Source organism: Amphibalanus amphitrite, unplaced genomic scaffold (genome assembly GCF_019059575.1).
Source record: "Amphibalanus amphitrite isolate SeventyFive unplaced genomic scaffold, NRLGWU_Aamphi_draft 000851F_arrow, whole genome shotgun sequence".
In the NCBI taxonomy this organism is placed as follows: Eukaryota; Metazoa; Arthropoda; class Thecostraca; order Balanomorpha; family Balanidae; genus Amphibalanus; species Amphibalanus amphitrite.
Genome location: NW_024882345.1, coordinates 155554 through 227642, shown reverse-complemented (window position 1 = coordinate 227642; position 72089 = coordinate 155554). Strand labels below are relative to the sequence as shown.

The 72089-nt window shown below is 48.0% G+C and overlaps 1 protein-coding gene and 1 long non-coding RNA gene across 2 annotated transcripts; both read right to left on the bottom strand.

Moving 5' to 3' along the window:
- Positions 1–25133: 25133 nt before the first annotated feature.
- On the bottom strand, positions 25134–39045 carry LOC122367112. The gene is made up of 3 exons (XR_006253995.1): positions 38042–39045; positions 31983–32792; positions 25134–25766 (listed from the first exon to the last, which is right to left on the bottom strand). It is a non-coding gene; the product is annotated as an uncharacterized LOC122367112 (long non-coding RNA).
- On the bottom strand, positions 33532–37799 carry LOC122367111. Its single transcript, XM_043339927.1, has 2 exons — positions 34047–37799; positions 33532–33763 (listed from the first exon to the last, which is right to left on the bottom strand). The coding sequence occupies exons 1-2, from the start codon at positions 37759–37761 to the stop codon at positions 33636–33638; spliced, it is 3843 nt and encodes a 1280-aa protein (XP_043195862.1). The 5' UTR covers positions 37762–37799; the 3' UTR covers positions 33532–33635.
- Positions 39046–72089: the final 33044 nt, after the last annotated feature.

Genomic DNA, 72089 nt, shown 5'->3' with positions numbered 1-72089 from the left:
GCTGGGCGCGTTCCTCGATTTTCGGTAGTGCGTTAGCGTTCCTGCGTTCCTCCGGCCGCGGTTAGTGCGTTCCTGGAATAGCGTTCCTCAATTTCTTTTTTCGTTCGGTGCGTTAGCGTTCCTGCGTTCCTGCGTTCCTCCCTAAAAAATACCGCCGAACCACGAGGCGCGGGTCCAACCAAACACGGGGCGAATCGATCACAGAATACCCAGAATGGCGACGTGGGGCCGAAAAGCAACTCGACATCTCTTTTCCGAATCGAATATCTGAAATACGTTTTACCAATATCATCCGTAGGGTTTTCAACAAAAATACGACCTGCTTAAAAAAACAATAGTTAAGTTAAAAGATGTATCTTAGTAAAAGTTATCATATTTACTTTACACATTTAATGCCTGAAACTGAATCGAATAGTAAACATCACCACTAATTTTTTTTTACACATTTAATGCCTGAAACCGAATCGAATAGTAAACATCACCACTAAATCTAAGCAAGCCTTCCTCGATTCGACCGACAAGTGGCGCCTCTACCGGCAAACACACGTACTCGAGATTCAAACATTTGACACAGAGGTCATTGGCAGCAATATAATTTTTCGGGTGGTTCCGCAAGAACGCAGGAACGCTTCAAAATTTCGGGTGGTGCGTTCCTCTTACTTGCGTTCCTTTGAAAAACTTTGCGTTCCTGCGTTCTTGCGTTCCTAAAAAGGGCGGTGCGTACGTACGGAAGAACGCAGGAACGCACTAAAGGAACGCACTTGCCCAGCTCTGATTATTAGCAATTCTAGACCCCGTAGCGCAAAAAAACAAAGACCACCATTAGACTCTCCGTGACGAGCTGCATCGAATCAATACCCATTTCATGCAAAAATATCACAATTTTGAAATTTGACCTTTTTTGACCTGACCTCCACCAGAAAGTGACCTAAACCGTACTTGATGGTCTTATAACCAACACCATTGAGTTGGAAATGAAAAAACTGGCCATAAAACATGCATCGCACAACCTTAGTAAAGTTGGGTTCATGTGGTGACCCTTGGTGACCTGACCTGTGACCTGACCTGGTATGACCAGTGACCTCTAATAGCAACATATGTACAGGGACCCGCAGTTGCTACTGTACACATATATTACCAATTTAGAATTGCGCTATTATTTGCTAAGTGCTGGCCATTGGAGAAAGGAAATGTAGCGCAAAGTATGGAGGAATAACACATGTTTGCTCCTAGCACGTATGTTTTGTATAATTCCTCTTACCGCAACAGATATTCTTCCAAAACTACAATCGTGCTATTTTTCCGCGCCGGTTGCCTCCCCAGAGCCCGTCCTTGGTATCGCCTATAGCTTCCGTTCCCGCTACGTGAATGAAAGTCACGTGACTACTACAGGTTTGCGCTCAGTACTAACACACCTAGCCCGAGGGCCGCGGTCCGTAGCGGGGAGGGGTAGAACGCCTGAGCTCCAGCGCAGTGGAGGTGGTGGTGGCCCGTATCATAAAGAGGCAGCCGTAAGCAGAACTACAATTGCCGCAGTATAAGATTATGATCAAGTTTTCTTTAAATGTATTGATTGACAAGAAAGTGCAATGTTTATCCGATATAATAAAACGGTGTGCAAGGCCTTGGAAGAACTATAAGACATATTCAGCAACGTATAAATTTCTGATACAGGCCATGACCTTTCACCTTGCCTCCGGGGAGGACCGCTCAGGAAGCCACATACCGAACGAATCGAGGCCTCGCAGCGCGGCGGCATAGGAGGTGGATAAACCATCGCCAGATCTTTCGATCACTTATGTTTCCAGAAGAAGGAGGGGGGGGGGGGGTGGATGGGGGCTATTTTCAACCCACTCACCAATCCTTTCCTTATTAACTTATAGCTTACCGAAAAATGCAACACAATGGTGGCCGTCACGAGATGTAGCGAAGAGTGCCTCAGCCACACCGGTTTTGAGTAAACTAAGCATTCGAATTCAGGCCAGTGATCCTGAAGCATTATTTTATTTTTGTCGTGCATAAGCTGGGATGACGTGGTCCAAGTTAATTGCGAAGACACGGTTTTAGTTTCAGAACATTTATGAGGCTAGTCGCGCCAAATAGTATACGTTTTTTTTTTTGTAAAATGTCAAATAGAATGTTGACGTGCTATCCAGATGATGGAATTTATTTGACACAAGAAGTAAAAAAGTGGCATCGTTAGTCATCCTGCATACCTATAAATCGATTCCGGTCACCTTGGTTCGAGCTCAATAGTTCTTTTCGCGGATGATCGGTTTCGTTTTCTTTTATTTGGGGGGGGGGGACAGTTTATGAGCCAGTAACCACCCTCCCCAGCCCCCCCCCAAACAACCATTGTTGACAAATACTGTGATGGCCTAAAAAATGCCTTCAATTGTGTAACGTAGGGAAGAATGAGGTAAGTTGAGCCGCTTTTGTTTTTCGTAAGCTACAGGCTAACTTACTGATCATTTTTCTGCGTTTACGAGTTGGACGGACAGAGTGGTCATTGCGCATGTAATGGTGGCCAGAAATGTTTCATACCGCTTATTTTTGTACTGAAAGGCTACGTCAAAAATCATCTTGCACGTTGCTCATCTTACCCCATGGGCGGGGGAAGTTGAGACACGTCGTGGGGAAAGTTGAGCATGGATGGAAAAGCGAATCTCTTCTTTTCCCGGGCGCGGCGAAGAGTGGGCTCTTTTATTTACTCCATGGCATACATACTCATGGCAAAGTTTTTTTCCTCCATCAAAAAGTGACTGCCTTCCAATAACTCGTCAAGTCTTCTATCACGAAAGAAATCATTTTATCCTTCAGATAATCTGCAAATCACTTACAACTTGTGTAATCAACAAAGAAAAACAATTTCCTACCATTTTTATTAAGCAGATACAAGCGCAGCTCAGTTTGGTTTTCGACAGCGGAGACAACAATGGCTTATCCGGCTCATCTTCCCCTAGGTGAAAATGGCTCATCTTGCCCCATCCGTGGCCATTTTCGATTAATGACACCCGCTAAGGAAAATAACCATGCACCGCAGATAACAACCATCTCATTTTAAAGGCAAAACATGTCTTAGTTATCAGGGGCGATACCACATGTTATACCAGGTGCTGAGCGTGAGAACGTTGCCGTCTCACGTGAAAGACTGCAGCATCGTAAGCGAACGGCACATGGAAGCTCAAGTCAATCAGCGTCATGCTGAGAAACATGGGGTGAATAAACTTGCCCCTTGGCTCATCTATACCTCACTCTCCCCTATTTGGGGCTCGCAACCTTGATTCGTTAAAGTTATTTGTCTGTTCATTATAAAAGCTGTCAAATTTGCCGTATCATTAAACTTTTATTGAGTTTGTATTTCACACTTATCTAAAATGAACAATTTTGTCACTGGCTTCTTTTATGAATGGAATTGGATGGTCGCGTGAATGAACGAATGAATAGCTCCATTTGAGCATCAGCTGAAATCAATCCTAAAATTTGATCTACCAGTCTGCAACGAAAAGGTTTAAAAACCAGTGCAAGTTAGGTGCAGTTTCTAATCTATGCCGTTTTTTTATTAAGTGTCTCATAGTTCCTTAATCTTGAGCCGCTTCTCTCACGATTCATTTTATGTGTTGCTTACATTGTTCAAGAAGTTATATTATTCGAGCTCGTTGGTCTTATAAACTGCTATCGAAGTAAATAAAAGTGTTTCGGGCTTCGGCACTTAAAAAGCAATCGATATTTAACCCTCACCTATTTAGGCATTTCTTTTCAGCGTCTTACATGTAGCGGAGGGGCGTAGAAACCCTCAGCCATTCGGCCCTTGATAAAAAGAGCCAGAGCTTCGCTGAAAAATAAAAAAGAGCGTGCTGCTCGTGACGAGAGAAATCCGATGATTTGAGGGTCCTGGTCATCGCTGACGAGAAAAAGCCAATTATTTGTATGTCCTGGTCAATGCTGAGATCCTAGGTCACTGGTTGACCTCCCAGATCAGGTTAATAACCCAAAAGCACGGAAAATTGGGTCGTGCTAGAATTTCTACAAGTGAAGTTTGCTGGGACTTGGCTTGCTTCTGACTCCGAATTTGCACTTGCTTTGATCAAAGATGATGTATCAAAGCATTTGGGGTAGGACGGGTCACGCCAGATCACCCATTAGGCGTTCTGCCGGCTATATAGAATGTTAACCAGCAATTACAGCCTTGCAACATATTGCATAGGCACTTTAACTGATACCTAAGTATGCCTAGTTTTCAAATGCTAAAATGGGTGCTAAATTTCAAACCAACACTTCCTAAAAACCACAGTAAAAAGGTGTAAATTTAAGGAAGTTAACCGAGATCATTTCAAGTAAATGGCCTTAACCTGAGTTTCACGTGACCTTGGCACCCACAACAATTAATGAGACAAACATTAGATAGTATATTTCACATGTTGTCACGTTGCTAATCACGAAACGACTATGGAAACACACAGAAGATGTGCGCTGACTTTTAATTGCTATTCTGGCCTGACATGATCTTGAGAAAAATTATCACAGGTTAAAGGTAATTTGGTTCAGGGATTTAAAAGTCTCAGACAAGATGCAAAAATGATAAGGGCTATTTAATTGTCCGGGAAGTTGTAAAATTGATTAACTCCAGGGCACCAAAGAATCGTCGCAATCCTTCGCTTTGCCGCCATTTATTGGTGTAAAACAGCGGGCGCGGTCTACTTACCTCTACTTATATGTGTGGTGAGGGCTAATATTCATTTTATCTGTGTTGATGAATGTGCAACAATTTCTATATGAACTGAGACCAGTCCATATGAGTATGTTTTTCTCACGGACAATGACAATATAAAAAACAATGCGAATAAAACCAAACGTTTCGGACAACAACGTGCCTTCGTCAGTGGAGAAAAATAAGTGTATAGGTTTAACATCGATGAGAACTAAATGCGGCACCGTCTCGGTCTGGCCAGCCGGGTTGCCGATAAAATACACAAATGTTTATAAGCTTCCATGATATGCTTAAAAAACTGCTGAAAATATATCTTTAAAAAAATAAAGATAACTACTTCATCGATGTTATCGAAAGAAAACATGTATGCCTAATTACTAATTTCTTGCCACTGACGGAGGCACTTTTTTGTGCGAAACGTCTGGTTTTATTCGTATTGTTATATTGTTATTATATTGTCATTCCCTGTGAGAAAAAAGGATAACTCTTCAGTTAGTAACCATAACAGCGAAAAGGCTTATTGTCCCACAATTCACTGTGTATACGAAACCTTAAGTCCCTAAAATAATTCTATCTACAACTTTTTAAAAGATACAGCTTATACAGCTTGGGCATACAATTTTTTCTGCATTAAGATAATATTAATTTATCTCCACAGAATATGGTAAATTAGTGCTGCTGAAGTTCGCTTTCGAAGCGTCTCCTCCAGACATTCCACGGCTCTCGTGCCATTTTGGATCACGGAACATGGCTGGGCGCAGGACACGTCAGGTCGTCTGCGAGCTTGGACGGACCACGTAACCACCTCCTCCACTCCCCCTCACTCCCGTCCCCTTCCCCAGCAGGGCGTCCGATCTAACCGCGCCCCAGGCAGTCGGCTCGGTCCGACCCTCCCCATGGTCGAGCCACGGCCCGGTGCCGCCTGAGTTTGTGCCGGGTGCAAAACTGGAGCAGTAACTAGCGCCGGAACTAGTAGTCAGCACGACCATCGTCAGATGGCAGGAGTAAATGGAATAAGCGGTTCCAGGTTTCAGAAGGAATGGGGCAGGAAAAAGCGCTGAAAACAATGTTTTGCTGATATAGCCATAAAAAGTTCACTGAATTAGGAGAGCAGCACATCAGTTTAAAGCCCTTCAGATGGTGGTTTTAATAAGCACACAATCATTTCCCAATTCGCCTCCAACGGTGTCACAGGCAAAGAATACGCTGAAATACTAGTGTGTACAGAAGCAACTGCGGGTCCCTGTACTAGACAACTGACGCCCTATCGCTGATTTTCGACAAAATGCGTTTTACTCGGTGTTATAGAGCCTTTCCCTGGAAGCCCTGTGAACGGTGAAACACTTTATCTTTGACCTGACCTGTGACGTCATCGGTGACCCCGAGGTCAATGAAATTTGGTTTCCCTCAACAAATTTGACGGCTATCGAACGCCGTTTGAATTTTCCGGATCCGTCCAGTAGTTTCGGAGATACGGGGGGGGGGGCGGCAAAAAATGCCCCTCCCCCACCGCGCGGAAGGTGACCGGGAGGCCCACCGCCTGCCGGGTTAATGAACTTGCTCTGGAAGAAAAATGGAAACCTGTCTTTAAAAAAAAATCGGTATCGGTAAAGCTGGCGTCACCGTCGTCTTCCCGCCAAGGTAAGCCATAACGACCAAGGTCACGTTTGTCAAACTAGTGGCAGGTTCATTGGTACTCCGCTGTGATTGTGCTAACTTACTGCAAAGGGGCACTAACCTGCTGCAATAGTATGAAAAGTTAATGATACCAGACTAACAAATAAACAAAGGTTGCATACGGGTGTCGATTGTCGATAGAGATCGCCATGGCGGGTGCTCTTGATCCCTGAATTTTGGGCCTGCATGCCATCTGCTCCACCGATGAAGGGGCGTTGGCTTTTTGCCGAGCTCAGGGTCTCATTCCCACCACACAAGCACGTGCCCCTAATCCCCGAATGAAGAAGTTTTTGAGGAGTCTACGGAGAGCTTGATTTATTTATTTATTTAGTTATTTATTTACCAAGATCGTCGACGGGATTCCCATTGAAAGACGAAGTCAATTCATAAAATCAAACACGCATACAGCACAAACCTACTCGAAAAAAACACGCACAGTAAAGCACAGTAAAACCGTACATATAGATATACAAGAATGACGATGATAATTAACCCGCGCCCCAGTGTGGCGGTCTCAGCCAACTTCGCCCTAGTGTGGGGGGGGGGGGCATATGTTACCACCCACCTCTAACTAAAAAACTAAGAGGGCTAGAAAGACGCGGTAAAAAGCAGTCGATAGCTCTCAATGCGTACGTTTGAAAGTATTTCAGTCCTTTTTCACCATAGACCAATATCGGGGTCACCAGAGGTCATCAATGGTCAAAATTTGCCAATTGTCATTATATTTTTCAGAAAACATGCCGCTATCTCAGGAACTATAGTAGCTAGAAAAACGCATGGAACAGCAAACGATAGCTTTTGGACTCTTCTTTTGAAAAGGTCATTATCAATATTGACCTCAGGTCAACGGTTTAGCCTCCAGAGGGCAAAAACTCCAAAAATAGCTGTTTTTACGAAAAGTATTTTTCGACAATAACTTTCGACTACAAAAAGCCACGACATTTCTATTGCCAGGATCGTGTTCCTCTCGCCGAGACGCGTCGAATGAACTATAATTTGACCTTGAAAGGTCAGCTTGAAAATTTGACCTCAGGTCAAGGTCATGACCTGACCGGAAAAGGTCATGTTGCATATCAGTCGATGCGTCTCAACAAGACAAACACAATGAGACCATCCCCAGCGTTCTATCTCTTTCCAATCGCGAGTTATTGGCAAAAATCTGTTTGTAGCCTCAAGTGACCTCGGATGACCTGTCTAGAGGCTATCAGCAAAAATGACACCTTGGTCATCACGAGTGGACTAAATCATTGTGATTCTGAAATATTTGGACTGTTCCGATGCGTACACACGGATCTAGAGGCATTTTCATTTTTCTCCATTGACTTGTAATGGTAAGGTCACGCCACTGACCTGACCTTAGGTCACGGATATAAAAAATCCGAGATATACAAATTTTAGGCGCCCATAACAGCATGCGATCCACCAAGTTTTAAACCTTTCTGACGACAAACATTGCAGGCTGGACATGATTGCAAACTTTTTTTAGGCTTGGTCAGTTAACTTGACCTGGTGACCTGACCTGACATGACCTGGGGTCAAAAATTTTACACATTGTCCAAAATTGATATACCAAAAGCTACCCCAAGCGGCGCGGCGCTACGCGCCGCGGTTTTTTATTCACACGCAAAAAACGCGACAGGGTGGTAACATATGCCCCCCCCCCCACTGGGGCGAAGGTTAAGAGTGGAACAAAAGTAAAAGGTAAAAGCTGAATGACTAGTCCGGATACGGCAGAGTAGCAATTGGTTCACATGAGCACATGATCATAATGAAGCAGCGTATAGTTTAACAGAACGACGAAAATGATAGAAGCTACTGTTGAACATGTCTACAGTAGGATGTCTGTCCAGAAAACGGTTCAGTTGTCTTGGCAGCCTACCAAACAGTCCTTCCTTGACAGTGCTCACTCGAGCGAATGGTACATTCAGCAGTACACTAGTTTGCTGCCTGGTTACACGACTGGGTACACAGAGTGAGAATGACTGCAGTAAAAACGATGATGAGATTCTACCTTTAATAATGTTACGGATAAACATCACATCATTCTGAGTTCTCCGGGCAGCTACAGATACAAGGTTAAAATGCCTCAGCAGGTCTCTGTAAGCTAGTGAATGACACTTGTCACGACAGTTGGAATTGAGCCACATCAGAAATTTGTGCTCGATCCGGCCTAAACGATCGGTATGCGTTTCGGTGGCGCCATTCCATATAACAGAAGAGAACTCGAGCATTGACCGCACGTGGGCATAGTATGAGGAGAGCACGGATGACACATTGAGATGTCCGCTCGGGTAAGCTTTCTGAAATGATCTGATCAGATAACCTAAGGCACGATTTCCTTTTTTTGCTGTCTGGTCAATATGTGGTCCGAAAGTCAGCTTGGAGTCGAGCATGACACCGAGGTCTCGAATGATATAAAGACGCTCAAGTGATTCCGTTCCTATCGAATAGTTTGCTACCAGTGGTTTGGTTTTCAGCGTCATTGTAAATGCCTTACATTTTGATGGATTTTAACTCAATTTCCATGTCTGTGACCACTGTCGAAGGTTGTCAATGTCGTTTTGCAGAGAATCAGCGTCGTTTTGGCAAGAGATTTTCCTGTATAGCTTGGCATCATCTGCGTATAAAAGCACCCGAGAGGACATCCCACGCGGCAGATCATTTACGTAGAGCGCAAAGCACAGGGCGGAGATCACACTACTGTGCGGAGTGTCGTTGTGACACCACATTTTTGTTCCTTTTCAGTTATTTATAGATAATATAAATGATACTAGATACACTACGCACCAATGATCTACAACCTGGGATGACTTAACCCTCGCCGGACCTATTGGTTTTCTACATACGCGCCGGCCGAGGGGGGGGGGGCGGGTACAACCCCCCCTCGCCGTTTCGCCCCTGGTGGAGCTAGCGCGTCGCGGAAAAAACGAGCGTGTGCGCCGTTACGAGACGCAGAGATTGGTACCCGATTTTAAGGTCCTAGGTCAACCGGTGACCTCTGAGGTCAGGTCAAGTGTCCCAGGGTACGGCTCAGTTTTTGGTGAATAACTTCGCAAAAACGGCCGCAGAGCCGCGATTTTGGCAGCATCGTGTTCGCCTCGCTCAGGCGCGTCGAATGATATACTTTTTGTCCGGGTCAGGTCAACTTGGGGTGTTGACCTCAGGTCAAGGTCAGGTCAGCACCCCCAGGTCACGACGTTGGTCGAAAGAGGTCATGTCGCATATCATTCGATTCGGCAGGTCTTCCTGAGTCCATTGGTGGCTTTCTCGACTCGCCAGCTCAATTTATCAAGAGTTATTGACGAAAAACTAATATGACCTTGATGACGTCATAAATGACGTCACGCAAGGTCGACATTGCAAAAGTGACGCATCTAACCTTGCAAGGAGTGCATCAAATCACGATTCTGTGTGCTTGAGATAGTTGGAGATCGTTCCCGGCGCCAGAATAGCAGTTTTCATTTTTCCCCATCGACTGATGATGGTGAGGTCACGAATATGACCTGACCTCATATGACCTTTAGGAAAAATCCGAGATATACAAGTTGTGAGACTCATAATGGATACTAGATCCTGCAAGTTTCATTTACCTGTGACATCTCCTCTGGCAGTGAGGGCGTTGCGAAGTTGCGACATCTGAAGACCGTGCAGAGTAGGGGTACCCATTTTTCCCGATTTTGGAAATTTGTGGGTGGGGGTGGTTTTTCCCATTATTTCGCGGCTTGTGATTCCAATGATGCCAAAAATATTAAAATCAAAGGTGGTTTAGGGGTCGCGAATTGAGATTGAAATTTGCGTATTTACCTAGAAATATGCCTATTTGACGCTGATAATAAATCGCACTAAAGGCAAAGTTTTTGTTTTGAAAGTCGGGTAGAGGGGTCATTGAGCGCTCATTTCCTCATCCAGATCGATGTGCTCCATCACGTGGTTCCGGTTAAATGCTTTACTAGCGATCATTACGATGTCGATATTGTAACATTTGGTGGAAAGCGCCGGGAATCCCGGCGGCCAACAACAGGAGCAAAACATCCCGGCCCGGGATGTTTTGCCCCTGTTCTTGGTATCATTCTGGTCAGCGTGTAATCATTTTTGAAATCTTCTGCCTCTTGAAGGTCATGAGTTGTAATGGTGACCTTTGATGACCTGTGAGGTCAAATTAAAATGTGACCTTTCAGTTGCCACGTCTCTGTTCATGACAGGCTCTTTGTGTCCATACAATTAAAGTTTGTGCAAATGAGCTCAGGATACATCTCATAGATCATGGCTTCGAATGGATTTCAAATCATGTAATTAAAAAACGATCGAACCATTTTGACCGTATGCTTCCACAAGAAACTCCGTCCTGATCGCTCACGGCTACGATGTAATACACCTATGAGACAGGGTAGGATAAATCTGGGTGTTCTACCCAAAAATATCAACTTCTAATCCGAAAACAAACTCGAAAGCGTCGATTCTTTCCATGCCCACCAACCATGTACTATTCCATTTCTTCAGTGGGGACAGATACACACCGTTCTTGTGCAAGAGTTTCCGATACAACTGCAGATCATTTACGAGTTCATATTCGACCACAGGCGACTAGCCATGCGCTGATACGTGCATGGTTGATATGTGACAAAGACCTTTCACAGCTTCTTGCACAGATCACTTGTGACCTCAGGTACCTAGTTGGCGTCTGAGTTTGAAGAAACTAATGTAGCAGGAGATTTTCATCCTGCATGGGCCGTATGGTGGTACCAGGACGCATCATTTTTTTTTTCTAAGCCGCCGCCCATGATCAGACGACCAGGAGTGTCCACCCACTGACCCACGCGACAACAGCACCTTACGTTAACACCTCCCAAGACAAAAATATGAAGAAAGTCGCGACACTCCCTGCTAAGAAAAAGGAAAGCAAACAAAAACAAAGCTAAATACAATACTTAGTAAGTTAGTAAAATGTCATAAGAAGAGGCAAAGAAGTCAAGACTAAATGTAGCTTGACTGGCCGCTACACCATTCCCAAAGAAGATAGTGAGAAGGAGAGAGTGATCCAGGGGTTAGTGGTAATAAGCGCATGCAAAGCTTGCATTATAGAAGAGGGACAGAGCCTAGTCACACCCGGAGGAGTCAGATCCTCACCGAAAAGGGATACCGAGCTAAGCAAGCTTGTTGCTCGGTAAACCCAGGTCGGTGGGAAGTATCGTAGGGCTGATTTACGTATTGTTACGTATCCAGGAGAACTTAAGTGTGACTTGTAAGTACACAAAACAAGACGAGACGACCGGTATACTGAGGGAGTGAGGGAGTGTGCGTGCAGAGACTGAAGACAAGGAGAACCAGGTCCGCCAGCTAAGGTCAATGGCCCACCCACTGTGTCGGCCCCCAGGCAATGCCAGGAGTCAGTAAACGGTTCTACCTCGGAGTTGGCTGAGCCGTCTAGACTTTTGCACCTTCCTAATTTCCAGCTTTAGGCAATGACATCTTCATCTTCATCTTTATCTTCGTTTTGCTTCTGTATATCTATACCGAGATAAAAACAGCACTAAGCTATGCCGGTATGCATGAATGATGACCTTTGCCAATTTGCTAGCCGACCTCCCCGAGTCCCGGAGTTGCAGAGACGGTTGACGGATGAGGGAGATGGATGGCATTCGTCGACTTCAGGTCAACATCAGCTGAGGGTTTGGACTGAGCCTGTAGAGTGCAGTGTAAGGTCCGTTATCTTGAAAGGATACTGCTGGCAGCGGCCGTCACCAGGCACGACATGCTATCTGCACCCGTCTCAAGTCATCAGCTGGTATAGAAGTGACACATGCCCAGAATTGGAGTCACGAGCAGTCGTGCACGCGTTCGGCCAGGCCAGTGCTGTCCGTCATAAGCAAAATTGCAAACATATTTCTTTCATAATGGGGTGAGGATGGAGTTTCGGTGTTACTGTCCTGTGATATTCTTGGCCAGCTTCCTTTCCATATGCTCAAACGCACATGCTGTGTGCGGGTTTGGGTGTTTGTGGGGGAGGGGCAAAGCTAAACTCATACAGCAGCCACCCGACGGTGGTGTAAGGCTTGCGCCCCTCCCTCATCCGTCTCTGCAACTCCGGGACTCGGGGAGGTCGGCTAGCAAATTGGCAGAGGTCATCAGTCACGCATACCGGCATAGCTTATTGCTGTTTTATCTCGGTATAGATATACAGAAGCAATTGATAACTTCTTTATCTACTTCATGCCATATTTCCGTTAAAATACGGCATGCGAGTTATATGGTTATACCGTAACGGTTTTTAATGCCCCTTCCACCCAAATTGTATCGATAGGTCAATGTTCATGTCCTGGGGATTGGTCATTTCCTTTGCTGAATGAGACGACTCATTGAAAATTAGGTGGTTCCAATGAGAAAGCCTCGATCGCTGATTTTAGCCCCCTGACTACATAGCCATTCGTTCTAAGAGTTGCGGTCTTGTGTAGGTGGTAATGACGGTCTAAGCCAGAGTGAGTGTAAATGAGCATATGCTGTTCATTGACCAAAATGATATTTTTGGTGCTCTCTTTTACCGCTGCACGTCGAATATACCTACAGGCTACAACTAAAGCAATGTTGCACGGTGTCTAACAGCCATTAATACCACTGGAACACGTTGGCTTTGCATATTTACATATAGTCGTTGAAATGAAGTCATTTTTCCACTAAAATTAAAACTCCAATGCAAGCTTGCGATCCATAAAAGTGATCTAATATCGTTACTTCTGTCACTGCTATAGATCCAGAACAGAGCAAAAAATGATAAAATCGACCCCGACCTGTTGGCATGGTAACCTTGTCCCAACATAAAATAATGGTAATTTGGTCGATTTTCTGCTAAAATTGACATGTTCATTTTGAATTCGTGACCCCCAAAAAACGTTTGCCTTCGTTATTTTTGGCACAGATGGAATCAGATTAGACCAAATAATGGGAAAATTGACCCCAACTTGTTGGCATGGTAACCTTGTTCCAAAATTAAATAGTATTAATTTGGCCGATTTTTCGCTAAAATTGGCATTTTCAATTTGAATTCGCGACCCCTAGAAATGGTTTGATTTCGGTATTTTTGGCACAGATGGAATCAGAATAGACCAAATAATGGGAAAATCCACCCCCACCTAAAATTTGAAAAATTGACCCAAAAATGGGTACCCCTAGTGCAGAGGTTCACTTATGACGTCATATGTCAGTGACCTGACCTGACCCAAAAATGCGGTTGGTGTCAAAAACTGCGGCTTGGATCAAAGGTCAGGTATGCCAAGTTTGAGCTCTCTATCGCCAGCGTGTTCGGAGCTATCGCGAAAAAAAAACCCTATGGGGGGCGGCACCCCCCCCCCCCCCCCCCTCGGCCGGCGAGGGTTAAATCACCAAGAATCAGCGCAACGGACAGCTGTTCTACATCGCCACAACCATGACAAAAAAAACTATTATTTTTAGCATCTTATACTTGCTGTCCTACTTTCACTTAGTTGTTTTCCTCAAACTCTGCATGTGAAATTCGTCTATCAATGATTTTATTCACCAATCACTCATGCATTCCACTCTTCGCGTGGGCATGTGTTTCACTGGGCTGCATGGTGTGATTTCTTCACTTGTCTAACTGACTTTAAGGGCTACTTGCCAACTGCGCTATTTTTTCTTCATTATGCCACTATGCCACTTGTGGGAATGTGGGATGTCTGCTGTATATGGTTATGATCCTCATTTGGATTCTAGCCATGCATTGCATCCATCTAACGGGGACATCGTGCACCTACTGTGTTGGTAATGATCGGCCTGTACTAGTATTTTCACCGTCAATTTGTGAATGCAGAAATCATCTGAGAAAGCTTTTTTTCTAATCAAGTTTCAGTCTTCGCCAGTTGCTCTGCATACCACCTTTCACTTATGCATGCACTTCACTGGACAGGATTGTGATTTCTTCTCCTTTCGACTGATTTGATGGGCAGCTTACCAACTGTGCTATTTCTTTCAGTGCACCTGTGAACAGGGCTGCGGAGTCGGAGTCGGAGTCGGAGTCGGAGTTGGTCGGAGTCGACAGTTGTGACCGGAGTCGGAGTCGGAGTCGGAGTCGATATTGGAAACCCCAGCCGGAGTCTGAGTCGGAGTCACCTAAAATCTGTCGACTCCGCAGCCCTACCAGGTGTGCGGAGTCGGAGTCGGGAGTTGGAGTCGATCGGAGTCGACATTTCTGCCCGGAGTCGGAGTCGGAGTCGCCGTAAATCCATCGACTCCGCAGCCCTGCCTGTGAACATGCTTTAATTGTTTACTCACTTAAAATTAGATGAGTAATGCAAGCAAATCTATCTTAGCATTTACTTTAATATTTACTGTTCTATTCTCTCTCTCTTCCGGTTTCCACCGGCGGTTTATTAATCAATACAGAAAAAATAGGCAAATAAGGTATGTAGTTTGAGTCAACGAACAAAAACATAGTGAATAGATAGATGTTCTATTCTATACTGTTCTATTAAGCCGCTTTTTGTAATTTGTGTTGACATCTTGCTCTACCATGCCATCGCTTATGGTCATTTTAAACTTACATAAAGTTACAAACAAATAAAGACAAAGTACATGCTATGTAAACAATACTCGATGATTTGTAAGAAACTGCTGCACGCGTATATATCGACTTTCATGCTTTCATGTTCCCAGCCTACGACTTCGAAGTGCCTGGCGGCATTAACACCTTGGAGCTGTCTACGGAGGATACTCGCATCCGATGATGAAGAGGACGAGACTTCGGCCATCACAGTCGTCCGTCCGATGCCCACGGCCACCGTCGGCTCAGGGGGGCGACACGGCTATTCGCGCAATGTATTCATTTATGGGCCGCGCGTGGCCTCGCGATGACGCGGCTGGAGCAACTGCTCAGCGCGCTAGGATACGGCCCCCGCCGAAGTTAGTTGGTAGCACTGCTGCTCCACGGCGTACATTTCCTACCAGCCCATAGGGTTTACATGTTAAATGGCCTGTTTTCGGCGAGCGATATCTCGGTCAACCTTTGAAGGAATCAATGGTTCTTAGTCTCAAATGATAGATCGATGAATTTTCTTTCGACAATTCCTCTACCATTTTTCACGAAACCCAGCCGATCTTCTACGGCGTACAGGGTAAAGATTTCTCTGCACGCCAGCACCCGCGATCCGGCTCTCCGATCGTCGGCGCGCGGTCCTCGGTAGCGCAGTCGGTAGCGTATCGGGCTACGGATCCAAGGGTCGTGAGTTCGAATCCTGGGAGCGCCGCGTGATTTCGGCTAGAATTGAATGATGTAGATTCTTGAATGTTTGCATAATCAATTATTAACCCGCGCACCGACGGGGGTCTGCGCCAACTTAGTACCGACGGGGGGGGGGGCGGATGACCGCCCCCCCCTGAGATCTCGAGAACGAAGCAAGATAGCGACAAGCGGTAAACGGCATCGGATACGCACGGACAAGGTCTACAATTTTTACTAAGGTCATTTTCAGGTCAGGTCAAAGATGACGTCACAGGGGTCGAAAAAGTCAAAATGGCGGCGCTAGATATGGAGAGGGTTTTTCTCGAATAACTTTCGAAGTAGTCAAGATAGGAACAAACTAAGGGCATCATCGTGATCCTCTCGTCAATCCGCATCGAATGATATATATGTTGACCTCGAAAGGTCAAGGTCAAAGGTTGACCTCAGGTCACGTGACCTCGAGGTCATCATGTATATCATTCGATGCGTCTTGACGAGCTGAACACAATGAGACCATCCACGCGTCTGTATCTTGTTCCTGTACGGAGTTATTGGCCAAAAACCTTTGGTGACCTTTGATGACGTCACATGACCTTACAGCTGCCCAACAGCAAAACAGACCTCAAGGTAGTGAAGGTTGATCGTATTTGAAGTCATGTATGGTATATGGGGCCATTCCGACCCGTTTTAGTGGTAAAAACAGGAAGTTGATTTTTCCCCCATTGACTTATAATGGGGAGGTCGCGAAATTGACCTGACCTTAGGTCACCGACATCAAAATTCCGAGATATACAAATTGTAGCTACTAATGACCTAATAACATCCTGCGAGTTTCAAAGGCCTCCGACATCTACTGTAGCTCTGGCAATGTGACAAAGTTGCAAAAAAGTGACTTGAGGTTGGGTCATTCAAAGTGACCTGGTGACCTGACCTTAAAAGTTAGGAGGTTCAAACTTGCACACCATGTGTAAAATTGATGAGAGAATAGTCATACCAAATTTCGCGGCGCTACGCGCCGCGGTTTTCCCGCTATCCGCGAAAAACCTCAGGGGGGGGGGCGGATATCCGCCCCCCCGTCGGTGCGCGGGTTAATAGCTAATTGAATATAATTATTGTATCTGCCCACTAATCGGCCTCTAAAGCCTGTTATTTAAGAAATTTAATAAATGAACGTCACGTGCGCGTCACGACTGCCAACCATAAGCGCTACCATATTCTAGTTTGAACTAAGTTTTTGCTAGTCCCGACCACATATAGTAGGTTTTCTAGTAGTTATACTAGAAATTCATACCAAAGTTCGTCCTACCCTTCACTCAATATACCCTGCTAGGATACTTCTGGCGGGGCCGGGCGCTGAACGGTGTGCAATGAATGGGTTATGGTCGGGTAGACGGAGATGAGGCATTGAATTTGAATTGACATCAGCAATCGGGTGGGGAAGGAGAACGTTTCTAATCGAGCTTGGGATGGGGAAAGCCGAAATTATCACGATCGGCTCATAGCTCCGACAGGGCCGGGTGCTGTACCATGTGTAGTATATTTAGGCGGGCAGACAGAGATGAGTTATTGGATTTAAATTCACCTTACCATCGGTTTCTGGTGAGGTTTGAAGACGTCTTTAGTCAAGCTCGGAGTGGGGCAACGGCCTGGCGGATCCAGGGGAAGGCATTTGGGGCAAATGTCTTCCCCAACAACCAGGGCAGCGCCCGAAATCGATTTTCAGAATAAATGAAAACTTCACAACTTTTCTGAGGAAATGTTGGTTAATCACACCGCACAGCAGTGCGCAAGGAATCGAAATCCAAGTTTTTTAAATTAATTCCGAGAAACCTTTTTGGGGTATAAAGCCCCCGCAATGTCCAATACCGCTTCCTGGATCCGCCAGTTGTGATTAAGTCACGGTCGATACCGAGCTTCGGCGGGACCAGGCGCTGTACACGTTGTTCTTTGAATGAAGAGGTGGACAGACACCTAGCCCCACATCCTATGCTAATTGCTATGCCCGTGCTTCTGTGGGTGAAGCACTAAAGCATCACGGAATCCCAGAGGACCTGCGAGTCGACGAGGTGGCCGCTTTGGCCGCCGGGTACTGCAGCTCCCTGGAGTTGCCTGGGACCGATGGCAAAACAACAGCTCCGGCGGTGCCCCTATGGGCCGTAGTGATTAGTGAATTCCCGTAATGTAGAGATCATATCCTCAATGATCTCCATTACCATTTTATATTCCTAAACAATATGAGACCAATTATGCTTGCCTACGTTCAGGCATTACCTCTGATGGTCATACGCCCAGTACATGTGTTGTCTGTCAAACAACAATCGACGACGGATCCCTTCTCATCATCTCTTAAGCCATCGGTTGTCCATTCACCCACCCCGTTTCCCTAAAAATAGACGGTCAGATTCGGCCTGGGTCCTTACGACCCATCTAAATTCGCCAGAGACGGGATCGGATCGCCGTTATTGCACCCGACTATGACAGCTTCGACCACGGACGTCGGACGGGGTGATCGTTCCACGAATGTACGCACCATCCAGGCCTAGGATGCACCGAGGTTTAAAAGGATGCAGTCTGTAGATCAATCAACAAACAATGGTGGTATGCAACCACTTTAAAATATCTCCCTGGCTCCCGCAACGTTCCAACGTCCCTCCGTTATGCATTCGCCCTGTGTGTCCGCCGAGCCGGCTTGCCTCCAATGACGTCATCGGCCGGCCGGCGGCGTTCAAGGTCAAACGGCTGGTGTCCTTACCTGGAGTTCTATAGCCTTGCGTCGGCTCCAGCCGGCCGGCGCCCCGCAAGGAGCCGCAGACGGCACGCCCCGGGCCAGAGTATATAGAACACCGGGTACAGTCAGAGTTTGGGATATGGTAGCAGTCAAATGTCGACAGAAATGGCGAACAAGCTACAAATAGAGGTAGGTTTATTCCACTGTTATACTTCCTTTTGAAAACTGTTGGCACACATGACGTCATAAAGTAAAAAGTCCCCATCTAAGGTCGTTGAGACGAATTTTTGACATTATTAAATAACAAAATTATATTGTGTTACCTGTTTTTTCTTATATTGTTCCAACAATCATTTTTTATTTTCTCTATTGGCCAATTATTTGTTGATTACGTCATCTGGGGCCGCGAGTCGGCGAATGCAGTCGGTTGGAAAAAAACACGTGTTTTCGGCGGACGAGGTAAACAAATTACAGTATAGATAGCTTTGGGTGATATGCTATTTCTATTATTGAAATCGCGTCTCCTGCCGTCAGTACTTTTTCGTCGCAGTGATTTTCACTTTTAGAATTTTCTTCAATAATTGTGGTATTCAGTTCTGCCTCTGATTTGCAATGACAATTATTATTTGAAGTGAAGAAGGCCTTGTTATGGCCCTGCACAACCTCGCTGAAAAGTGAAACTGAAACTGAAACGGCTGGAATAACAGTATTGCAACTGGTTTCAAATTATTCTTCAAATTTCCTCGAAGTCAGGCTTCGACCTATGAATAACATCAGATTTGCAAGCATGTTCAAACTGCTCCGTTAATCTCCAGAACATCAGGCTCTTCTGATGCTTACAATGCCTGCGGCTGCAACATTATATTGCTAAGAATGGCAGTTCAGCAAGATGTATGTGCTTTACTTAGCCAATGCACAATGCAGTGCAGATTAATTGTGGTGTGAATTTTGTGTGGATCAGTGCACAATGCGTGCCATGATGTGGTAAATGCCATGCCGAATGGCTGTGCTGTGATATGAGCTGACACTATTGAGTGTTGATGCAATACTATCTAAGAAATTTTCAGAAGGCAAATGAGACATCATTGAATATTAGTGTAGTTTCCGTATAAGTGCAGAGTTCCCAAACTTGCAGCCTTTTTTCGTGTGATTGTGCACATTTCCAGCCTACCCAGTAAACATGCCGACGTCGGCCCGACGTCGGCTGACGTCGGGGTGACGTCGGCAACTCGGCATCGACATGCCGACGTCGGTCCAACCTCGGCACGACGTCGGCTGGATGTCGGATATGCCCGCATGTTCCGACGTCCAGCCGAGGTCCAGCCGACGTCGGGCCGACGTCGGACCGAGATCAATTGCTGAGGTCCAGCCGACGTCGGGCCGACGTCGGGGCGACGTCGGACCGACATCGGCCGCTGTTTTGACCGTTAAAATAATATAAAATGCATGTTTCATGTTTCATAAAGAGCTTCTGTATTCAAAATATCCTCAGGAAACTCTTGAAACTTTTTTGAAGGTGGGAGGGTCCCTTTAAATGAAAAAAGGTACCTTATCTTCCTCCACGCCGCAACCCCCTGATCCGGACTGGGCGGGAAACTTTATCCCATTTGGGATTGCCCGTAAGCCGAGCTCGCCCGTAGCCGGGTGCGGTGAGTGCTTGGGGGCTGCTCGGCCTATCCTTTGGTCAGGCTCAGCCCCGGCAACTCACCAGGGCCGGGCCCAGTTCATATAGAAAGGCCAGTCGGCAAGTGTCACTTTGCCAAAGTGCCACTTATCAAAGGGACACTTTGGGAAACGTTGGTGCAGGTGTGTAAGAGTGGCTATATGAATCCATTGTGGGATCGCCCTTTCCAATAAGTGTCACGTACCAGCAATGGGACAGGGACTCATATGAACTGGACCCAGGGTGCTCGCCAAGAAGACCAATGTCTCCATCCTATGATCCTTCCGGCTCTGAAATGGTCTTGTCAGACCGAAAGGGCATAACCCAACAAAACAAACCAATTTCGTTATCCGGCTGCGTGGTGTAGTGGTTAGCGCACTAACCTCGCGTTCAAATGACACGGGGTTCGAATCCCATCGCCGGCTGATGCTTTTGGCGTGTTGTCCCAGTAAACATGCCGACGTCGGCGACTGGGCGGCTCGAATCCCGCCGCCGTTTGATATTTTTGGCGCGTTGTCCCAATAAACATGCCTACGTCGGCCCCGTCGGTCCAACGACAAACGATCTCGTCAACCTCGGCAAACGATCTCGGCCCGACGTCGGCTCGACGTCGGCTGGACTTCGGCTGGACGTCGGAACATGCGGGCATATCCGACGTCCAGCCGATGTCGGGCCGAGGTTGAACCGACGTTGGGCCGACGTCGGGCCGAGCCTCGGCCCGACGTCGGGCCGACGTCGTCATGTTTACTGGGTATGTGCGTGCTACTGCTAGTGCGGAATACTTAGTTGCTAGATTGGCTGGCACAGCTTGTCAAGTGTCAACTCTGTGGTAAATGTGAAGATGAAGTCCAGTGAAGATTTTGAACATCTAACCTGACCTAACCCTACCTTCTAACTCAAAGCTTTCAACCTACCAATATACTACCTACGAACCCACCAGCCTAAAACCTACAACCTAACTCCTACAACCTACCAAACTCAAGTCTACAATCTGGACTTCATCTACACATATATCAACTCTATTGCCTGATAATCTTTTCTTGTTTCACACAATCTTATGGTCTGATATGTCTTTCTGAAGCAATAGTAAAAGAATGTGATAAGTTAAGTAATTTTGCACAAATGGAGATAAATAAATTTATGTATATGAGTGTTTTTGAGCTAAGTTGTGTTTCAGTGGTGATAAATGGAATGCTGTCATCATCACATTGCATTGCCACCATGATCAAAGGCATTAGGAGCATTAGGAGACAGAAGTACCTATTGACTATTGAGATGAGCCATCCATTTGTGTTTTTACCAATGCATTACCTTAGGCCTTTAGGGAAAAGTGATCAAAAGTTGTTGAGTGAAGGGGAATATTGAGAAGAGCATTTATTGTTTGTTTTTGGGAAGAAGAAAATCAATTAAACTTATGATATGAACAAGAAGTGATCATGCATTGTATTATGAGCCCAAATCAAACAGGATTCTCTCATGACCATACTAAATGCACAACCCTTAGCTGTTTGTGCACAGTGGAACCCGCTTAACCCCCGCCGGACTTATTGGTTTTCTACATACGCGCCGGCCGGGGGCCGGGGTGGGGGGGGGGGCGGGGGGGGGGGGGGGGGGGTACGACCCCATCTCGCCGTTTCGCCCCTAATGGAGCTAGAACGTCGCAGAAAAGACGAGCGTGTGTGTCGTTACGAGATGCAGCGTTTTGTACCTGATTTTAAGGTCTCAGGTCAACCGGTGACCTCTGAGGTCAGGTTAAGTGGCCCAAGGTACGGGTTCGGTTTTGGCGAATAACTTCACAAAAAAATGATTGAAGGGACGCGATTTTGACAGCATCGTATTCGCCCTGCTCAGGCGCGTCGAATGGTATTCTTTTTTATTTGGGTGAGGCCAACTTTGGGTGTTGACCTCGGGTCACGGTGAGGTCAGAGATCCCAAGGGCTCAAACTTGGTCGAAGGAGGTCATGTCACATATCATTTGATTTGGCAGGTGTTCCCGAGTCTATTGGTGGCTTTCCCGACTCGCTAGCTCAATTTGATCAGAAGTTATTGTCGAAAAACTTATGACACTAGTGACGTCATCAATGACGTCATGCAAGCTCTTGGTGCAAAAATGAAGCATCGAACCTTGTAAAGAGTGCATGAAATAATCACGGTTGCGTGTGTTACAGGTAGTCTGAGATCGTTCTGGGCTCCAAAATAGCTGTTTATAAGTTTCCCCCATTGGCTTATAATGGTGACTTCATATGACCGGCCTGACCTCATGTGACCTTGAATAAAAAAGCGAGATATACACGTTGTGAGACTTCTGGAGGATACTAGGTCCTGCAAGTTTCATCTTGTGAAATCTGCTCTGACACTGAGGGCGTTGCGAACTTGCGGTATCTGAGGACCGTGCAGAGGTTCACTTATGACGTCAAAGGTCAGTGACCTGACCTGACCTGGCAAAGCTGCTGGTATTGCAAGATCCGGCTTGAATCAAAGGTCAGGTTCATCACTACTCGGTATGTTCCGAGCATTCGAAAAAGCAACCATCAAGATGTAATTGAATGATACCGTTTAGGATTGCACCTTCCCGCCTATCGCCAAATTTCAGCGTTTTATGTATGTACCATCGCCAAAGTGGATGCGGGTATCGATAGAAGAAAGATCAGGCTGTCGTATGGTACACTCGGTTTATACGTATCTCGACTAATAAGTTAATAAATCGACTTTTAGTTTTGCCTTCGAAATCGGTATCTCCCATAGGTAAAGCACTAGTGAAGGGAAAATAAAAAAACCTTCACGCTCTGCTTACGTCACCAGAGCGTGAAGCTACCAATGCCATTGACTGGGGGCCGTCAGCCACCATCCTAGAGTGTGCCGCCGTTGGCATCGAAGTGCCACGGCCATCTGCTGCTGCGCTGCTGGCCGAGGCGGACAAGCGCCGCACCACAGCGCTCCAACTGAACACCCTGCAACACTTGCCTCTCGAGATACTTTCCTCAGCATGAGCGCGTTATACTGTACTACAAAGCGGTCGCAGCTGTAAATCAGGCACTGGACCAGTAAAGAATTGCAGTCTTGGGGTTCTGCTTTGAGTTTCTGGGAAAGATGTGCCATAAAGCACGTCACTTACTAGTTCCTTAACACTTAAAGCAAATATGCCACTTCTAACATGGAGTTTTGAACTGAAATAGCAGTTTTGTAGCTTGAACTGAGACTAGTACAAATCAGGGGCTTACACTGCCCAACAATTACCCTAGGCGAATGCTGCCGCTGGTGATCGAACATGTGGCTCCAGGGACGACCGACGTATCTGACGAGTGGGCTGCGTACGTACAGTAGGTCTATTAAAAAAGTCCCCAGCACCAGTGGGCGCTGCCTTCGCTGAGCCGAACCCCCGTCTGCCTGTCCCATATCGCGCCGGGCTCAGGTCAGGTAGGGTCAGCGGGACCGCTCGGTCCGGCCCGCGGGCGGTGGACGGGCGGCCGGTAACGCTTTCCGCCAGCCAGCTGTAGAATCCAACAAACGGGACGGCCACCGCTCAGCGCAGCATGATTATAGAGATAGTCATTGTTAGCCCGTGCCCCACAGGAATGCCTAGACTCTAACGCCCTGTTGGATGGGAAATGGGGATTGAGCATCATTCTTATAACTCAGCTTTGGGCATTTAAGTGGCATTCGAAGTAGCGTCAAAAGTAGCAAAAAGAAGAAGAAAAATACTTCAGCCAATTTAAGATCGGGTCAGAACCAGAGGTCATGTCACCAGACGTCATCGGTGGTAAAATTTTGCTTGGACAGGGTGCGTTGCGCGCACCCAGGGCCTCCTCTAACATACCCACTGGGTGGGCAAATGCCCACCCAGTCACCACAATTGCCCACCCAGTGGCGTCGATTTGCCCACCCAGAAGCAAATGCAAAAATTCTGGTCCGGCCGGACGTCCGGTACTACCTTTCTGGTCTTAACCCTCGCATGTGTAGGGGGGGGGTCTGATGGACCCCCCCCATGGTTTTTCGCGAATAACTCGCGTAAAAAGCGGCCGATCGCGACGAAACTTTCAGTACCCTCGCATTGATCAATTTTACACCTACCCTGAAAATTTAATGACCCTGACCCAAATGACCTTTGACCTGTGACCTCTTTTCCGAAACCATGTTTGGCTGGAATCGCGATTTCGCGTATGTCGGCTCGCACTAGCCGCGTGTTTTCAAGCTTTTCGTGGTTTCAAACGTTCAAACATGTGATTTGATGTTACTCCCGTGTGTGTCAAGGTCACCTGAAGGTCAGGTCAGGTCATTGACCTTTGGTGACCTCGGGTGACCTCGGGTCACTTTTTCGAGTTTTACATGTTTCTAGGCTAGTTTTTGGAGCTGAATTCGAATTTAGCAACCATTTGAACATTTACGAAGTAGTTTTGGTGACTTCGTAACATGTTACAAAGCTGTCAGAGGCGGTTGACACGTACTACGAATACCCGTCACGACGCCTACTGGTTGACCTGACCTGACCTGACCCGACCTGGTCTAAATGCTTCAAGACATCATCTGTGATCAAAACTAACACGATATTCGTGATCAGCACCCCGAAAAACCCCTTAGCAGCCACACTTTACGACTTTCTAACAGGTCCCGATTTTCCCGACTTTGGGTCATTGACCTGACCTGGAAGGTCAACCAATGACCTAGGACCTTAAAATTGGGTATCATCGGCTTCCTCTCGTCACGGGCAACACGCTCGTTTTTTCTGCGAAGCTCTAGCTCGATCAGGGGCCAAACGGCAAGGGGGGGTCCAACCGACCCCCCCCCCCCCCCTACACATTAGAAGCTGGCAAACGCCGCACACATGCGAGGGTTAAGCAAACTGGATGCTGTTTGAAGGTCAAAAAAAAAGTTTTCTGGTTGCCCGATATTCAGGGGCGTAGTCAGAATTTCCTCAAGGAGACGCACAGGGGCCCAAAATAACCCCCTCAAAATCCAAAAAGCCATCTGGTTGGATCCAATATTTTTTGGAGGGGGCCCAAATAAATAGAAAAATATTTTCCGCTTCCCCTTCGAGCTGCCAGCAAACAGACAATTAGCTATGCTATGCGTAACCAACCTCAGTGCAAACCTCACAACCAAGTCCGTCCAGGAAAAACACTGTAGCTGTACAAAAAGGGGCTATTGGTATATTCAGCCCAATGAACACGACACAGACATACTAGCAAGTATACATGTCTCAACCGAGACTGCCCTGCCAACGGGCCGCCACCCCTCCCCCCGCGCGGCGCAATGGTGTCACCACCCAAAACTAGAAACCCTGTCGTGTGTGTCCTCCCCCGGAAAAAGTCCTAACTAGAAAAAAACCGGGGGACCTAGCTGGGGAAAAAACCACATTTTGTGGAAAAACCCATCTTTATTTAAGAGTGTGGTGCGTGTAAAAAAAAAGAAAACCCTAAAATGGTGGTGGGTGGGTGGGAAACGCAAAAACATTTCAGAGCGAGAACACTGCTGACTTGCGTCAGACCGGGCGGCCTAGAACAGAGTGACCGCGCATATACACTCAAACCCCGCGCCGCCACCGTCACGTGACACGAGTCGCTCCACCAATCAGAGGAGGCCGCCGCCTCAGCAGCCTTGCCGCCCGGGGCGCGGGCGGCCGCCCGCCTGCCGCCGAACGCTGCTCGCCGAGGCCGGCCCGGCTCCGGGGCCGCCCCAGAGAAGACGCTCGTAGTGTCGCGGAAAAACCGGTTATATCTTGTTATATATAACCGGGCGTATTTTCCGCTTCCCCTTCGAGCTGCCAGCAAACAGACAATTAGCTATGCTATGCGTAACCAACCTCAGTGCAAACCTCACAACCAAGTCCGTCCAGGAAAAACACTGTAGCTGTACAAAAAGGGGCTATTGGTATATTCAGCCCAATGAACACGACACAGACATACTAGCAAGTATACATGTCTCAACCGAGACTGCCCTGCCAACGGGCCGCCACCCCTCCCCCCGCGCGGCGCAATGGTGTCACCACCCATTCAATACATCCACCCAGACACCAATGCGCCATAACAAAACACCCCTTTCCCGAGACCAGCAGACCGAATGGGGGATACAAATAAACAACAAAAGACTTTAAGTCGCCGCCAGTGTCGAGACCAGTGGCAGAGCCCACCCAAATACGTGCTTGGTAGTTGGTTGAAGGTAAGTAATTATTTCCTCAACCTGGCCCGGAGCTTACCAGAAACGCCACGATCCCTAAAACCTGCCAACATGAATGTGAACGATACAGCGGTCACCAATGAAGAACAATATTACATTTATACCAAAGCCCTTACAGCAAGACTAACAAGTAACAACCATTAGCATTAGCCACTACTGCGATGATAGCCTCCACCAACTAAAGACCCTCGATATACCCGACGAAAAACAACCATCCATGAGTTCCGAGGCAGTTAACAAAAGCTGTATTTTCCTTTACCTTGAACCCTATACACATACCTATCAGCGCGACCATGCATTTTCCCAAAACTTTGGAAGGGGTTAGAACAGTATCAACGAAGGTCGTTGACAGCCGCCCAGCAAAAAAAGGGGAGCGCTCTCAGCCCGCTCCAGGAAACAGCGCTCCAAGCCGCCGTAATGACGCCCGCGCTATACCGGGCGTCCTAGCGGCAGCCACCTACGGGTAGACTAGCGAGCCGCCCCGCGGCCGTTGTAGAAGGTGGAAGAAGGGAGCATCCCGAGCAGCACCAGGGGCCGTGAGAAACGGCTTCCCCGGGCAGACTAGCGAGCTGCTTTTTTATTATTGCTAATGTTAATTATTATTGTTATTATTGTTATTATTGTTATTATTATTGTTATTATTATTGTCATTATTGTCATTATTATTGTTATTATTTTAGCGCCGTCCCCCCAAAAAAACATGGTAACCCAATGGCTGTTAGGCAACTAACAACAGAGGCCACATCTACTGTTACGTGTACCTTAATCCCTGTGATATGCGTGGCAATGATAACGACCATGAATGTTACCTAAAGCTTTGCAAAGGTTAAAACAGTGACCACGAAACTATAGGTAATCAGGTCATAGATAGCCGACCAGCAAAAGGGGAGAGCTCTCAGCGCCCGCCGGCATCCACATTCAAAGCCGCCGGAATGACGCCTGCGCTACCGGCGTCCTGGCGGCAGCCACCAACGAGCAGACGAGCAAGCCGCCCCGAGGCCGTTGTAGAAAAGCACATCCCCGGCAAACTAGAAAGCTGCCCAGAGGCCGTTGAAGAAGGGGACTACCACGGGCAGACTTGCGACTAGCGAGCTACACCCGAGGCTGTTGTGGGAGGGGACGCCCGCGGGCAGACTATCGAGCCGTCCCGAGGCCGTTGTAGAAGGGGACACCCCCGGGTAGACTAGCGAGCTGCCCCGGGGTCGTTGTAGAAGGGGACACCCCCGGGCAGACTAGCGAGCTGCCCCGGGGTCGTTGTAGAAGGGGACACCCCCCGAAGGGGACACCCCCCGAAGGGAACACCCCCCGAAGGGGACACCCCCCCCCCGGGCAGACTAGCGAGCTGCCCCGGGGTCGTTGTAGAAGGGGACACCCCCCGGGCAGACTAGCGAGCTGCCCCGGGGTCGTTGTGGAAGGGGACACCCCCGGGCAGACTAGCGAGCTGCCCCGATGCCTTTGTAGAAGGGGACACCCCCGGGCAGACTAGCGAGCTGCCCCGATGCCTTTGTAGAAGGGGACACCCCCGGGCAGACTAGCGAGCTGCCCCGAGGCCGTTGTGAAGGGGACACCCCCGGGCAGACTAGCGAGCTGTCCCGGGTTCGTAGAAGGGGACACCCCCGGGCAGACTAACGAGCTGCACCGAGGCCGTTGTAGGAGAGGATATCCCCGGGCAGACTAGCGAGCTGCCTCGGGGTCGTTGTAGAAGGGGATACCCCCGGGCAGACTAGCGAGCTTCACCCGGGACTTGTAGAATTGGGCATCCCAAGATTCTCCAAATGTTTAGGGCAATTACCCGACCTGAATACCAAAATACCCGCTGTTGAAATCTGATAGTATCCGCATCCCCCCGCCACGGGCAACAAGCTTGCCTTCCCGCTAAGCTCCGGATTGATCAGGGACCAAAAGACCGGCATACAGACAGCCCCTACGCTGTAAACAGGCCAATATGGGTAAAAAGTGCCGTAGCTTCCTAGCTCGACACGTTTTGGAAGTGTTTACTGCCTCCAAACGCCGAGCTGCCTCAATGTCACCCATAGAAGGTACAGTAACTCACCCACCAACCAATCATAGGCAGGTCCTGAGTGACAAAAGTACACAACCTGAGTACACACAACCAGGTTGCTATCATAAAAATGTTAGAAATTACTCGGAACATCGTATGGTAAAATTAAAATTCCAACCACTCAATGACCCCCGGTGACGCCGACAGCGCGAGCAGCAACCGCGCGCGACCCCTGACAGCGCGCCTCCGAATAAATTAATAAAAAATATATAACGCTTGGAAAAAGGCCATACATCACAAAAACAGCTCACCTCCCAAGGGGTACGCTCACTACGCCAAACCTTACGCCAGTATCAGTTGTCCTGTATGGGAACCACGTGTCAACCATAGCCAGGCATAACCAACGACAACTCTACAAACTCAACTCCCAACCCTCAACACCAACACCACCGGTTAACACCGGCCCACCTCAGTGGCCACTCAACACCTAAGCCGGCCAGGTCGCGCGCTTGGAGCTGCTACCCCTTGGAAGAATGAGCTGAATCCATTTAGACGGAGTGTAGAATGCCAATATCCAGCGTTCTAAGCAAAAGCAAAAAGGTATAACAAATTCCATCTAAAGTGATCAAGTACCTACCTACCGGAGCGATACGTAAACCCCCCAGTTACTTGAATATCCTGGGCAACATTTGGTGTTGACCAGTGAAGCGCCATCAATAAATTGTTTTTTATATTGTTTGTCTGTTTTTATTTTTACTTTATAATTCTTTTAGTTTTTTTTTTTATTTCATATACCTACATTTTTTATACCTAACCCCCATTTACCCAAAATAACCTAAGCGCAATTGGCGTTGATCAGTGAAGCGCCATAAACTACTAATAAAACTCATCGCTCCGACAGCGCCACGCCACTATAGCTGAGCCCGCCATTCACGGGGTGCGCTCACCATGGCAAACCTTATGCCAGTAGCCGTTTACCTGCATGGGAACCAAGGTTCAACCATAGCCAGGCATAACCGGACAACTCACCAAATTCAACCACCGCTCACAACACCATCACCACCTCATTGGTGAACCGCACTGGCCCACATCAGTGGCCAGTGCCACCCAACACGTAACCCGGCCAGGTTCTGCACTTGGAGCCGCTATCCCGTGAAAAAAAATGAGCTGAATTCACCCATGCAGAGTGTGGAACGGCTAAGTCCAGCGATCTAAGAGATGAAAACAATAAGACCCCTAGTTTGTAAATGATGAGTTGTAACCGATGAGTTTTTTTTTTTTTATTACCTACCCCTCCCAAAACAAATTAATATTTTAACTGGAAATAAACCATACCCAGCCATAAACCACTTCAAATAACTCCGCAACTAGCCCATTTTCCACCTCTTACTAACCATACACCCGGACCAGTTAGGCATCCCACCAACCCCTCCATTATTAACAAATTGCATACGAACTTTATCAGCCATCAAAGTATAAAAAAACAATCAACGTCCTTGCAAAAGCAATATTGCATACAGAACACTCATTAATAATTGAAAAATACTTCTTAGCGAAAGAACCCACAAAAAACTGAATTTCACACTCCCTTTGCTCTGCGACGGTTGCACTAGATCACCAAAAAACACGGCCAAGGCGGCCACAACCGAGCTGCGACCATCCGGACAGCTCAACACTCAGTCAGTACTGAGTGAGTGACGTCAACCCTGATACTGGCGAGGGGTACCAGTGCCCAAAAATTTGATTTAGGTGGGAAACGTCACCCAAATGAAAATCACTGTTCACTCGCCTCCAATTTTTAATAGCCCATTTTCCACTCCCATTTTTCCCAGAAAAAGCATTTGCATGGATGGATAGCCATTTTACTTCCCACATTATACCAGCCTTTTATGAAATTTCGCCGCGCATCCTTTTTCACTCTTGTTAGGCCTTATTTGACCATCAATTTTTCACTCTTATCCCTTTTTGGTGATAAATTTTCATAGACCCGGGAACAGGGGGGGCAGCGGGGGTGCTTGCCCCCCCTTTTGAGAGCCGTGGGGGCGTCGCCCCCTCAACATTGAGGCAGCGAGAAAGGACCTTTCCTCCCTTTTCCGGACTTCTTTCCTTCTTGTTTCCTTTATATATCTTATCAGGACACGGCCTTTCCTTGCCATCTGAAGGGTTTCTGCCGATACAGTATCGATTTGATATCTGCTATTGTCATCCCACTTTGGTTTGGGCCTGACCCCGGCCATAGTTTGGCAGGCCAGCTTTTACATACATATACTGGACTATTTTGAGCCAACCTTGAGAAATACATAACGTACAACGGTGGTAAAATCGTTGCAATAGGTATAACACAGTTTACCCGCCCCGGGTGTGAGGGAGGGGTGTGGGGCAACGAGTGCACTGACGTGGCACCCACGGAAGGCCGGTATGGGATTAAAGCTCAGCGACACCTTGGGCCTGTATGGTGCCCCCGGTTATCGGTAGCATCCTCAGAATCACCGGCGTAGGGCCCTTAGAGCCGCCGGTAAGGGGCCCGTATGAGGCACCGGTGTGGGAGTATCATGCAGGTGCCGGTGCGGGCGCTCAGAGGCACTAGTGTGACTCTCTCAGAGGCGCCGGTGAGGGTCCTACAGGCGTTGCTGTGGGCCCTCATAGACGCCGGTGTGGAGCAGTTACAGACTGGTGTGGGGCCTGAGCTGCTGACGCGAACCCTCTACAAGCCGGCAGGGGGTTCTCAATGACCGGCAAGAGGCCCCTGTCACCGGTGTGGGGCCCTCAGAAGTCACTAGTGGGTGGTCCCTAGATGCGCACTGCGCAGGTGTTGGGTAGGGATTCGAGTCCTCACTCTCAGAGCCGCCGATATAGGGTTTTAATAGGCACTGGTGTAGGCACTCAGAGTTGGAGGCGTGAAACCCTCAGAGACACCGGTGTGGGTCCTCATAAGCGCCGATGAGGGCCCCCACAGTTGCCGTTATTGGGCCCTCAGAAAAATAATTGTGGGACCATGACTCAGAAGCCGGCGTGGGGCTTTAAGGAGATCTTAGTGTGGCAATTTAGGGCCCATGAGGTGCTCTAACGAGCCTAATGGGGCCCCCCGAGTCGAAATATGGCCATCGTTAAGCCTCAGGTCAAATGGTGCCGCAGGGCCCCCGGACCCGAGGGTCCCTGTGAACCCGATTGGGGGGGGGGGGAGTGCGTGTTCCCTTAGACCTCTAGCTACGCCACTGTTTCATATGCATCAAGTCAGGTATTTTAGGCTCGCCTCCCCCTTGAAAATCGTTCCCGGGCCCCCAGGAATTTTCCTCCGACACCCCAGCCAAAATACAATTTTAGGACACCGAGGGGTACCCCAGTCCTAACAACGTATACTGACTAAATCCTTTTAACTATTATTGATAGCACCTGACCTGTATTGTTCATTTGCTGTTTGCAGGAGAAAGGTCATCCCTTATCCTATAGGTAGAAAAAAAAAATCAAAGAAACAGACTGCTTTGAATATAGTTATAGACGATTTAACAAGCCTCAGCAGCAGCAGCAAACCAAGGTTGAAAACACGTTGAACTTAGAGTTGACTAGATTTCATTTTTTTTTTAATACCCTCAGGCCTCTTAACGATTTTATCAGAATTTTATTACTATCTTACTTTCCACCAGCATTGCCCCTTATGTTCCTATTGATGGAACCAAATATCCCCACAAAAATGCCGATATCGCCCATGCCCAAGCGTTCACTATCTACCCTATCGGGTCCCCCTAGAACCTCCATTAACAGATATGTACCGCGCCCGGCATACATGGAACAACGTACCTTTCAAAACCCCGGCCACCTTGGCGTTGGCCTATACCTGACGATGTCCCATAAGACCTGCTAGGCAGCACGGGCAGCACCACTGGAGCTAGATGAGCTGGGAGGGGTCGGAACTCCCTCAGCTGACGCGGGAGCTGTGAAGAAATCGTCCAGCGGCCAGAGAAGACTCTGGCCCAGCGGGCCGGCCCCGCCGAGTGTGCCGATCCGTCGCCGTTCAGAGTCGGATGCCAACCACACACCAAGCCATGGAAGAAAAAAAAACGGATTGTGTCACATAACCATTTTTAGCCGAAAGCTCGTATCAAACGGGGGTATCAAGAGGGGTTATACATACTGGAGCCATTTATCTGACAATGCGCGCGATGACACATCGGCAGGATATGCATATTGCATACCAACATTACCATGATGATTGATGTCGCTTATGCATGCCTAGGCAATGCTCTATTTATTGACCACGACAAAAAGGCACCTTACTCTGGCAAAAAAAAAAAAACGATTCACAAACGCCACTACCATAAAAAAACTGAAAACAGTTAACTCGCACCACAATGTAGAGTGAGAGCAAAACAATCACGGGCTACCATAAAACTGCATCGTTATAGAAAATTGCATACCTAATGCAGTCCTTAAATATGAGGGTGAAAACTTCCTTTGGTTACTATCCTGTAACTTACTATATTATCGCCAGTGCATCCAAACTACCTAACATAATTTCCCATCTAATCTAAAATATCCTAGTCCCGACTCCCGAGACTTACCACACAAGTGGTTTCCACTATCACCTCTGCACCTCCGTACCTATATCACCTGTGAAGACGCCTCTGAACCGGTGCAGGTGTATTGTTCACAGCGAGCGAGCGTGGCGCGGACCCAGTAGAGACTGACGCGGCCCCGCACGGTCCGGCCGGGCGCCGCCGCCGGACCGTGCCCCGAGGGCACACACGGTCGTAGAGATGCAAACCCCAGGTACAGACTGGGGATGCACACCACCACATCTCCCCCCTTAAGCCCCCAGCGCGCTCGAGGTATAACGAAAAGAACGGAAACATAACACAATAGCGAAAATAACAAGAAACGTAGTACACCCTTACATCTCCTCTATGAGCCGACGCACCGGCTTCCGCACACGGGTGGATCGGCGGACAGTCGGCGGCTCAGTGCGCGGCGCGCGATCCGGCCGTGTGGAGGCGCGCGATTCGCTCGCAGGTGCATGGTCACGACTCATCCGACCAGTGTCCGGTTGTGTGACGACACGCGGGCCGGCTCTCCCGGGAGGCTCCACTCCGGGCACCGGGCACAGAGCGTGCCGCCTGCGCAGGTGGCATCTGTTCCGATCCACCTCCCCTCCATCGTCGAAGCGTACACTGTAGCGTCGGTGGGGGCCGACCGACGTCACCACGCCGCACCTGTCCCATCGTTTTGTCCTGACGTCCTGCACACGGACGCGAGTCCCGACGGGGAACTCGGGCAGGTCGTGGGCATGCTGGTCGTACCACCGTTTGGCGGCGCAGCGGCGTGACTCGCGGCGATCGTCGCAGTCCACAGTCTGGTGCGGTGGCGTCCCACTCCGCTGCTGGGCTCCGCCTCCACTCGCCCGCTGCGAGCGCGCCGATGGTTTGAAGTGCGACGGGTGCGTGGGCAGGTCGTCCCTCAGTGGCCGGCCGTAGACGATCTCGGCGGGCGACTTCCCGCTGACGCCCGGCGTGTTCCGCTGCTGAAGCAGGCCCCGCGTCCACTCCTCTTCGTTGAGCCGTCCTCTGCCGTCGTCCCAGCATCGCCTGAGCAGTTTTTTTGCAGATTTAACAGCAGACTCGGCCAGGCCGTTAGATCGGGGGTAGTGTGGGGATGATGTGCGATGCAGAACGCCCCAGTTGCTCAAGAACGTGCTGAACTGAAGAGACGTGAAGCAGAGGGCCCCGTCGGTTCTGACAAGTTCTGGCACACCGACCTCACTGAAAATCTTAAGCATTACTTTGATAACGTTTTTGGTGTCAGACCGGGTGCCCGTACATTCGATGAACTTCCACCCAGAGTAGCCGTCAACGACGACGAGGTACTTGCCTCCTGCGTGGTCTGCGAAGTCCATGTCCAGGACCTGGAACGGCCTGGCGGCAGGCTCATGATGCAGCATGGTCTCCCTCGGCTGGGATGGCAGCTCTTGCTGACACCTACTGCATCCTCTGGTGACGTCGTCGATGGCGGCGTCCATTCCCGGCCAGTAGACCACCCGCCGAGCTCGCTCCTTGGTCTTCTCCTTCCCGAGGTGACTCGCATGGAGAGACGCTAAGGTCGATCTACGGAGGGATAGCGGCACCAGGATGCGCATGCCGCATAAGATGATGCCGCCCTCCACCGACAGTCGGTCGTGCACCGGCCAGTACTTCCGGAGGGGTTCCGCAAGCTCCGCTCTGGATGCCGGAAAGCCGGTGGAGATGATGTCTCTGAGCATCTGGAGCTCGGGGTCCTCTGACGTCGCACACTCCACCCGGTCCAGCATGATGTCGGTGTCGCACGCTCGAAGCTCAGCTACCAAGACGCTCTGGAGGGCAGGTGCGTCGTCGTCTTCCCCACATTCGTCCTCAGCAGCTGCTGGTTGGGTGGGGCTCCTGGAGAGAGCGTCTGCCGCCTTGTGCTGGGATCCTGGCACCCAGCTGGCTACGAATGGTCCGTAGTATGCCATCTTCAACTTCAGTCTCTGTAGTCTCGGGTTCTCGATCTCGTCGAGAGTCTTGCCGTTGATGATGGGGACGAGCGGCTTGTGGTCGACGAATATCGTGAAGCTCGTCAGTCCGGAGAGAAAGATGTGACATTTCTTCATGGCCCATACCACGGCAGTGGCTTCCAACTCGATGGTGGCGTATCGGGACTCCGCTGAAGACAGGAATCGCGATCCCGCCTGGATAACCCGCCAGCTGCCGTCCTCCTGCTGCTGCCGTAGGAGGAAGCCGAATCCCTTGAGGCGGCTGGCGTCGGTCGAGAGCGAGGTTGGTCGTCTGGGGTCAAAGTAGGCCAGGTTCGGAACTGATGTCAGCGCCTTCTTGGCTGATATGAACGCCTGTTCTTGCTGCTCGTCCCAGACGAACTCGTTTCGGGTGCTGAGCAGCGGCCTGAGAGGCAGGAGGAGCTCCGAGAGCTCGTCGACGAATGGGGCGACCTGGTTGGCGAGGCCAAAGAAACTTCGGAGCTCAGAGATGTTCTTCGGTGTCGGGAACGACGAGATGGCCGACGTCAGCTGAGGGTCGGGCTCGTAGCCGTCCGCCGATATGATGAAGCCGGCGAATTTCACCTTCTGTTGGGCCAGCTGCAGCTTCCGCCGGTTCAGGGAGATACCTCTCTCCTCGCAGCGCTCCATGAAGCGACGGACGTCACGGATGTGGTCCTCCCTGGTCCGACTGTAGACCACGACGTCATCCACGATCTTCTTGTAGCCGGTGAGGCCGGAGAACGCCTCGTCCATGCGCCTATTGTAGTGGTCAGATATCGAGCTGACCCCGTACGGCGCGCGTAAAAACGCGTACCGGCCGAACGGCGTGATGAACGTCGTCTTCAGCACGCTGTCCTGATGAAGAGGGCACTGGTGGTAGCCCTTTGCCGCGTCGAAGACGGTGAACCACTTCGCCTCCGAGCTCGCTATAGAGGCAACTTCCTCCAGCGGGGTGGGTGCCTGGTACTGCTCGGTGCGGACGAACTTGTTCAGGCGAGACAGGTCCACGCACAGCCTGATTCCTCCCTCCTTCTTCGGTTCAACGACGATCGGTGCACACCACTCAGTCGGCTCCGTGACGGGCACGATGATGCCCTCGGACACCAGCTTTTGCAACTCGTCCTTCAGCGGCGTGCGGAGTGAGAGGGGCACTCGTCGTGGGCTCGACACGCGGAACGGCACGGCTTCCTCCCTGAGGTGAATCTTGAACTGCTCCCCCGGCATGACTCTGATGTGGCCGTCGAACACGGTGGGGAACTCGGACGTGATGTCCGGGAAGGAGCCTCCCTGGTCCACAGGCGGCTCTGCTGACCCGTCTTCAGATGCAGGTGCACCGGTCGGAAGGCTGCTGTCAGGCCGCTCGACAGGTGTCGCCGCGGTCGCCTCTCCAGCAGCGCCGTCGCGCGACACCGCCGCCACGCAGTCCGATGACGTACCACCGTCGGGCAGCGCGGCGCGAGACCGGTGCCGATGCCGCGCTGGCCCCGGCCGAGGGCGGTCTGGTGCGTCCCTGGTGCGAGAGCCAGAGGCGGGTTCCGGTAGATCGGCGGTTATCTGCTGCGGATAACCGGCTGGAATGATGTGAAGTCCCTTCACGGCCTTCCAGGAGAGCAGCAGGCCGCTGACGCCCTCCAGGATGTGCACCGACTCTTGCACCGAGACGCGGCCGAGATTCAGCGAGACCGGCAGGACTCCCAGCGACTTGACCGTCTCGCCGTTGGCTGTCCGAGGATGCTGCTCCGGGGGGAGCAGGTTCTCCGGGTACTCGTCCATCTCCTTCAGGAAGTCGAGTCCTCCGACGCAGATGTCAGCCCCGGTGTCAGGCAGCGCGAGTACCGAGGCGCGGCGCTGCGCCGTGACATCCAGGCGCACGCGGGGGGCGCTCTGCACCGAAGCGACCGCGATGATGGCCGACGCGGCCGGTCGCCGCGCCGCACCGTCCGGGCTCCGGTCACTGCTGCCCTCCGACGACTGGAAGCGGACCCGGTTGCCGCGCCACGGCTGGCGCCGTTGCGATCGCCGCGTGTCCAGCGACGGGGACGGCGATCTCGACGACGAGCGGTACGGGTCGGGCCTGTAGCTCCGCCCAGGTGGCGAGCTCCGCGGCCGAGACGGGGCCAGCCGGCGGCGCTCGTACGACGTGGTCGGTCGGCGGTCATCGTAGTCGCCGGATGCGTCGGGGCAAACTGCCGCGAAGTGGTCCAGCTGGCGGCAGCTGCGACAGCGCTGACCCCGGGCCGGACACGCGTCTCCCATCCGGTGACGTCGCCGGCCGCACGCAGCGCACCAGCCGCCGTCGCGCCGCCTCGGTCCAGCGCTCGGCGGCGCTCGGTGGCGCTCGGCGGCGTCCACTCGGTTGGCGGCGGCCCGGGCGAGTCCGCCTGCCCGCAGCTCCACGGCGTCTCTGGCGGCCGCCTCGTCAGCCCTGCAAACAGCGATGGCATGCGACAGCGAGAGGTTTTGGACGGCGCAGAGACGTTTGACGGTCTCCGCTGATCTCAGACCCATCACAATTCTATCCCTGATTAGCGAATCATTACACGCGTCACAGAATTTGCAAGCACGAGACAATTCACGCAGGGAGGTTAGAAAATCATCAAAGACCTCCCCTTCGGCCTGAAACCTTTCGTTAAACCTCTTCCTTTCGATAACCTCGTTTACTTGGCCCACTGCGAAACGCTCCAGCGCGTCCAGTACAACCTCGGGATCGGCACGCTGGACCTCGGTCAGCTCCAGGTTCCTCAGGACGCGGCGACTCTCCGGGGTCATGACATTTTTCAGGGCAGCCAGCTGAATGTCAGGTTCAGCGTCTATCAAGCCGGTCAGGAGCACGTAGTCCTCCCAGCTTTCTCTCCACACCAGGAAAGACTCACCCCGGTCCGTGGAGAGGTCCAGGCTGTCCGGTGCTCGTACTCGGCCCGCCCACGGGGCCGGCGCGCTGCGGGACGCACGACCGCGGCCGGCCCGCTGCCGCGGCGCGGCAGCCCGAACCGCGACGGAAGCGGCCGGCTCCCGAGACGCATCCGGCTCCCGAGACGCATCCGCTACGCTGTCGGCGTCAGAGTCCCCCATTGCTGGGTCGAAAATGCACAATAATTATGCACGTCGCCCTGTCACACTTGCACTGGTAATCGCACGTTCACGATCCTGCAGGCTGCGCCATGTGAAGACGCCTCTGAACCGGTGCAGGTGTATTGTTCACAGCGAGCGAGCGTGGCGCGGACCCAGTAGAGACTGACGCGGCCCCGCACGGTCCGGCCGGGCGCCGCCGCCGGACCGTGCCCCGAGGGCACACACGGTCGTAGAGATGCAAACCCCAGGTACAGACTGGGGATGCACACCACCACATCACCCACTTAACCTTTCACTCCAACCTAACCAGGTAACAATACCATTTTAGACCAATACCATTGCATTGGGTATCATTAGCATGAACTCCATTTACCCTCTCAAGTCTCACCTGGTAGTTGGTACCCTTATTATCAACAATCCCTAACCCACTAATGAAAACCCCGCTCGGACACGCTCGGACAGAGCCAAACATCACCAGCAGCTCATTCTCCACGGGGTACGCCCACCTGGCACACCTTACGCCAGTAACCGTTCACCTGTATGGGAACCACAGTTCAACCAACACCAGGCACCACCAAACGGCAATTCTACCAACTCTCTGCACAACCACCGGCCAACACCACGTGGCCACCAAACCCTACGCCGGCCAGGCCCACCTGGCCCACCTGGGCGTACCTCCACGGGGTACGCCCACCTGGCACACCTTACGCCAGTAACCGTTCACCTGTATGGGAACCACAGTTCAACCAACACCAGGCACCACAAAACGGCAATTCTGCCAACTCCAACCACCGGCCAACACCACGTGGCCACCAAAAACCCCACGCCGGCCAGGCCGTGCACTCTGAGCTGCTACACCGAGAAGCATGAGCTGATTTCACTCACACTGAGTGTAGGATGGCAAAGTCCGGCGTTCCGTTCCAGGGAAGAAGAAAAAAAAAACAGTTTCAGCTATGTTACACATAGCAAGAACCTACACCCAATCTCCCAAAATCTGAAAAACACCACCAAGCGAATTTCTACCAGCAGTCCATGTTTCATTCTTTTATCCAACCTTCAAAAAACCTATAATACCAGGCATTCGCCGACCCATTGCTCATCGACCCCTTTCTTACCTCGATATAGCATAACATAAGCACAAAAATAACCAAACCTCATGCCGAAAATAAAAACAAACAACTAACAAACAACAAACCAGTAAAAATAAACATAAAAAACCCGAAAGGAAAAACATCCTCGTCAATCAATATAACATTGATATAAAACCGAACTTATACTCCCCTTGATGTCTTCCAGTTTCCACTGAACACGACCGGAGTAAACGCAAAAACATTTCAGAGCGAGAACACTGCTGACTTGCGTCAGACCGGGCGGCCTAGAACAGAGTGACCGCGCATATACACTCAAACCCCGCGCCGCCACCGTCACGTGACACGAGTCGCTCCACCAATCAGAGGAGGCCGCCGCCTCAGCAGCCTTGCCGCCCGGGGCGCGGGCGGCCGCCCGCCTGCCGCCGAACGCTGCTCGCCGAGGCCGGCCCGGCTCCGGGGCCGCCCCAGAGAAGACGCTCGTAGTGTCGCGGAAAAAACCGGTTATATCTTGTTATATATAACCGGGCATATTTATTAACAAAAAATATTAGAACTGAGGGGGTAAGCAGTCCATGGGCCCTGTTAGATAGGCCCACGAATAGTTTCATAGAGTCGCCAGTCGGTTTTGAGGGCGGTCTGAGGGCCCGTAGGTCGGATGAGGGTCCTTCAGACCGTCACAGGCCCCTACAGCGCATGAGAGCCTCGTAAGCCGTCTGAGGGTCATATAAGCCGTCTAAGGGCCACTCAGACCGACAAAAGCCACCCCTTGCATTTGCAGAGGCCCAGTAAGGATGACGGAGGGCTCTCTCAGACAAACTAAGGACCCGTTCAGGGCATTTGAGGGCTTCCTCAAACCGATAGGGGCCCCTCAGATCGACAGTGGATCCGATCCGAGCTCCCTCAAACCGATATAAGGTCAGACCAACAGTCGGAACGCATTGATTCTGTTAACACACCGTTGGACCCAAGTTGGACCCATCCCATCCAACTGACCCCCTGGTTTCAATAGGGCCCCAAGGCTCTAAAATTGGGGCTCTCTTGGCCAAAGTATGACTACTCACTGTACTCAGCTGTGTCAAAGGATCTGCCGCAGGGGCCTTTGCGTCGCCAAGGGCCCACTGTGTCAGCCAGGGGCCCCTATAGAATAAGGACCCCTGGCTTCCAGGGGGGGCATGGTCCCTTTGGCCCCCTCCTTGGCTATGCCACTGCAGGTGACAAGCGTTCTTCCAGGCGACCAGGGGGCAGGGGCCAGGCGACCAGGCCCCCAGGCGACCAGGGGCCCCATGCGACTAGCCCCCAAGCGACCGGGGCCCTCTAGGCGACCAGGGGCCCCAGGAAACCGGGGGTCATCGGATGAGTGCAGGGGCCCATTGGGTCATCAGAGGGCCACAGAAATGAAACTTCGATATCAATTTTCTTCCGAGTAAAAGACGTTTTATCCAGTGTTTGAAAAAAAAAAATATCCCGGGGCCTGAGGGGCTCCCCCATGGCGCGTTTTGCGCTCAAGGGAGGGGGTCATTGCCCCCGTGGCCCCTCCCCCTTGGCTACGCCCATGCCGATATTGTAATTCATGGTCCATGGACAAAGCCAGCAATCTCTAAATACGGCTGAGCTAAACAAATAAGCAAGAATCATTACCGGTTCGGGTAGCCTTTACTACAATGTATTATGTTAGTTAGCCCTCGCCCGGTGAGGGGGGTTGATGCATCCCCCTAAGGTTTTTTTCACAAATAACGTAAACACGGCGGCGCTCAAATTTGGCATACCCTCTGGGGCAACCTTTTGGCACTTGTCCTGAAAATTTCAGATCTCTAGTCTTTTCAGGTCAGGTCACCAGGTCACAAACCCCGTACAAGGTCAGGGGGAAATTGGACTACTTTAGCGGCAACCGAATGCCAGAGTTTTTCGTTGATAGCGTGAGTTCTATAGCACGTAGCGCTACCAAATTTAAGACACGACTTGGAGCATCTGTTTGTCACTTGGCCTTGGAGTTTTATGTTCCAGTGACCCGAGGCCAGGTCACAAGGTCACAAAAACTGGTACATTGTCAAAATAGCAAGAATACCGAATAAGAATACCTACCACGCAGTTTGCGGAGGGCTGTACAGTGTACATGTAACTCTGGAACGAATCGCTCGAGCATCGCTAACCATAAAACATACGACAAACGTTAACTTTGCAGACTATCATCTTATTTCCAATAACGGCACTGCTTATTTCGCCTCAACCCCCCCCCCCCCCCGGTAACAGGTTTTGAAATTGGTTGAACCCCATAACAGTGGCTGGATTTGCCCTTGGGCAGGGGAGTAGCGAAAATTCTGCCCACCCAGTGAAAAATCCTTAGAGGAGGCCCTGCGCGCACCGGTGCATTGGGTTTCCAATTTCCATGGAAACATCAACAGACTCGGAAGCTCGCAATGCTAGCGTGGAGCCGAATTCATATCAACCTCCGCAGCAATGTAGCAGCGCAGCGCAGCGTGCTGCAGCGTGGGGCCGTGAAACACCGCCCAGGCCCCCTGCCTCCCCCTAATTCCTGTCATCCTTCCCACTCTGAAATCGACCGAGCCTAACCTAACACAACAATCAGCTCGTTTACCGCTATGTCTGAATAATATTGTCGGATTTAATTAAGGCGAGCGGCTTAGCACGTAAATACCAGCAACTGTCACCATCGGTATTATGAGAAAACCAATTGCTTTTCCACAAACACTTAAAAGTTTTTAGCTTAAAACTTACTCGAAATTAATTTTACCAGCCTCGTGTTGCTCTTATCAAAACGCTTCGAATGAATCCAAAGTTAATCTTCAAAGGTCATTTGAAAAATTTGGCCTATGTTCAAAGACATGACCTGACCAGAAATGGTCATGATGCATAGCAGGATATTAGATCCGTATCGTGGAACTTTACAAACACTTCAGATGATTTCATAACTTAAGCATGTCTATCAAAAATGATTATTACATGGCTCATATGTAGGCTGGGTGTGTGATCATGCTTACGAGTATGTTGAACGCAACTGATAATTTTCTGTTGGCCACAATTTCTATATTTAATTTATCCTCCCGGATTTCATATTTTTATTAATGACACCTTGACGATGTCGAGAAAAAAAAAACGCTTAGGAGATTTAACAGCCTGAGATATATTCAGTATAAGGAAGGGTCAATGGTGCTAGATTCCTTCCGTCCTAGCTATCCTCAGGAAAAAACAATCCGCATCGCCCCTAGTCTTCATGCTTCCCTCTCTGGACTGGAGGTCACCCCACCAGCCAACCTGTAGTTGATGTCGGATCAATTCCAGGCAGAAATGTGCATGGATCCGAGTGATGGATCTATGATATCAGTGGATCTCGAGGCAAATTGCAGGTTCGGATCTATGATCCCACAGAATCCGGCGTGAAAAAAAGTATCCTGGATCTATGATCTCACAGGATCTGACGATAAACCAAGAACATGGATCTTTGATCTGAGTGGATCCCACCATGCATAACATTTGGATCCAGGTTTCCAAGTGTTTCTATGTCAATAAGTGCCATAAAACTATGGATTATGACGTGTTATCACATTAAATCACTAAATAAGAACGTTTGTGAGTTGCAACGAGTGATCTTTGGGATTTCTGTGTTGACCAAAAATAAATGAGGATCTGTGATCCCACTGGATCTCAAGCCAAAATACTAGACTCGGATATATGATGCCTACGGATCTCTCGATAAATTAAAGAGCTGGATCTATGATCCCCACGGATCCGAGATCAGGATCCGTGGGATCAGATCTCAGATCCATTTTCTCGGATCCATGCACATGTCTGAATTTCCAGGACAAATAATCCTCTTCTTGGTGACGGTTTGGGAGACGGCTGGACCGTCCCGACAGGGCACGGGAACAGTCTCGCTTCCGCAGATCACTGTCGCTGGCTCGCACAACCTAATTACTACACCAGAGCATAGTTATGTCATAGCTCTGCAAGGGCCTTTTCAGACCGAAAAACATGGCTCCCAACAAAACAAACAATTTTCTCATTTAGTGTTGTATCTCATCAAACACCACATGTTTTCAGAGTGTTTATTATGCGTTCCGTCCCAAAAAGCGCAGTTCAATTTTCTCCCATTGACTTGAACGATCTCCAAATTGACCCGGCCTTTCTGTCAACAATGTCAAACTTGCAAAGTAAACGTTTCAAATACATAGGTATAGTGTTGCCCATTGAAATCGCTGAAAGTTCTAAAGCGATCGGTTAGTCGGTGTATTTAGATTGATGAGCACAGGAACTTTCCTTGAGGTAAGGTCACTTGACGTGACCTACTTATGACCTTGAATTGAAAGACTTGGGCGGGAAAAATGGGTCATTTGAAATCTTAAAATGTCAGATTTTAACAATAATTGCAAACACTTTCCCGGCCAAATAGTGAGTGAGAAGGGAGCGATCCCCCAACCCCATGTTTAGCTCCTATAATAGAGCTAGCTGCTAGAGCCTCGCGGAAAAAAAAACGAGCGTTTGCTTCGTTACGTGACGCAGCGACTGGTACCCCATTTTAAAATATCAGTGACCTCTTAGGGCAGGTCAAGGGCCCCCAAGGCATTCGATCGGTTTTTTGGTAAATAACCACAAAAATTGTCGCATTATCGTCTAATCGATACAATCGTGTTTTCTGTTCTCAGACGCGTCGATTTACATGCTTTTTTGTTTAGGTGAAGCAATTTAGGATGTTTACCTGAGGTCAATGTCATGTTAGGGCAACACAGGTCACGAATCTGTTGAAAGGAGGACATGTTGCATAACATTTGATTCGGCAAGTCTTGCAAAGTCCATTGATGGCTGTCCCGACTGGCTAGCTCATTTTGATCGGGAGTTGTTGACGAAGCACTCCTATCACCCTAGTGACATCATAAATGACGTCACGCAAGGTGAACAATGCAAAAGTGAGGCATTAGACCTTGCCAAGAATGTATGAAGTCACGATTTGAAGTGCTTGAGAGTTGAGGTATAATTTTGGATCATTTCCGACGCCAAGATGCATAGGTGTAGCAACGTATCTCTTTGGTGAAGGATACCTTTCACCAAAGTTTTAGATTGGTGAAGGATCCTTCACCAATCTTGAGCAATGCAGGTGAGGGTCTTCACCAATGCTAGAACGACTGGGTTCAACAAAAAGGCTACCTATTGCTAAAACGGCAACAGGTATTTGTTTATTTGTTTATTTATTGGCATAGCGTCCACAGGCAAAGCCCCACTTACGGATGCAGTCGCACACTGACAATAACAACCACTCACACACACTGGATGGAAATAAATATGAGTGATAACACTGATCAAAATCCAAATAAATTAACAAGATGGCAAGAGCCTAAAAGTAAACCGACAGGCAACAGCCTAAGAATATAGAAGACATGAGCAAAAGCCTAAGAGAATATACAAGTATAGGCACCTGGCTAATGAGCGAGGCTAAAAGTATACTGACATGAGAAATCCCCTAAAAGTAATCAGCACAGGCAATAGCCTGAAATCCTAAAAGAGTGTAGGTATAAGCAAGAATGACAGTGGATGAAATAAAAAGACAAAAAAGACGAAAAATGAGCGTAGACAATGACAATGAGAATAAAACCGGTAACGGCTAGTTGCTACATGAGGAGCTATATCAATGACCTTAGGCTAAGTATGTTCCCTGGTCGTCAGCAAATTTGGCTATCTCCGACCTTAGCCTGCAGCTAGGCATAAAGAAATCGGCCTCGGGGCTGCTGTGGACAAGCGAGTTCACGTGCTGGGGAAGACGAATCAGAAATCCTCGCTTCACAGTGTCCACTCTTCCGCGCGGCACATGAAAGAGCTCGGGACGGCGCGTGCGACGGCCGGGTGCCGATAGAGAAAACATGGCCAAGATGTCGGGACAGTCCAAGCGACCACTGAACACGGAGCGCATGTAGTTGATGTCACACTGTGTGAATCGTGACCTCACTGATTCGCAGCCGAACAGTTTAAGCAGCGATGCATAGTCAAGTGAAGGGCACCTCGCCTGTGTCCGGGCGCCCAGCCACATGAGAAAACGGTGCTGTAGTCGCTCTAATCGGCGCAGGTGGGTGACAGCGGCACCCGACCAGATAACACAGCCGTATTCCATTACGGAACGCACGTGCGCCTTGTAGGCGGTGAGGGCTGCGACACAGTCGAACTGCGCTCGATGCACCCGTGTCGAGACCTGCATGCTCCTCATCAGCAAGCCCAGCATGCGGTTCGACTTCGAGACTATAGCGTCAACATGGTCTGCGAAGTTAAGGTTGCCATCTAAGATGATACCAAGGTCACGCACGCTAACACACCTTTCGAGCTGGTGACCGTCGAGCGCGTATGAAGCGACATGAGGTGATGAGCGCAGAGTGAAGGTGATGGTCCTGCACTTGGCCGGGTTGAGCTTCAGGTGCCAGGTCCTTGACCACCGGCTGAGACGGTCCAAGTCAGCCTGAAGGGCATGGGCATCCTCAGGAGAGGACACACGGTGAAAAATTTTGACGTCGTCAGCGTATGACAAGCAGGATGACCCGATGTGTTTAGGGAGGTCAGCGACAAAGCAGGTGAAGAGCAGGGGGCCCAAGATGCTGCCCTCCGGCACTCCGGAGATGACCGGAGTCCAGTCAGAGTGTTTTCCATCCAGCACTACACGCTGGGACCGCTGGCTAAGGTAAGACTCAACCCAGCCAAGTGCAAGACCCGATATGTTAAAAGAGTGCTCCAGCTTGTGTAACTCCAGGTACCCAATTACCCCATCCTATCAGTTATGAAGTGTTACGCCCACCTTCTTCACAATTCACGCCATTTAATAAACCAGTATAACGCCTTTTGGGGCGACTAACGGAGCGAGCGAGAGGGTGAGCTTTGCACGTGCGAAATTTCGACGGGGTACCTCCAGCTGACTTGTGCACGGCACCCTACTAACCGGTCTCTAGCGATGTGCCAAATTTGAGCACAATCGGCCCAGTCGTTCAGCGTTCTCGAGATCTGGAAGCGGCACCCTGCACGTGTGCACGTGCAAAATGGGTCCCAACTGACTTTTGCACGGCACCCTACTAACCGGTCCCTAACTGTTTACCAAATTTGAGTGCCATCGGTCCAGCCATTGTCGAGATCTGGAATCGACCCCTGCACGTGCGCACGTGCAGCAGCACCCCAACTCTGGCACATGGATATGCATTGCCTAGTGGGTGCCTACCTACATGCCAACTTTCAGCGCAATCGGCCAAGTAGTTACCGAGATATTGCAACAATTACAAAAGTGACACCTTTTCGTTTTGCACGTGGCACATGCATAAGGGGTCACCCACATGCATCGGGAATAGTCCAATACTTGGTAGAAGGAATGAAGCTACCGTACAAAAATTACCGCGTGTAAATCGGTCAAGTGGTTGCTGAGATATAAGCGTCGCAGAACCGTAACCGCGGCCGGCCGGCCGACCGGTCGGCCGGCCGCTCATACTCAGAAATTTCCGTCAAAGGGACCCTCCCACCTTCAAAAAAGTTAATGAATTGGCATGAAAGTGATGTCGCTCGGTTCAGAAAGAGCAAAAACGAATATCTACCAAATTTCATCGAAAAATATTCACCGGTTTTCAAGATATTAGACTTTTACTTTTGTTTACTTTTTGGGATCTCCGCTGTTCCTAGCGACTTTATTTGAAAGTGCGGCATTTGTTGCGCGCAAAGCAGCATATACCACCGCGTGCTACAAAACGTTTTAGTCAAACATTTAACGGACGTTCGAAAGCCTGATGACGTCATCAGATTCCCGTAATGGTTAAGAGATAGGGACCACGCTGGTCCCACCCTGCAAGTAAAGGGAAGAAATTTCTTGAACACCATAAAGCTGCGGGGGTTGCGACCAGGATAAATGGTGGTTTCTGAGCCTGGCCGCAAACTTGGCTATCTCAACTCAAAACTAATGTTAAGGTGGGAGGGTCCCTTTAATCTCAGTAAATGCCGTGAATATCAAAATATATTGGCTTGTGCTTGTTTTTACTCGTGGGAAAGTTGTAAGACTTTGGTCACGAAAAAAGAGCAGTGGAGCATACCTTTAGGTTCCAAAGGTATGCTTGGATAGTGGATACCTTTGGTAGGTATCCAAAGGTATGCTTGGATGCCTAAAAATTCAATTTTAGGCATGTACTGAAAAGTTGGCGTTAATTAGATGATAATGGCGTGAGACATTTGCGAGAAAAAAACAGGAGTTGACGAAATTCCCCCCTCCCCCCTCCACTGCGGTAAGGTCCTGCACCTTCTCCGAAGGTTCAGGTGACTTCTCCGAGGGTTCAGGTGACATCCTTCACCAATATTTTTGGCGCTCCTACACCCATGCCAAGATGAACAGTTTCCATATTTCCCCATTATGCTTATATGACACTAAGTGCATTGCGGATTTGCATCATTTTATAACCGACAACCGTGCAGAGGTTTACTTAAGACGCCATGGTTAAGTGACCTGACCTGAAAACGTGGTTGATGTCAAATGATCCGGCTTGAATCAAATGCAAGGCATATGAAATGTCAGCCTTCTATCATCAGTGTGCTTTGAGCTACCGCAAAAAAAAGATACATGGTGGCGGCATTCACCCCTTCTTCTCGGCCGGCGAGGGTTAAACCTCGCTTCGAATTATTGCAGATAATGATGCGACCGAAAACAAAGCACTTATCTGTGTCTAGAATGGCCGCTGACTTGTTGGACAAGATCCCCAGTCTTGTTTTGCTAGATGGGAATAAAATACTCGGTATGTGATACATATAGTATATACCCCTCGATTTGCCCTCGCGCTAAGTCTATTTTAATCATCACTGTCGGTTTTTTATCCGATATGATGTCGCCGCTAAACGGGTTGTTTTGTTTGCTTGCTTGCGTTGAATGGTCATTACGGATTATTGAAGGATTGTGATAAAATAGGAATGGGGCGAGGGAGGATATGCACTGCGTCTGCAGGTGTTTAATTTAGATCACAAAGGCATCATTTCCGGCATAGTGCAGAGTCACTATCTTCCCCCTCCTCTGCACTGCGGCATCTCTGCGCCCCACACACGGCGTCCTCACTCCACGGCCGGCCGCCGCCAACAGCTGACCCACTCGCCGGGCGCCGCGACCTGACCCGTGTCGCCGGTATCGCTGCCGCGGCCTGCGCAATAGAGTCGGGGCTGGCATCCGGGGGTTCGGCCGGCCGGCCGCCTCCGGAGCGGGGGACTTTTTTAGTAGACCTACTGTACATGTACTCCCTACACACGCTGCCCCGCCCGCTCCCCTCCCTCTTTTCCTTCACCCCCCCCCCCCCGGGTCGTGTCACGAAGGTTCGGGCTTACGCTACTACCGGCCGCTGCGCAGCTGTCACCTAGCGCTTGGGAATATGTGGTCTGGTGCGGATTCAGCCAACTACCGGCTCGCGACACCAGCGCCACGTAGTGGCGACGGTACATTCTTTTTAGACATACTGTACGGTGGCCTGACAGCTTGCCAATGACAACACACGCCGCAGCATGGTGGCGGACCGATGAACTACCACCACCTGATGGTTACTCATCGATCCCATAATCGGGGCGAACACGCAGCGCCTCGAACGTGAATGGGAAAAAATGCAAGCTGCGACTGATGTGGCTGAGCAAAGCGACGTCTCCAGCACTGGTGCCCGGACACCTTGCCGCCTTTTGATGGGCGTCCCTCAACGGCCAGACCAAGTGTGCGGACCCCTTCCTCCGACTCCTGGAGCTATCAGGCGCCACTACCCACAGATGTAGACTGATGCCGATCTGAAGGAGCGGTACAGATCCGGAAAGAGCGGCCTGGGAACGTGTGACTCAACCGGAACATGTGATTGGTAATACCGATCTAAGGGGTGTGGCTGTGATTGCTTAATTTGAATCTGGTGCTGTGAAGTGTGATTAAAAGTTGTTAAGTATCCAGCTTTTATTTTAAGCTTAGCTACGAATATGACATTGATTAATTTGATTTCAAGTCGATACACGCCGACGTTCATGAGTATCTGTAATCCGTTACTGCGATTGTAAGCTTTTAATGAGATATGTGATTGTCAGTGTGACGTTGTCACTCAGTTAACCCTCGCCCGTAAACGGCGATCTGCCACCTTCGCCCATGCAGGGGGTGGGGGGTTGGTGCGACCCCCCCTTGGCGTTTGAAAACGGAGCGTCGTAGAGCTTAGCGGAAAAAAACCAACGGATTGCTCTCGCCAAGATCTCGCGATTGGTGGTATATTTTTTGGTCCTAGGTCAACATTTGACCTACTTTTGACCGGTCAAAGGTCAAATTTTCGGAAAAACAGACTTTTTTTCAACTTTCCGCGGCGATTGCGGCAAAACGGTGGGAGATATCGACTTGAAACCTTCACTATCGTGTTCCTTGATCAATTCTCTATCGTTTGGTATGTATTTCGTTTCCCTAGCTCTAAAAATGGCGCGTTGGGAGCGCCGGAAGTCGGCAAGGTCACAGTCGGCGGCAGAAATTCGAAAAATCAAAATTTAAATTTTTGAAATCTGATTGTATTTTTGGATTTGGAAGGTCCATTTGCTCCCTATAGAAGCTAATATTGCTGCATATTCCCATTGAGGTGACAAGAATTAGCAAAATAGTGGTTCGGGCGCTTTTCAAAAATAGTACCGGACGCTGTTCCTCTTGTGACGTCATAGCCCCGTGACCTGACCTGACCCGGTCAAGTTTCTTATACCATATGATAGCCAATACTTGCCCCAACATGCATGGGAAGTTTCATCACGATCCATCAACCGATGTCCGTACCACCGGCAGGAAACCTCGGGCGTTGTCACTCAGTTTGTGAAAATCCGGCCGGAGGCTGTTCCCTTTGTTACGTCATAACTCCGTGACCTGACATGACCCGGTCAAATTTTTTTTTTATCAAAAGATGCGCAAGATTTGCCCCATAAGGTACCCAAAATTTGGCGGCGCTGCGCGCCGCCGTTTTTGCACTATTTCCGAAAAACCTCAGGGGGGGGTTTGCACCACCCCCCCCTACATGGGCGAGGGTTAACTGATAGCGAACAGATTTCAGATTTGATTGACATTTGATGACTGGTGTCTGATACGTCAATATAGGGAGTTTTGTTGCTTGTTTCCACGCATATTATCAAAAACCATTAAAATATAAACAAACTCAAGAAACTAGGTTGATGGGCACCGAAGCCACGTCTCCGAAGAGGTTGCCGACAAGGTGGAGGAACTTGGCATCGAGCTCATGTGTCTGCCTTCTAACACAACTCATGAGTTGCAGCCAATGGACAAAAGCTTCTTCAGTCCAGGGGGCGTCGAAGTCTAATAGGAAAATCTGGCAATCCCCGGCGTGACGTAACGTCGGGGATGACCGACGGCACCTTGCACTGAAGGATACGGCAGAACGGCTATTTTTGAAAAATGATTAAAAATACTTGGGTGCTGTTATGACACATTAAACGCTTATCAGCATGTTCCTCACCATGTGATAAATACATATCCGTGGTCGAAAATAACCGAGCCCCTCCCAATTTCCAAACATCGACTTTATAAGCAAAGAATGCAAGCGTAATCCTTAAGGGCGACTTTCCCTTACATATCCGTACATATGCGTCCTTATGGAAATCGGTAGTGTGGCGATAAGCGACGCGCGCGACATCTGTGGGGCGACTGTGGCGACACCTGGTGGCTGCTTTTCTGCTGTATGTAGGCATTGGGGTTTTGCCAGATATGGTTCCTACTGCTACACCACTACGTCGACCCAATACTAGAAAGTTATTTTGCCCGTAAATGGCAAGTAAATTAAAAGTATATTTATAAAATTGCTTATAGATGATAACGAGATAATAATGAAGAAGTTTTGATTGATTAATTATTCAAATATTTAACCGTGAAACTATATTCTGGTAGGTTTAGTAGAAATTAGTCCGTGCAACCTTGTATTTAGGGCCTTGCTTCAGTCCATTCAAGCGGTACTTCGAAGACGAGGTGAGCAGCTCCATCAGACTTAACCCAGGGCAAGCGATCACGAAGGGTCCGACGTTTGAAAAGGTGTTTAGCGCTGCCTGCAGCCGTGCAGCCAAGCCCGACCACCCTGGTCAACGGCTTCAGGGCCACCGGGATGTTCCCGCCAACGCTAACAAGCATTCAAGACGACGCATTCGCTGCCGCTGAGGCCAGCAGAAGACAGCAGATGAAGGCAGACAGGATGCAGGAGCTGCGACCGGCGACGGAGACGGACCAGAAGTGTCAGCTGCTCGTTCCTCAAGTGCCTCCTCCCCAGCTGCGGGCTTCTCTGGGCCCGACCTGAACGGCAGCTTCGTGGAAATGATACCGACACCGAAGCACAAACGTGCAGCCAAGCGCTTTCGGAAGTCTGTAAATGCGGAAGGAGTCAGAGTGAAGAAAGAGCTGTTCGCTGGGAAGGAGAAGCAGACGAAGAAAACGGAGAAAGGTTCCAAGAAGTCTCAAAAAGAAGAAAACAATAAATCACACAAGAAGCCACAAGAGGAGAAAGGCTCCAAGAAGTCACAGAAAGGCTCTGAAGAGACGCATTCGCTCCCTTCATCATCAGATGACGTCACATGCATTTACTGCGGGATGAGGTTCCGCCTTAGCTGTGAAAAATGGATAAGATGGGAAGAGTGCCAGGGATGGGCATGTGTACCTTGTACCGATGCCGAAAACCAGCAGCGAGACTGGACGTGCCGAGAGGAGTGATCGCTGCCACTGCCGACAGGGTTGATAGCTGCCACTGCGGCTAGGAGTGATCGCTGCCACTGCCGAGTGTTGTACAAACACCGTGAAACCAGGCTGGCACGGTCCGCCGACATCAAAACAACGGTGCGTCAGCTGATTATTGGTCCTCCGATTCAGGAGAAATTATTAACGCGGGAACGCCGGCGCTAAATAAAGGCGGTAGGATTCACGGCTTCGCATGACCGTGTGCAATGTTTTTTAATAGTATCAAGCGAGGGGTATTGCCGGAGTTTTGCAAATAAATATTTTGCTCTCAGTTTCGCTATGCGATCGTGAACACTTTATTTTCTTAGATACGATATGAAATAGGATAAACAGGCCAAACCAAGGCTATGTAGGCCAACCTTAGACTTCGCATAGCCATGGGTGGAGAACCTGCCCCGGCCACCCCGGCCGTGGCCGGGGTAACTTTCAGCCTACCCCGGCGCGGCCGGGGTAACTTTTCTACTCTTGTAAATCCTAAAAGCTGTCTCCATACGAGAAAAGAAAACTCACGCTTTTCGAATGTTGACTTCCATGGGCGTAATATTGCATATCAGGTAGGTATTTACCATTTACTTAACTTGCCATAATCTCCAACCCTAAGACCCGCGTGTGGTCGCCAATGCCAAGATTGCTCTCACATCCTGTTCAGTTTCGAAATTTTGGCGCGCCTTCGGCGCACTTTTTCAAAACTACTGCTTGACCTCATTGCCTTCAACTGACCTGCCACCAACCGCAACCACACCCGTTTATGAGCGTACCCGTCAGGGTGCTCATAAACACCGAGCGGCCATCATGCTTCGAACTCGGACTGTTGTAACCGGGCCGCGTGCTCTCGCCACGCGGAATCCAACGCTCTAGCAACTGAGCTACGAGACCGGGACCGGTCGATATTCCTGGATCGACTCCCTGATTGTATTATAAGAGCCGCCCAACATTGAAAAAGGCTACGCCCGTGGATGTCAGTGACCTATTTTAGTGCTTTGCTTGGTTCGATCTGTCAATTTCTCTCTAAAGCTTCTACTATGGTGAGTTGTCTTTTTGTAGCTATTTTGAGACACAATAAAAAGCTGAAAACGCAACATTTAGGTGCTCAAGATGGCATATGGTTTGGTTTGGGTTCGGTGTGAAATTGGAAGTTTAAGTAAAAATAAATAATAATTTAAAAGGAAATTGCCTTTTCGATCATTCCAAAAATGTTATGAATAATACGGTGTCGGATACAACGCTCATCCTTGAGCAAATACAGCATCCTATTCCATGCGTCAGAATAGGGGTTTGATGATGACCGTTGAGAACAACGTGAGTATATCGTCTTCCCGCGACTATCGGTCGCCGGCCGGGGTAACTTTTTCAAACATTCTCCACCCATGCGGCATAGCCATGGACATTGCGTAGGAAGGTACTCGCCGATCGTACCACGATACCACGGGCAAGATATCAGACTTTTGGGAGTTTTGTGTCGCTGGAATGTATTTTAAGTGCTAAGAAGGAAAATAATTCAATTAAATGATGTCATGGACAATGGACGTGCCATTCCAAGCATATATTTGCCTGGCTTCGACAACCAGATAGCCAGGCTTATTTCACGGGGAGTGGATTTAATATCGTTTCTATTACATTTGATTGATAATCCTACATATCAGTAAAGCTGCCACGTTATCATTCTCGGCGAGCGATTACCGGCACATCGAACCAATGCCAATGCAGCGTCGAGCGTCCGATGGTTTACGATAGGAATTATAACAATAGTTTTAAACTAGCGCTTTTTAGAACCATGGACCGAAATGGTAATTCAAAGAACCTCTTCCCCTTTCAACTCACCTGAAAAAGCTGCTTTCGTGTACCACCCAGCAACCGTTTCGTAGATATATCAAAATGATAACTGGAGGTGAAGATTATCCTCGGCCGTGCCCATTTTGGAACCAACCCTGAGAGGCAAACTAGGCGGCGGGCACCGGGGCACCGTGCCCCTTTTACTTTTGGCATTTTAACATTAGCCCTATGGGCGTTGCACGGAAAGAATGGGACCAAAAGTCGGCAGTGCCCCCCCCCCCCCAGGCGCGGATACAAGGGGGGGCCATGGGGGCCATGGCCCCCCCCCTTGGCCGATTTTTTTCAAAAATAAAATAAAAAGTTAAAAAGTTAAAGAGCTGAAAAGGGGGCCTCCTGAAAATAAAGTGGCCGAAATCCGATGAGTTTTTTTTATAACCTACCCACTTAGTTATTTCTTAGAAGACTAGCTGAGAAGACTTCTTTGTTAGAAGATTGGTAAAGCTTTTCATAACTTGGAGGTCTCTTATACTCACAGAGATGACCACTTTTACAGGGCCTCCTAACCTGCACAGAGGGCCTCCAAGCCTGCACAGATGTTGAGATGTTGCCTGAACAGCTAGATAAGCTCAATAGACGCAGTTTTTTTGGGGGGGGGGCCCAACAAGTGGGAAGATGGGGCCTCCAACAGGTGGGATTATGGGGGGGGCCTCCTGGTTTCTAATGGCCCCTCCCTTGGAGATTTTCTGGATCCGCCCCTGCCCCCCCTTAATTGAAGGTGTTCTGCCGCTACTGCTGAGAGGCCGTGGCCTCGCTTTTAAAATCAATGCCTATTTTATGATCTACCACGATTCGTGGGGCTGATTAGTACCGACGGGGATCCCACAAACACGACGGTCACATTCATTAAGCATGATGAAGGTACGGCGTAAAGCACCACAACTCACTCCAAAGGCGCAACCTTCTGAGATATCTTATATTTAGTTTCAATGCTGGTACTGGTGCAGTTGCAATGCTGGTACGGGGACCAGCAGTTGCTACTCTACACGAATCCCTTGTCTAGCCGTCTGTCCTGTCCAGTAACAACCGATAACATTGATATCGACAACCGGTCCCTGTACATAATAAAAACATAAAAAAAACATTGGGACACAAACAACTGGAAACTGTTCGTACTTTCGCGCATAGGCGGCGGAACGGGGAGGGCACCGGGGCACCGTGCCCCCCTTTGATTTTGGCATTTTAACATGGGCTCTATGGGCGTTACATGGAAAGAATGGGATAAAAAGTCGGCAGTGCCTCCCCTCTTCCCCTTAATTGAAGGTGTTCCGCCGCTACTGCTTTCGCGTACGTAATACAACGACGCTGGCAATCAACAAGTTGCAACATACGCCCGAGATAATAAGTTTCAGATAACAACGCCGGCCAAGAGGTGCGCCGTCCGAAGGCTCCAGTTGAGCTGGGCGCAGGTACTTAATAGGGAAATCCTACATTCATCTCGCCGCATTTAAGCGCACCAATCGAAAGACGACAGCGTGACCGCGCTGACAGGCAATCAACCTGGCCACATAAAACTAGCTAGTGCAAGGAAGATGTCTATATAAACCACTGGGCCATGCAAAGTGTTCATGTAAATAAAATACGAGTAAAGATGACGCGTTTGAGGGCAGACTGGCCAAACAGTGACGTTACACGCGGACCTCAACACTGCACAACCCATTCATCAAAAAAAGATCTCGTGGATCCCTATATACGTCATAACTGACCCTAGTACGAGCCATGGACATAAATGGCCGGCTTAAGGCACAGGATCCCAATTGTCATCCCCATTACGTGGTCCCCAGAAGTCGCCAGGCCGAGAGCCAATGGCAGTTAAGCACATCTTACACGTGCCGACAAAGGTGACACAATGAATCAAATAATGAGTCCGTTAATAAGCCTGCCTAATTCTGCATGTAGACTGCTATTTACCACCACGGAGGAAGGCTAAAACGCATCCATACAGCTCAACATAGGTGTCAATTTCCGCCGGGTTGGGGGTGCTCAAGCTCTCTAAATTCCCCTCCGGCTCGGCTGGCTTGGCTTTGGAGCCCCAACAGACGGTGCGGGTCAAGGTCACCGCTAAGGCGGCGGCGGATTTGCTGCGCCCGGGCAGTGGGCACTGGGCACCCTCAATTCGGTGAAAATCGACACCCATGCAGCTCAACATGACAAAACGCTGCATACAAGCGCACGTCCTCGCATTTAATTGACGCATTTAACTGCGTCACTAACCTTGTACAGTCTGTCTTAAAAGTACCGCGCAAAGTGACGGTGGATCCATCAAGCCTGACCGAGGAAGGGCCTGCTATAATTTGAAAGTCACCGAACCAATGGAGCTGGGGAATGGACGAGGATGTCCATTGCTTCGGTGACTCAAATTTGGCAGTCCTTCATCGGTCAGGCTTGATGGATCCACCGTCACTTTGCGCGGTACTTTTAAGACAGACTGTACACTGTACAACACTGGTGAGATGACTGTCCGAAGGAAACTGCCGACTTTGGCTGGCAACTTGGTGACTTATGTACTGAGTTCGGCTGGCTGACAGCGATGTGACTTCAGGACCGGTTGATGAACGGGCCATCCTAGCCCCATACTACAGGAGCCCAGCTGGTCTTGGCGAGCGGCGGCGACTGGACGAGGCTGGACCCCTACTACAGGAGCCCAGCTGGTGCTGACGAGCGGCGGTTACTGGACGAACGGGTCAGCCTGGGCCCTGGATCCCTATTGCAGGAGTCCGGCAGGTCTTGGCGAGCGGCGACGACTGGACGAGGCTGGAGTCCTACTGCAGGAGTCGAGCTCAGGCCCATGTCACTCCACTTTTGATTACATCATAAGGGGGCCTCAGGACAATAATGGCGTGGTGCGCCACAATCGCTTCAAAGCTACTTGCCAACAGTTGCCATTTTTTGAAAATATTATTTTGAAATAAAGTTACAAGTAATAAAAATATTGAAATAAAGTTGTTGATTAAATCGATACCATATCTAAAAACTTACTGAAAAATGATTTATTCATAGAAAAAAATATAAGCTCGATGCGTTTTCACGTTGCTTTCTTGCAACTGCAGAGGATTTTTAAATGGTCTATATCTTCAAAACCGGCCATTTCTTAGCATATTGCTGCTCTTTTTTATCGCTAGAAAATTAGTTAAACTTTCCAATGACATCAACGGTTGAGCAATATGTGTAGAGTGTCACCAACAATCTTCAAATGAAGTTCGTCATTTTTACGTTGTAAAGGAATGGAGTACCCCTTGCGAGCATCAGGGGTGACGTCACTCAGGATCTGTCTCTGATTGGTCGGCGGGGGAGTGACTGTACCTTCTATAGATGGCCTTGGTCGAGCTGGTCCTGTCGAGGAAATAGTTCACCTTTAAAGGTAGTGTGCCACCTTTGAAAGATTTCCCGTTTTATTTTTCCTAGGATAAGAAGCTTCTGTTTTTACCTAATATCGCAAAAAAAAATCAAAAATGGGCCTGGAATAGTGCCTTTTTCGCCTAAAAGTTTATCGGTTTTTAGATATGTATAACAACTGTAGTGGGCTCACCTGCAAACAGGCGTCGGGCAACAATCGCGAATGCGGCGCACTTGTGACAATAAGCAAAGGTCATTATAGTGTTACGACCATACGACGTACGGGAATGAGTTATCAGCTGTCTAATCGTAGACAACACAATGTCGAGCCTTAAACTGTAAGCCTGTATTAGTATTGGTTCTTAAATTTGGCTGTCGAACATTAATTTGTGGTTTGAAATATGATTTTATGTAAAATAATTGATATGAAACAGCCGTCTCTTAAGTTATGACCCCATTACACCACACGCAAGTGGCAGAAATGACAATGATCATTGTGTGTTATCCATGACAGATATATATAAAAAAAAAACGACAATGTATTCAAATACACAATTAAAAAACAGAGCTTTCGGTAACAAATACCTTGATCACTGTGTGTATGCTAAAATGAAGGAATATTTTCAAATATTTCAAAAGGCAAATTGACTTCATCGCACGGGATACAGTTCAGGGACTACCTATTACTAGACGAACAGCACCAGACGCTAAAGGAATGAACCCACTCCTAGTATTAAATGTTTCGCGTGAGATGATATGAGCGGCTTCGATGATTTTGCGTTTTCGTTTTGTCATGTTCTTTCCTAAGATATGCGTCCCATCCCAGTCAGGCAGATGGTTACACTTTTCAATGTGAAGTACGATCGCATTCGATGTGCGATGGAACCTGACGTCATTCTTGTGCTCCTTTACCCTTACATCTACCCCCCTCCCCGTTTCCCCCACGTAACTTTGTCCACACCCCTTACATGGAATTTCATACACAACACTTTTCGCATTCGCTTCGGAATCATGTTTCGTTTTACGTCGTTCGATCAGTTCGCCTATCTTCTTTCCAGAACTGATCGCCACGTTCACACCTCCCTTCTGTAGAGTTCGTGATATTTCGTTGGCTTCTTTCGAGTTCGGAATCGTTATCCATCTTTTCGACTTTGGCCTCGCTTCCCTCTGAGACCTGTTTCTTATCTTCTTGGCCGTTTCTTTTTGTCTGATCAAAAATCCTTTTGGGTACTTGAGCCTCATAAACGAAGAGTAGATATGCTCGATCTCATCTTGTAAATATTCGTCGTCGCATACACGAAAAGCACGCAAAAAGAACCCAATCACTATTCCACTTTTTACTTTCTCACTGTGACCTGAGTAGAAATGGACATAGTCTTCTTTGCTGGTTGGTTTCCGGAACACTTTGAATTTGAAACGGCTCTCGCTTTTGATGATGCATGTATCGAGGAAATGCAGTTCATCGTTTTCCTCCTTCTCTATAGTAAATTGTATCTTTTCGTGGACCTCATTCAAATCTTGTAACTTATCTTCTAAATTCATGTTCTTCGGTACTACTACGAGGACGTCATCAACATAACGTATCCAGGTCGAGTCACTTCCGATAATGTTGCTATATTTTGACTTTTCTAACTTTTCCATAAATAGACAGGCAGCCACCGGACTGAGAGGTGACCCCATCGCCAGTCCACTCTTTTGAAGGTATTCGATACCATCAAATGTAAATGATCCGAAGTGCATACACATGGACACCAGCTTTAGATAATCGCTTTTTGGTAGCGGCAGAGCGTTTTCATCCATTTCATCGACGACTTCTTTTATTGCTTCTAGTGCTTCATCGACCGGAACATTTGTGAAAAGTGACCGAACATCGAAACTTGCTAGCTTTTTGTCGTCAACTTGTCGTACTTCTTTTAACGTTTCCATCATTTCCGCAGTGTTTTTTATGTGCGCTTCACTGATAGACCCCAAAGCATTGGTCAATGGCTTTGCCAATATTTTTGCTAGCTTGTGTGGAGCGCTTCCTATCCCGGATGTGATTGGGCGCATAGGAGTACCACTTTTGTGTACCTTAGGAAGACCCCTCATTTTTGGAGCGGTGGGTGCTTCCTCTAAGGCATGCTGTAACTTCTTTCCCCGTTCGGACCGTTTCAGGATTTTTCTTGCTTCTTTGTTGAACACTTTGTTTTCTTTGTCATTGAAACCAGACCCTTTCTTTTCGTACGTATCTTTATCGCTCAGCAAATCTTGCATCTTCTGAATGTACTGTGCTCTATCCATGATCACTATTCCACCGCCCTTATCGGCTTGGGTCACTATGATACCACTATCGTTGGCCAAATCCCGCAGCGCCTTTAAATATCTTCTAGGTAGGCTACCCGGTTGTTTATCTGACAAAGCTTTACAGCACGTCAAAATCCCTTGGATGTATCCCTTCTCGACGTCGCTATCATTCCATCTGTAATTCCTTTCCACATGATCCGCAAACGAATACTTATCTCTTCCGGAATCAAACTTGAGTCCAAGAGCTAAGGCTTCGGATTCGTAGTCGTTAAGCGTTCGCGATGATAAGTTCATAACAATGTCGACGTTACCTGCCTCTTTCCATGGGCTGTTTTTGCACAGGTCTTCAAGTTTTCGTTTTAATCGTGTTCGTTGTTCGTTGTTTAGTTTGTTCAGTTTTTCTTCTTCCTGACGTTCCAATCGAAGTCCACTTCGTTCTTCATTTAGCACATATATATTGTCCTGTAATACTTGACACGCCTCTTGTAAGTAGCACCTGGCAGTATCGCCGAAAGGGTGATCACTGTTCTTTAAGCTAGATGGGGCTGATTTAGGTAGCACTTGCTCCGCAAGGCAATCTTTCAAAAACTTCAGTCGGTTTAGACTGCTACCTATCTTCCTTCTGACATTAAATTCCTTCATTTTGTCATTTGAATCACTGTCGTTTCTATATGACAATTGTGTGTTATCCATGACAGATATATATAAAAAAACGACAATGTATTCAAATACACAATTAAAAAACAGAGCTTTCGGTAACAAATACCTTGATCACTGTGTGTATGCTAAAATGAAGGAATATTTTCAAATATTTCAAAAGGCAAATTGACTTCATCGCACGGGATACAGCCAGGTGCTACTTACAAGAGGCGTGTCAAGTATTACAGGACAATATATATGTGCTAAATGAAGAACGAAGTGGACTTCGATTGGAACGTCAGGAAGAAGAAAAACTGAACAAACTAAACAACGAACAACGAACACGATTAAAACGAAAACTTGAAGACCTGTGCAAAAACAGCCCATGGAAAGAGGCAGGTAACGTCGACATTGTTATGAACTTATCATCGCGAACGCTTAACGACTACGAATCCGAAGCCTTAGCTCTTGGACTCAAGTTTGATTCCGGAAGAGATAAGTATTCGTTTGCGGATCATGTGGAAAGGAATTACAGATGGAATGATAGCGACGTCGAGAAGGGATACATCCAAGGGATTTTGACGTGCTGTAAAGCTTTGTCAGATAAACAACCGGGTAGCCTACCTAGAAGATATTTAAAGGCGCTGCGGGATTTGGCCAACGATAGTGGTATCATAGTGACCCAAGCCGATAAGGGCGGTGGAATAGTGATCATGGATAGAGCACAGTACATTCAGAAGATGCAAGATTTGCTGAGCGATAAAGATACGTACGAAAAGAAAGGGTCTGGTTTCAATGACAAAGAAAACAAAGTGTTCAACAAAGAAGCAAGAAAAATCCTGAAACGGTCCGAACGGGGAAAGAAGTTACAGCATGCCTTAGAGGAAGCACCCACCGCTCCAAAAATGAGGGGTCTTCCTAAGGTACACAAAAGTGGTACTCCTATGCGCCCAATCACATCCGGGATAGGAAGCGCTCCACACAAGCTAGCAAAAATATTGGCAAAGCCATTGACCAATGCTTTGGGGTCTATCAGTGAAGCGCACATAAAAAACACTGCGGAAATGATGGAAACGTTAAAAGAAGTACGACAAGTTGACGACAAAAAGCTAGCAAGTTTCGATGTTCGGTCACTTTTCACAAATGTTCCGGTCGATGAAGCACTAGAAGCAATAAAAGAAGTCGTCGATGAAATGGATGAAAACGCTCTGCCGCTACCAAAAAGCGATTATCTAAAGCTGGTGTCCATGTGTATGCACTTCGGATCATTTACATTTGATGGTATCGAATACCTTCAAAAGAGTGGACTGGCGATGGGGTCACCTCTCAGTCCGGTGGCTGCCTGTCTATTTATGGAAAAGTTAGAAAAGTCAAAATATAGCAACATTATCGGAAGTGACTCGACCTGGATACGTTATGTTGATGACGTCCTCGTAGTAGTACCGAAGAACATGAATTTAGAAGATAAGTTACAAGATTTGAATGAGGTCCACGAAAAGATACAATTTACTATAGAGAAGGAGGAAAACGATGAACTGCATTTCCTCGATACATGCATCATCAAAAGCGAGAGCCGTTTCAAATTCAAAGTGTTCCGGAAACCAACCAGCAAAGAAGACTATGTCCATTTCTACTCAGGTCACAGTGAGAAAGTAAAAAGTGGAATAGTGATTGGGTTCTTTTTGCGTGCTTTTCGTGTATGCGACGACGAATATTTACAAGATGAGATCGAGCATATCTACTCTTCGTTTATGAGGCTCAAGTACCCAAAAGGATTTTTGATCAGACAAAAAGAAACGGCCAAGAAGATAAGAAACAGGTCTCAGAGGGAAGCGAGGCCAAAGTCGAAAAGATGGATAACGATTCCGAACTCGAAAGAAGCCAACGAAATATCACGAACTCTACAGAAGGGAGGTGTGAACGTGGCGATCAGTTCTGGAAAGAAGATAGGCGAACTGATCGAACGACGTAAAACGAAACATGATTCCGAAGCGAATGCGAAAAGTGTTGTGTATGAAATTCCATGTAAGGGGTGTGGACAAAGTTACGTGGGGGAAACGGGGAGGGGGGTAGATGTAAGGGTAAAGGAGCACAAGAATGACGTCAGGTTCCATCGCACATCGAATGCGATCGTACTTCACATTGAAAAGTGTAACCATCTGCCTGACTGGGATGGGACGCATATCTTAGGAAAGAACATGACAAAACGAAAACGCAAAATCATCGAAGCCGCTCATATCATCTCACGCGAAACATTTAATACTAGGAGTGGGTTCATTCCTTTAGCGTCTGGTGCTGTTCGTCTAGTAATAGGTAGTCCCTGAACTGTATCCCGTGCGATGAAGTCAATTTGCCTTTTGAAATATTTGAAAATATTCCTTCATTTTAGCATACACACAGTGATCAAGGTATTTGTTACCGAAAGCTCTGTTTTTTAATTGTGTATTTGAATACATTGTCGTTTTTTTTATATATATCTGTCATGGATAACACACAATTGTCATATAGAAACGACAGTGATTCAAATGACAAAATGAAGGAATTTAATGTCAGAAGGAAGATAGGTAGCAGTCTAAACCGACTGAAGTTTTTGAAAGATTGCCTTGCGGAGCAAGTGCTACCTAAATCAGCCCCATCTAGCTTAAAGAACAGTGATCACCCTTTCGGCGATACTGCCAGGTGCTACTTACAAGAGGCGTGTCAAGTATTACAGGACAATATATATGTGCTAAATGAAGAACGAAGTGGACTTCGATTGGAACGTCAGGAAGAAGAAAAACTGAACAAACTAAACAACGAACAACGAACACGATTAAAACGAAAACTTGAAGACCTGTGCAAAAACAGCCCATGGAAAGAGGCAGGTAACGTCGACATTGTTATGAACTTATCATCGCGAACGCTTAACGACTACGAATCCGAAGCCTTAGCTCTTGGACTCAAGTTTGATTCCGGAAGAGATAAGTATTCGTTTGCGGATCATGTGGAAAGGAATTACAGATGGAATGATAGCGACGTCGAGAAGGGATACATCCAAGGGATTTTGACGTGCTGTAAAGCTTTGTCAGATAAACAACCGGGTAGCCTACCTAGAAGATATTTAAAGGCGCTGCGGGATTTGGCCAACGATAGTGGTATCATAGTGACCCAAGCCGATAAGGGCGGTGGAATAGTGATCATGGATAGAGCACAGTACATTCAGAAGATGCAAGATTTGCTGAGCGATAAAGATACGTACGAAAAGAAAGGGTCTGGTTTCAATGACAAAGAAAACAAAGTGTTCAACAAAGAAGCAAGAAAAATCCTGAAACGGTCCGAACGGGGAAAGAAGTTACAGCATGCCTTAGAGGAAGCACCCACCGCTCCAAAAATGAGGGGTCTTCCTAAGGTACACAAAAGTGGTACTCCTATGCGCCCAATCACATCCGGGATAGGAAGCGCTCCACACAAGCTAGCAAAAATATTGGCAAAGCCATTGACCAATGCTTTGGGGTCTATCAGTGAAGCGCACATAAAAAACACTGCGGAAATGATGGAAACGTTAAAAGAAGTACGACAAGTTGACGACAAAAAGCTAGCAAGTTTCGATGTTCGGTCACTTTTCACAAATGTTCCGGTCGATGAAGCACTAGAAGCAATAAAAGAAGTCGTCGATGAAATGGATGAAAACGCTCTGCCGCTACCAAAAAGCGATTATCTAAAGCTGGTGTCCATGTGTATGCACTTCGGATCATTTACATTTGATGGTATCGAATACCTTCAAAAGAGTGGACTGGCGATGGGGTCACCTCTCAGTCCGGTGGCTGCCTGTCTATTTATGGAAAAGTTAGAAAAGTCAAAATATAGCAACATTATCGGAAGTGACTCGACCTGGATACGTTATGTTGATGACGTCCTCGTAGTAGTACCGAAGAACATGAATTTAGAAGATAAGTTACAAGATTTGAATGAGGTCCACGAAAAGATACAATTTACTATAGAGAAGGAGGAAAACGATGAACTGCATTTCCTCGATACATGCATCATCAAAAGCGAGAGCCGTTTCAAATTCAAAGTGTTCCGGAAACCAACCAGCAAAGAAGACTATGTCCATTTCTACTCAGGTCACAGTGAGAAAGTAAAAAGTGGAATAGTGATTGGGTTCTTTTTGCGTGCTTTTCGTGTATGCGACGACGAATATTTACAAGATGAGATCGAGCATATCTACTCTTCGTTTATGAGGCTCAAGTACCCAAAAGGATTTTTGATCAGACAAAAAGAAACGGCCAAGAAGATAAGAAACAGGTCTCAGAGGGAAGCGAGGCCAAAGTCGAAAAGATGGATAACGATTCCGAACTCGAAAGAAGCCAACGAAATATCACGAACTCTACAGAAGGGAGGTGTGAACGTGGCGATCAGTTCTGGAAAGAAGATAGGCGAACTGATCGAACGACGTAAAACGAAACATGATTCCGAAGCGAATGCGAAAAGTGTTGTGTATGAAATTCCATGTAAGGGGTGTGGACAAAGTTACGTGGGGGAAACGGGGAGGGGGGTAGATGTAAGGGTAAAGGAGCACAAGAATGACGTCAGGTTCCATCGCACATCGAATGCGATCGTACTTCACATTGAAAAGTGTAACCATCTGCCTGACTGGGATGGGACGCATATCTTAGGAAAGAACATGACAAAACGAAAACGCAAAATCATCGAAGCCGCTCATATCATCTCACGCGAAACATTTAATACTAGGAGTGGGTTCATTCCTTTAGCGTCTGGTGCTGTTCGTCTAGTAATAGGTAGTCCCTGAACTGTATCCCGTGCGATGAAGTCAATTTGCCTTTTGAAATATTTGAAAATATTCCTTCATTTTAGCATACACACAGTGATCAAGGTATTTGTTACCGAAAGCTCTGTTTTTTAATTGTGTATTTGAATACATTGTCGTTTTTTTATATATATCTGTCATGGATAACACACAATTGTCATATAGAAACGACAGTGATTCAAATGACAAAATGAAGGAATTTAATGTCAGAAGGAAGATAGGTAGCAGTCTAAACCGACTGAAGTTTTTGAAAGATTGCCTTGCGGAGCAAGTGCTACCTAAATCAGCCCCATCTAGCTTAAAGAACAGTGATCACCCTTTCGGCGATACTGCCAGGTGCTACTTACAAGAGGCGTGTCAAGTATTACAGGACAATATATATGTGCTAAATGAAGAACGAAGTGGACTTCGATTGGAACGTCAGGAAGAAGAAAAACTGAACAAACTAAACAACGAACAACGAACACGATTAAAACGAAAACTTGAAGACCTGTGCAAAAACAGCCCATGGAAAGAGGCAGGTAACGTCGACATTGTTATGAACTTATCATCGCGAACGCTTAACGACTACGAATCCGAAGCCTTAGCTCTTGGACTCAAGTTTGATTCCGGAAGAGATAAGTATTCGTTTGCGGATCATGTGGAAAGGAATTACAGATGGAATGATAGCGACGTCGAGAAGGGATACATCCAAGGGATTTTGACGTGCTGTAAAGCTTTGTCAGATAAACAACCGGGTAGCCTACCTAGAAGATATTTAAAGGCGCTGCGGGATTTGGCCAACGATAGTGGTATCATAGTGACCCAAGCCGATAAGGGCGGTGGAATAGTGATCATGGATAGAGCACAGTACATTCAGAAGATGCAAGATTTGCTGAGCGATAAAGATACGTACGAAAAGAAAGGGTCTGGTTTCAATGACAAAGAAAACAAAGTGTTCAACAAAGAAGCAAGAAAAATCCTGAAACTGTCCGAACGGGGAAAGAAGTTACAGCATGCCTTAGAGGAAGCACCCACCGCTCCAAAAATGAGGGGTCTTCCTAAGGTACACAAAAGTGGTACTCCTATGCGCCCAATCACATCCGGGATAGGAAGCGCTCCACACAAGCTAGCAAAAATATTGGCAAAGCCATTGACCAATGCTTTGGGGTCTATCAGTGAAGCGCACATAAAAAACACTGCGGAAATGATGGAAACGTTAAAAGAAGTACGACAAGTTGACGACAAAAAGCTAGCAAGTTTCGATGTTCGGTCACTTTTCACAAATGTTCCGGTCGATGAAGCACTAGAAGCAATAAAAGAAGTCGTCGATGAAATGGATGAAAACGCTCTGCCGCTACCAAAAAGCGATTATCTAAAGCTGGTGTCCATGTGTATGCACTTCGGATCATTTACATTTGATGGTATCGAATACCTTCAAAAGAGTGGACTGGCGATGGGGTCACCTCTCAGTCCGGTGGCTGCCTGTCTATTTATGGAAAAGTTAGAAAAGTCAAAATATAGCAACATTATCGGAAGTGACTCGACCTGGATACGTTATGTTGATGACGTCCTCGTAGTAGTACCGAAGAACATGAATTTAGAAGATAAGTTACAAGATTTGAATGAGGTCCACGAAAAGATACAATTTACTATAGAGAAGGAGGAAAACGATGAACTGCATTTCCTCGATACATGCATCATCAAAAGCGAGAGCCGTTTCAAATTCAAAGTGTTCCGGAAACCAACCAGCAAAGAAGACTATGTCCATTTCTACTCAGGTCACAGTGAGAAAGTAAAAAGTGGAATAGTGATTGGGTTCTTTTTGCGTGCTTTTCGTGTATGCGACGACGAATATTTACAAGATGAGATCGAGCATATCTACTCTTCGTTTATGAGGCTCAAGTACCCAAAAGGATTTTTGATCAGACAAAAAGAAACGGCCAAGAAGATAAGAAACAGGTCTCAGAGGGAAGCGAGGCCAAAGTCGAAAAGATGGATAACGATTCCGAACTCGAAAGAAGCCAACGAAATATCACGAACTCTACAGAAGGGAGGTGTGAACGTGGCGATCAGTTCTGGAAAGAAGATAGGCGAACTGATCGAACGACGTAAAACGAAACATGATTCCGAAGCGAATGCGAAAAGTGTTGTGTATGAAATTCCATGTAAGGGGTGTGGACAAAGTTACGTGGGGGAAACGGGGAGGGGGGTAGATGTAAGGGTAAAGGAGCACAAGAATGACGTCAGGTTCCATCGCACATCGAATGCGATCGTACTTCACATTGAAAAGTGTAACCATCTGCCTGACTGGGATGGGACGCATATCTTAGGAAAGAACATGACAAAACGAAAACGCAAAATCATCGAAGCCGCTCATATCATCTCACGCGAAACATTTAATACTAGGAGTGGGTTCATTCCTTTAGCGTCTGGTGCTGTTCGTCTAGTAATAGGTAGTCCCTGAACTGTATCCCGTGCGATGAAGTCAATTTGCCTTTTGAAATATTTGAAAATATTCCTTCATTTTAGCATACACACAGTGATCAAGGTATTTGTTACCGAAAGCTCTGTTTTTTAATTGTGTATTTGAATACATTGTCGTTTTTTTTATATATGACAATGATCAGCTGACGCATTTTTCTTGGCCGAAGTCAGAGCGCGCGGCCCGACGCACCACGCGTATTTGGAAATTCCCACAGTGTATATAAATACAGTGGCGGCAAATGCGCTTGGTCACGTGACCAAATCTGCACGTGCGGTTGTGGCGAGGGCACTTCCCGAAACTCTGGTGCCAACGGCCTCGCGGCGCCCATAGAGAATACATGGGGCCTTTTCTTTTCAGACCTATCGTGTCTAAACCAAGCCATTTAGTGCAAGGATACGACTGGTTCGAGATTCAGTCGTCTTTTGGCTATAAGTCGGCATAAGAAATGTATTTTTATCGGCAAAATTCGCAAAGTACCAGGTGGTTTTCCGATACCCTGCACGCCTCCTTACCCCCGGCGGCCGACCGGAGGAGTCAGTAGCGCTCCACTCACGACTTTTGGCGATAGCTCAAAACACCTTATAGCTAGAGGGCTGCTATTTGGCACACCTTATCTTTGCTTCCATACGCATCTTTGGAAACCAATTGCATTTCCATCTCAAGTCAGGGCCCTGTTTCACCGGTGATAGCAGCACGCTGCTATCAAATTGCGCGAGCTGACGTAATGTGATGACGTCATACTGCTGACGTAAGGGGCAATTCTGGCGCACGATTGCCGCAGTATTGTTTTACGTCATCAGCTAAATGTTCGAAGTTAATGTCCAAATTTTTCCTAAACCCAACTTCTTTTAAATACATCATATTGAAAAAATATATATCAAAAATATATATACTATCATGACTGCGTAAACTCTTACTTTTAGGCTCATACGTCACTTAATGCCGCCGCCAAGGTCGCGGCAATCGTGCGCCGGAACTACCCATTACGACAACAGTATGGCGTCACGACATGACGTCAGCTCGCGAAACGTGATAGCAGCTTGCTGCTATCACCGGTGAAACAGGGCCCAGATCACTGACTTATGACGTCACACGTGAACCTCTGCAATAGTCCCAAAATATCGAAACTTCGCAACGCCCTCGGTGCCAGAGGAGCTGTCACAGCGAGATGATACTTACAGGACCTAGTATCCTCTAGAAGTCTCAAAACTTGTATATCTCGGATTTCTCCTAGAGGTCACATGAGGTCAGGCCGATCGCGTGACGTCACCATTACAAGTCAGTGGAGAAAATATGGAAACTGTAATTTTGACGCCGAGAATTATCTACACCTAGCTCAAGCACATGGAATCGCAATTTCATGCATTTCTTGCAATGTCCAATGCTTCACTTTTGCATCTTTAACCTAGCGCGACGTCATATATGACGTCACAAAGAAAGGTCACAAGTTTTTTCGTCAATAACTCCTGATAAAATTGAACTGGCAAGTCGGAAAAGTTGCCAATAGACTCAGGAAGACCTACCGAATCGAATGATACACGATATAACCTCCTCCGACCAACTTTGTGACCTGAGTGCCTCTGACCTGGCTTTGACCCGATGTGAACACCTTATGTTGACCCCACCCAAACAAAAGTGTACCATTTTGACGCACCGGAGCATGAAAAACATGGTGGTACTAAAATCGCGACTCTGCGCCGTTTTTTTTTGGCAAAGTTATTTCTCAAAACCCCAAATCGTATTTTGGCCCTCGGGGCACTTGGCCTGACCCTCAGAGGCCACCAGCTGACCTGGGACTTTTGAACCGTGCATCAATCGCTGCGTCCCCTGTCCCGTAACGGCACACATGCTTGTTTTTCCCGCTCGAGGCTAGCTCAATTAGGGCGAGGGAGTCGTACCCGCCCACTCTTGCGGTAGGTATGTAAAAAACTAAGAAGTCTGGTGATGATTGATGCAAGATTCTTACAGATAATGGTAGATGAAGGTAGGACATAAGTTATTAAAGATAAGTGAAACAAATTTTCAGCCCTCAGTAGCCTTGATTTATGCATTAAGAGTTATAGAACCATAGGCGGCGGAACGGGGAGGGCACCGGGGCACCGTGCCCCCTTTAATTTTGGCATTTTAACATTAGCCCTATGGGCGTTGCATGGAAAGAATCGGACCGAAAGTCGGCAGTGCCTCCGCCGCTACTGTATAGAACAAGTAATCGCCACGCACTTTGAGAATGTGGATCGCTCATGATTGTTCAATACAATACAATACAGGCTCAGCTCTTCAGTTTCTACCTATGCCTGCAAACACAATAAAATCAATGGAAGAGTAATAATAGATAAATTGTATTTTATTGATGCTATTCGAAGTTTCAATGGTAACTATGTCACCGATGATTCAATATTATTTGCACGGTATCATTTACCACCACACGTCAAATATTTAGTATCTAAAATAATGCAGTAAAATAAGCTGCGCCACGTCTGTCGACAAAATCTGGTGCCAACTCAAGGTCAAACGGAAAATGTGGTCACGTGACCAATGTCCGGCAGCTGGAAATTCCGACCTCGACGAGCATCAGAAGCCACCTAAACCTAACAGGCGTGTTCGAAACCGCAGGAGATGATGATGAACGGGTTTATCGAAACTTGATTGGATGAGCCTATCGGTAATAGCGATTTTAGTGTGTGCATTTATTGTTCATAGTGGTGTGAAATGTGGTTGGGGTACGACCGACAACCCGTCGGGGCGAATTTCGCACTGGGGTACTCAAAATTTGAAGAATTTAAGACGTTTCCATAAGTTTTGAAGGTATGGATAAGTTCTAAAAATCCGGTTCTCCTTATCCGGGTCATTAACTCCATATCAGTAGGCGGAACTATGGTCATGAGTACCCAAATATAGGAACGTTCCCAATTTTGGGAACGGAGTTCCCAAATATGGGAACGGGCGTTCCCATTTTTGGGAACGCAAGGTAATTTTTCGGCCGTTCGCCCACTAAAACTCATTAGTGCATCACGTCTCAAAAAAGTGCACGCTAATTTAAGTATCTACTAAATCTCTATAAAATTATCTTTAATCTGACCGTTGCACAAGGAAATTGACCGTCGAATGATATTTTTAATGATTTTTTGAAATGACGGAATGGTGAAAACATGGGTTATACTACATTTAACTTGCAATTTTAAGGAAAATGAAGCGTTTTTACATTTTGAGGTCAAGTATAATAATTTTCGCCTGGTTATGAAGTTTCATACTAGCGACACCAGATGCTGACATATGCAAGCGAACACGCGGACAGTCCGGGGGTAATATTGGTGACATTTGGTGTCGGGGCGCACGACCGCATGGAACGTCAGTGATTTTACCGAACTACTGTTGTAAACTCAGTTTCAGTGGTTTAGAATTATTCAGCTGTATTATATCATCCCAGATAGACATATTTTATTTGGATGCTAGCTGTTTAGAGTTGTTTTATAAGGAGCGTCATGAGCGTGGTTTTTGTCTTCCGTGTTTCTAAGCGTGATCGTTTTGGGGGAATTTCTCTTATATAGGTCGCTCTGTGTGGCTTATTTATAATTTTTATGCTGATTTCGATCATTCCTCGTGCCCATCCTACCAGGCCTTTTGCCACTTACACTCATCAAGAAAGGAAAAAACTAGATTTTCATTGGGACTAGGTGTTTTGAGGGTGTAACATATTCAGCGTTCCCATTTTTGGATACTTCCTTGTGCTCGTCAACTATCGGTGATAAACAGACAGGTGCTTGACATGTCTCCACCCTCGGCGCGGACGGTGGATATAGGTATGGAAGACCTTGTTGAACATCGCTGAGCGTTGTGAATTACATAATCCTGCAGAGGGGGCGTGCCCGCTGCGAGATCGACGGGAATAAAAGCGCAGAAGACCGGGCGAAACATGCGACGGTCTTGCCGGAAAGGTCATCTGATGATTGTTGCGTTAACAATAATTTGCGGCGTTGGACGTGATGCTTGTTAATGAAAAGAGCCCCTGAAAGGCGTCGGTGAAATCGTTCCCAATTTTGGGTACGCCGTTCCCATAATAAGGAACGCTTGCAGCGCCAGTGTACGAGAGCGTTCCCAAATTTGGGCTCGCGGCCCGGATGATGGACTGCTTTAGAAATAGGGGAACGATTTGAAACTACGATGGGCCTTACAATATCAAACTCTTTCCCAACAATATTGAGACAAATATCAGGTGGTTCACGATCGTTTTATATTTTTTGGACGTCATTTAACGGTTCTTTTTCTTGTTTTAAATAATGCCTACATGGCGTTCCCATATTTGGGTTTATCGTTCCCAAACATGGGAACGAAAATGCGTTCCCGAAAATGGGTACGCTTGACCATAGTTCCGCCTACTGATATGGTCCAAGAAAGCTGGCACACTACCTTTAAAGGGACCCTCCCACCTTAACATTAGTTTTGAGTTGAGATAGCCAAGTTTGCGGCCAGGCTCAGAAACCACCATTTATCCTGGTCGCAACCCCCGCAGCTTTATGGTGTTCAAGAATTTTCTTCCCTTTACTTGCAGGGTGGGACCAGCGTGGTCCCTATCTCTTAACCATTACGGGAATCTGATGACGTCATCAGGCTTTCGAACGTCCGTTAAATGTTTGACTAAAACGTTTTGTAGCACGCGGTGGTATATGCTGCTTTGCGCGCAACAAATGCCGCACTTTCAAATAAAGTCGCTAGGAACAGCGGAGATCCCAAAAAGTAAACAAAAGTAAAAGTCTAATATCTTGAAAACCGGTGAATATTTTTCGATGAAATTTGGTAGACATTCGTTTTTGCTCTTTCTGAACCGAGCGACATCACTTTCATGCCAATTCATTAACTTTTTTGAAGGTGGGAGGGTCCCTTTAACATGGGATTTTAAACTGAGATAGCAGTCTGATATAGCAGATTTGCGTATGCCTTATATTTGAACCGTTTGAGATATTCACCTTTTATCAGTGAATATTGGTGCTTAAATTCATGTTCTAGTGCTCATTTACAGCTAGCAGAAACCCCAATCAGCGATGAGAGCACTTACAGGAGCAGAATCCCTTGCAGGTGATAGGTTGTTCAGCTGTTAGTGTTCATAACTTAATTCATTAAAATAATGAAATCCCTTTAGAAGTGTGT

Coding starts and splice junctions, on each gene's coding strand:
- LOC122367111 (XM_043339927.1), bottom strand. CDS start 37,761: ATGGGGGACTCTGACGCCGACAGCGTAGCGGATGCGTCTCGGGAGCCG. Junction 33,764..34,046: donor CTTCGCAGACCACGCAGGAG/GCAAGTACCTCG, acceptor AAAACTGCTCAG/GCGATGCTGGGACGACGGCA.